The sequence below is a fragment of the Triticum urartu genome, chromosome 4 (genome assembly GCF_003073215.2).
Source record: "Triticum urartu cultivar G1812 chromosome 4, Tu2.1, whole genome shotgun sequence".
NCBI classification, from domain to species: domain Eukaryota; kingdom Viridiplantae; phylum Streptophyta; class Magnoliopsida; order Poales; family Poaceae; genus Triticum; species Triticum urartu.
In genome coordinates this window covers 157,231,418-157,303,506 of record NC_053025.1, presented here as the reverse complement: position 1 = coordinate 157,303,506, position 72,089 = coordinate 157,231,418, and positions in this window count along the sequence as shown.

Below are 72,089 nucleotides of genomic sequence, written 5' to 3'. Positions count from 1 at the left end.
GAATCTTGATAAATATGGGACAGGATATGAGTCAACTTTAGTTAAAAGGCGTTGCAATGATTCTAAGTTTTTAGATCTTGATGCAAAAATTAATAAAAGTGGGATTGAAGAGGTCAAAACTTTACATAGCAGTGAACCCACTATTTTGGATTTCAAGGAATTTAATTATGATAATTTATATTTAATAGATTGTATTTCCTTGTTGCAATCCGTTTTAAATTCTCCTCATGCTTATAATCAAAATAAAACTTTTACTAAACATATCGTTGATGCTTTAATGCAATCCTATGAAGAAAAGCTTGAACTAGAAGTTTCTATCCCTAGAAAACTTTATGATGAGTGGGAACCAACTATTAAAATTAAGATTAAAGATTATGAATGCTATGCTTTGTGTGATTTGGGTGCTAGTGTTTCCACAATTCCAAAAACTTTGTGTAATGTGCTAGGTTTCCATGAATTTGATGATTGTTCTTTAAATTTGCATCTTGCGGATTCCACCATTAAGAAACCATGGGAAGGATTAATGATGTTCTTATTGTTGCAAATAGGAATTATGTGCCCATAGATTTCATTGTTCTTGATATAGATTGCAATCCTACATGTCCTATTATTCTTGATAGACCTTTCCTTAGAACGATTGGTGCAATTATTGACATGAACGAAGGAAATATTAGATTCCAATTTCCGTTAAGGAAAGGCATGGAAAACTTTCCTAGGAAGAAAATTAAATTGCCTGATGAATCTATTATGAGAGCCACTTATGGATTGAAAACCAAAGATGATAATACCTAGATCTATTCTTGTTTTTATGCCTAGCTAGGGGAGTTAAACGATAGCGCTTGTTGGGAGGCAACCCAATTTTATTTTTGTTCTTTACTTTTTGTTCCTATTTAGTAATATATAATTCATCTATCTTATGTTATGATTGTATTTTTTATGTTTTAATTAGTGTTTGTGCCAAGTAAAGCCTTTAGGATCTTCTTGGGTGATTGTTGTTTGATCTTGCTGATAAAAACAGAAAGTATGCGCTCACGAAAATAATTATAATTTTTTACTAGAGAGTGATAAAATACCAGTTCCAACTGAAGTAGATTAATATACGTTTTTTCCTGGTCTTCCTAATTTTTTAGAATTTTTGGAGTTACAGAAGTATTCGAAACCTCCAGATTGCTACAAACTGTTCTGTTTTTGACAGATTCTGTTTTTCGCATGTTGTTTACTTATTTTGATGAATCTATGAGTAGTATCGGGGGGTATGAACCATAGAGAAGTTCGAATACAGTAGGTTTAACACCAATATAAATAAATAATGATTTCATTATAGTACCTTAAAGTGGTGGATTCTTTTCTTATACTAATGGAGCTCATGAAATTTTTTGTTGAGGTTTTGTGTTGTGAAGTTTTCAAGTTTTTGGGTAAAGATATGATGGATTTTGGAACAATGAGTGGCAAGAGCCTAAGCTTGGGGATGCCCAAGGCACCCCAAGGTAAAATTCAAGGACAACCAAAAGCCTAAGCTTGGGGATGCCCCGGAAGGCATCCCCTCTTTCGTCTTCGTCTATCGGTAACTTTACTTGAGGCTATATTTTTATTCACCACATGATATGTGTTTTGCTTGGAGCGTCTTGTATGATTTGAGTCTTTGATTTTTAGTTTACCAAAATCATCCTTGCTGTACACACCTTTTGGGAGAGACATGCATGAATCGGAATTTATTAGAATACTCTATGTGCTTCACTTATATCTTTTTAGCTAGATAATTTTGCTCTGTTGCTTCACTTATATCTTTTTAGAGCACAATGGTGGTTTTATTTTATAGAAATTATTGATCTCTCATGCTTCACTTATATTATTTTGAGAGTATCTTAGAACAGCATGGTAATTTGCTTTGGCTATAAAACTAGTCCTAATATGATGGGCATCCATGATGGGTATAATAAAAACTTTCACATAAAGTGTGTTGAATACTATGAGAAGTTTGATGCTTGATAATTGTTTTGAGACATGAGTATGGTGATATTAGAGTCATGCTAGTTGATTAGTTGTGAATTTGAGAAATACTTGTGTTGAGGTTTGCAAGTCCCGTAGCATGCATGTATGGTAACCGTTGTGTAACAAATTTGAAGAATGAGGTGTTTCTTTGATTGTCTTCCTTATGAGTGGCGGTCAGGGATGAGCGATGGTCTTTTCCTACCAATCTATCCCCCTAGGAGCATGCGCGTAGTGCTTGGTTTGATGACTTGTAAATTTTTGCAATAAGTATGTGAGTTCTTTATGACCAATGTTAAGTACATGGATTATACTCACTCTCACCCTTCCACCGTTGCTAGCCTCTCTAGTACCGCGCAACTTTCGCCGGTACCATAAACCCACCATTTACCTTCCTCAAAACAGCCACCATACTTACCTATTATGGCATTTCCATAGCCATTCCGAGATATATTGCCATGCAAATTTCCACCGTTCCGTCTATTATGACATGCTCCATCATTGCCATATTGCCTTGCATGATCATGTAGTTGACACCGTATTTGTGGCAAAGCCACCATTCATAATGTTTTCATACATGTCACTCTTTATTAATTGCACATCCCAGTACACCGCCGGAGGCACTCATATAGAGTCATATTTTGTTCTAAGTATCGAGTTGTAATCCTTGAGTTGTAAATAAATAGAAGTGTGATGATCATCATTATTAGGGCATTGTCCCGTGTGAGGAAATAAAAAAATAAAAAAGAGGGGCCAAATAGGCCAATGAAAAAAGGGGAGGCCAAATAAGCCAAACAAAAAAAGAGAGAAGGGACAATGCTACTATCCTTTTTCCACGCTTGTGCTTCAAAGTAGCACCATGATCTTTAAGATAGAGAGTCTCTTATTTTGTCACTTTCATATACTAGTGGGAATTTTCCTTATAGAACTTTGCTTGTATATTCCAACAATGGGCTTCCTCAAAATGCCCTAGGTCTTCGTGAGCAAGCAAGTTGTATGCACACCCACTTAGTTTCTTTTGTTGAGCTTTCCTACATTTATAGCTCTAGTGCATCTGTTGCATGGCAATCCCTACTCACTCACTTTGATATTTATTGATGGGCATCTCCATAGCCCATTAATATGCCTAGTTGATGTGAGACCATCTTCCTCCTTTTTTGTCTTCTCCGCAACCACCACTCTATTCCACCTATAGTGCTATGTCCATGGCTCACGCTCATGTATTGCGTGAAAGTTGAAAAAGTTTGAGAATACTAAAGTATGAAACTATTGCTTGGCTTGTCATCGGGGTTGTGCAGGATCTGAATATTTTGTGTGACGAAGATGGAGCATAGCCAAACTATATGATTTTGTAGGGATGAACTTTCTTTGGCCATGTTATTTTGAGAAGACATGATTACTTTGTTAGTATGTCTGAAGTATTATTATTTTTATGTCAATATTAATCTTTTGTCTTGAATCTTTCGGATCTGGACATTCATGCCACAATAAATAAAATTACATTGATAATTATGTTAGGTAGCATTCCACATCAAAAATTCTGTTTTTATCATTTACCTACTCGAGGAAGAGCGGGAATTAAGCTTGGGGATGCTTGATACGTCTCCAACATATCTATAATTTTTTATTGTTCCATGTTATTATATTATCTGTTATTTAATGGGCTTTAATATGCTCTTTTATATTATTTTTGGGACTAACCTATTAACCGGAGGCCCAGTGTCAGTTTCTTTTTTTGTTGCCTATTTTAGAGTTTCGTGGAAAAGGAATACCAATAGGAGTCCAAACGGAATGAAACCTTCGCGATGATCTTTCTTGGACCGAAAGAAATCTGGAAGACTTGGAGTCGAAGTCTGGAACTCCACGAGGTGGCCACGAGGCAGGAGGGTGCGCCCAGGGGGGTAGGCGCGCCCCACACCCTCGTGGGCCCCTCGTATCTCCACCGACGTACTTCTTTTGCCTATATATACTCTTATACCCTAGATCGATCGCGGAGATCCACGAAACTACTTTTCCACCACCACAACCTTCTGTACCCGTGAGATCCCATCTTGGGGCCTTTCCCGGCGATCTGCCGGAGGGGGAATCGATCACGGAGGGCTTCTGCATCAACACCATTGCCTCTCTGATGAAGCGTGCGTAGTTTACCACAGACCTTCGGGTCCATAGTTATTAGCTAGATGGCTTCTTCTCTCTCTTTGATTCTCAATACAAAGTTCTCCTCAATGTTCTTGGAGATCTATTCGATGTAATACTCTTTTGCGGTGTGTTTGCTAAGATCCGATGAATTGTGGGTTTATGAACAAGATTATCTATGAATATTATTTCGTTCTTCTCTGAATTCTTATATGCATGATTTGATATCTTTGCAGGTCTCTTTGAATTATCGGTTTAGTTTGGCCTACTATATTTATCTTTCTTGCAATGGGAGAAGTGGTTAGCTTTGGGTTCAATCTTGCGGTGTCCTTTCCCAGTGACAGTAGGGGCAGCAAGGCATGTATTGTATTGTTGCCATCGAGGATAAAAAGATGGGGTTTATATCATATTGCTTGAGTTTATCCCTCTACATCATGTCATCTTGCTTAATGCGTTACTCTATTCTTATGAACTTAATACTCTAGATGCATGCTGGATAACGGTCGATATGTGGAGTAATAGTAGTAGATGTAGAATCGTTTTGATCTACTTGACACGGATGTGATGCCTATATTACATGATCATACCTAGATATTCTCATAACTATGCTCAATTCTGTCAATTGCTCAACAGTAATTTGTTCACCCACCGTAATACTTATGCTCTCGAGAGATGCCTCTAGTGAAACCTATGGCCCCCAGGTCTATTTTCCATCATATTAATCTTCCAATACTTAGTTATTTCCTTTGCCATTTATTTTACTTGCATCTTTATTTCTCTATATCATAAAAATACCAAAAATATTATCTTATCATATCTATCTGATCTCACTCTCGTACATGACCGTGAAGGGATTGACATCCCCTTTATTGTGTTGGTTGCGAGGAGTTTATTTGTTTGTGTAAGTGCGAGGGACTCGTGCATGGCCACCTACTAGATTGATACCTTGGTTCTCAAAAACTGAGGGAAATACTTACGCTGCTCTGCTGCATCACCCTTTCCTCTTCAAGGGAAAACCAACGCAGTGCTCAAGAGGAAGCAGCGTCCAAGCTGACGAGGCGTTGTAGCACCACGTTGGCTGGCCGATGGGCTGGCGCGGTGGTGGAGCCTTCACGCAGATCTGCATGCCACCACGCAGGTGCTTGCTGAGTTGGTGTACAGGCCGCGCGCTGCCACACAGATGCCTGCCCAGCTGGTCGAGCTGGCAGATGTATGGGAGCGGCGGTGGAGTCTTGGCAGACACGGGCCTGGCTGCGGCCCCGCAGGCATCCTCGGCAAGGGTCTTGCCGAGGGCCCGGCAAGGGTCTCGCTGCGGCACCGCGGTTGTCCCCGGCAAGGATCTTGCCGGGGGTCTCGTGGATTTCCTTGGCAAGGATCTCGCCAAGGATCGTCCTCTTCTGGTTCCCATCTGATCTTGTATATCTATGATCTCTACAAAGATCTGCATGCCACCACGGAGGTGCCTTCCGAGCCTTGGTTCCAATATGGTTGATGGTGTTGGAACCCCATGGGCTCAAGGGTGGCCCATTCTTCTAGCGCCAGGCAAGTTGCCCCGGCAAGGATCTTGCCGAGGCTGTGGAAGACACCCCGGCAAGGGTCTTGTTGGGGGAGTCCACCTAGCCCTCTTGCTCTCTTTGCGCCTCTGGTCTTGGCGTTGCTTTGGTCATCTTGTGCTCCAGCTTCCCTCCTCTGCCCTGCTTAGTGTGGCCCTGCGTGGCCCTGACTGCCCGTGCACAAGTAAAGGGTTGCAAAAGGAGAGCCGCTACTTTTGTACACCGATAGGGTCCGCACGCTTAAAGTTTGGTGACGATCGGTAGTATGAGTTTATGTGTTTTGATGTACCGAAGGTAGTTCGGAGTCCCGGATATGATCACAGACATGACGAGGAGTCTCGAAATGATCGAGACATAAAGATTGATATATTGGAAGCCTATATTTGGACATCGGAATAGTTCCGGGTGAAATCGGGATTTTACCGGAGTGCCGGGGGGTTACCGAAACCCCCTGGGGTTAATGGGCCTTATTGGGCCCTAGTGGAGAGAGAGAGGGGCCGGCCATGGCAGGGCCGTGCTCCCCTCCCCTTGAGTTCGAATAGGACAAGGAAGGGGACGGCGCCCCCCTTACCTTTCCCCTCTCCCACTCCTTCCTTCCCCCTCCTAGTGGGACTAGGAAAGGGGAGTCCTACTCCCACTAGGAGGAGGACTTCTCCTCCTGGCGCGCCCTGCTAGGGCCGGCCGGCCTCCCCCTTGCTCCTTTATATATGGGGGCAGGGGTGTCGGCGTTCTGGGAACGGGGGTCCCCAGACTTGCCTGCCTGCGGGCCAAGGCGTGTCTCTGCGAGCGGGCCCGTATGGCCCATCTTCACCAACAAGCATACAAGACCCTCGCAAGGGTCCAAGCCTTGTGAGGCGGACGACACAAGACCTCCTCAGGAGCAGCCTCACCAGGATGGCTCGCGAGGGGCGGAGAGATCAAGGCAAGGCAAACCTCGCGAGGTTCCAATGACGTGAGCCATGACGATCGAGACCAGGCGGGCACCAGCGTGCACAGTGTCCTTGTTTCCTCTTTGGTGTTAAGGAGGCAAGCGCAGACGAAGAGTACCGAGGCGTCAATCAAAGGTTTCCATACCGGTGCAACGAGACCAAGACCAGCAGGACGGAGGTCACCGTGGAGCCCAAGACGGCGTCATCACTAGAGCCTTTGGCAGGCGAAGACTACTTTTGTCAGGATAAGTTGTACTAGTTGTCCCCTTTCAAATTGGCCGTTGTTGGCTCCCTTCCCGCTCAATATTTGGGGAGAGGACCAGGGCCTCTATAAGTAGGACTAGCCAGCACCATAGCTAGGGGATCGACCTCGTCTTGGATCGGAGCCATTCCATCCTTAGCCTCACACCCACCAAGCACAAGAACACCTCACCTCAGGAGGCTGTTCTTCCCCTTGTACTATTCATCATCAGCCCAAGAGGCAATCCACCACACCACACTGGAGTAGGGTATTACATCACAACGGTGGCCCGAACCAGTATAAATCTTGTGTCCCTTGTGTTGCGAGTTCATCAAGTTAGCCTTAGAGATCGTGGCGAGGTTGTGGGCGTGAGTTGGTAGGGGGAGATCTTTGCGTGCACGCCAGTGTTCGAACCTTAAGGGTTTTGCCGGAACCCAAAATCCGACATTTGGCGCGCCAGGAAGGGGTGCGCCGGAGCCTCTCTCCTGCCAGTTGATTCACTGACGCTCCGATGTTCCGATGTCCGGCGACTCAAGGACCAACGCCGACCGCTGGGCAGCCTGGCCAGCCCGGGCGGCGCCGCCTGCCCAGGAAGACCTCAACCCCGCGCTCCAGGCGGCACGAGCGCCACCTGACGCTGCGGGGTGCGGGTGGCACGGCCAGGCGCCATCCACCCTCACCCCACGATAGGCGCGAGCTGCTGCAAGGGCCACCAGCCACGCCGCGGTGATGGCGCCGCACACCCGAAGGGAGCAGGCAAACAAGCGGGCTGCACTCACGGTGGCACGGGAGCTGCTACGGTGCCGGTTGATGGAGAGCGGCCGAGATGCACTGCTGGAACACGTCTCCGAGCTCCTGAACGCAGCGGCCACGGGAGCACCTCCCTTCTGCTACCGGCTCACGCCCGAGGCAGCAGCATGGAGCTGGATGCCCCCATCGCACCCGCACCACCCCAGAAGGGTGCGGGCACGAGAGTCGCCGCACACGGCCCCAGCGGGGCGCAACCCCACCACCCTCAGGACGGCGTCATGGGCCGGGTGACATGGAGCGTGGTGCACTTCGGCGAGGTGTTCGGGGCAACGGCCTCGGAGGCCTACGTGCCCCGCATGATGAACCGAGAGTACACGCCGGAAGATGACCCCGGCTCGTTCCTCGAGCCAGGCTTTGAAGAGGAGGCGTTAGGAGTTGAGGCCTTCCAAGAGCCGCCCGAGAGCCACGCGGCTACCACTAATCTCCCTGGGCAGGCTTACGCTAAGCATGAATCGCAAGTGAATTAGGTCACAGCGCTAGGCGACGGTTCTGGCGCGGCGGTATCCGTCTTACTAGGAGAGGCTCACTGGGGGCTGCGTGGGAGGGGCCAGGAGCAAGGCCCCTCCCCGCGTCGCACGGAGCAAGGCATCGCCCAGAGGTAGACCCTCTGCCTGGGAGGCGCCGATGAGCCTTCCCCCGGCAAAGGACCTGTGGTCGCTGAGGGCGCCGCTGGCATCCCCTCTGCCCCCGTTGGTCCCGTCCCTGTTTCCGGTCGTCCCAACAGTGGTAGAGGGTGGCGCAAGGCGGGGCCCTCTTCTGGTGATATGAAGCAAGGCTCACGCTTGTGAAGGTCTCCGCTCGTGACACTCTCACATAATAATGAGTGGGGTTGTACACGCCCCGGAGTCTCAGGAGTGCCATCCTCGGCCTCAGGGGCTCCCACCCACGTCCTAGTGGCAGCACTTACCTCCGCGCTGGTAAGAAGACAAGAAGACTAGACTAGGCGCCGGATGCGGCCATTTGCTTTGGATCTCTTTTCTGTAACCTTGCCGTCTGGATTTGGATTTTAGTTGAAGTTGAGTTTTAATTGATGCGCGCAGGGGGTGCCTTTTCTCGTTCAAGCAATTTCTTGCTATCTGGTTCTTGCCTTATTTTGGAGTGCGCGCTTGTTGCTCCCCCTCGCGGGCCCCTCACGGGCCCCTCGCGAGAGGGGCTGGGCATGGTGCACACGCGCCACACGCGTGTCGCTCCATGGCTAGCGCTTGCTTATCACGCGCCCCCCTCGGGCGCGTCGACGAGTTCCTCAGGAGCTTCCCAGAAACTCGCAACCTCACGAGCCAGTTTGGGGCTCGTCCAGGCTAAGGTAAGCCACAACAGCAAACTTGCCCAGGATACGTGAGTTCACGGAGACACATATTAAACACGACCTAAAAAGATAGAGGCAGTAGTATATTTACATGAGGGGCTTCCCTCCAAAAATGCTCTTACCACCTCTAGGGCTGTGCCTGAGTTTTTGCGTGCATGACAAACAGCTAGGAGACACAGGATCAGTCGGACATGTTGCTCGCCGTGTCCCCCGGATCGTCCTCAGACGCGTCGCTGGCATCGCTGCCAGCATCACTAGCATCACCATCACCTCCACCAGCGCCGCCATCACCATCGTCGACCACGTCGCCTTCGTCCGCCGCGACCACCACCCCATCATCGTCGGAATTGAAGGCCCCGACCAACCCATCAACATTATTTTCCACCCATCACGCCAGGTCACCCCGGATGGCCACGGGTACGGGAGTGATGGCGGCATCAAAATCAAAGTTGGGGTCGGTGTTTTGGAGATGGCTGAAGACGCGGGAGAACGCACGCCTAAGCAGGCCGCGGCACCTCTCTTCAACAAGTTGGCGAGCTCTCTCGGAATGATTTTCCAGGCATGTCACCATGTTGGTAAAGAAGTGGAGGTGGCTGTCGCAGTCATTCGCGTGGGGATGAGGAGCATCCTTATCGCAGATGTGGCCCAAGGCGATATTGGCCCTGTTCCTGAGGTCCTGGAGCATGGGGGCATGCACGCGCTCCAGCGTCCTCCACTGAAGCACTTCCTCCCTGTTCTGACGCGCGACGGACTCGGCGTCAGCGACCCGTTGCTGAAGAGGGAGAAGCTCGGTGTGGGTGGAGGCCAGTCCGGCCTGTGCCGAGACTAGGGCAGCCGCGGCGGCCTCCTCACGCCGCTCCACCTCAATGAAGCTGGACTTAAGGGCAGCGGTCCTACCTACAGTCTCAGCTTCCACGAGCTTCAACTTCAGGTCAATCCTACCCTCAAGACCCGCGCGAGCCTGGGCAACCCAGTGATCGACCTCCTCCTGGGCCCTGGCCTCGCGCGTGCCAACGGCATCCTCCGCTTGGGAAACTTGACGCTCCCTCGTCTCCAGTCGTTTGAGCTCAAGGCTACGCTCCACGGCTTCCAGCGCCAGCGCCTGCTCGCGCTTCCGGATCTTTTTCTCTTCGGCGGGCCTCCCCCTCAACGACGGAAGGGCGGCTCTGTGCGCCTCCACTTGCTGATCCAAGGAGGCGCTCCAGGCTTGGAGCTCCCACACGCGCTTCGCCGCGGCCTCGTGATGGCGGTCAGCCTCCCGAGCCTCTTCCAAAGCTCGGGAGCATACCTCACGGGAGGCTGCGAGGGAAACCTCGGCCTTCGCATTATCGAGCTCGCGCTGGTGGCGCCCGAGATTGATAGCCACATTCAGCTTATGCCGCTCCTCCACCAGCCGAAGACCCTCGGCCACGAGGCGCGCGTCCACATCCACGAGCTCTTCACCAAGCCGGTTCATCGCGCCCATCGCCTCCTGAAAGAGCTCATGGTGGACGATGCTCCTTTCCTACGCCGACTTAAGCATGCTGCCGACTCCGTCCTCTGCCGTGGGGACCATGGATGGGGACCGAAGCGGCTTTCCCCCTTTCAGCAGGGGGCTGGGGGCTGGCGCCCACCCAGTTGCAGGCCAGGCCTCACAAGGAGCCCGAACAAGTGGAGGCCCACTGCTTGAAGAGGAGCCCAAGATCGAAGCCATCCAGCCGCTGTCCACGACCATTGGAGGAACCCTTGGCACACTTGCTGTATTCCAAGCAAGGCCGCGAAGGAGAGACATCGAAGGCGCGAGCTCAAGACGCCTTGTCGACGGGCTGGTTTCCCCGATTGACTCCACGCCCTGAGTAGCGCGCGGGCTTGCAGCGCTCAAGTCTTGCGGGAGAAATGAGGCGAGAGGAGGTTGGTTCTCGGGAGATTCTGCAGCCTTGGCGGAAGGGATCCTGAAGAGACATCATCAGGAAGGGAAGCAGCACGCGGAGAATCACCAAGATAAGGTACTTACTCATCAACAGCGATGTACTTTCTCCGTTTTAATGGCCCGAAGGTGCCGCTGCTGCGTCTTGGGGACCCCTTCCTCTTGCGGAGCTCTTCAAAGTCCATGCAAAGCCGACCAAAGCATTGGACATGGCGGCCAACGCGAGGCGCAACTTGAGAAGCGCTCGAAGGGGTAGCCTCTGGAGCGCCAAGCTGAGGGGGGCTACCGGGCTCTATCTCACAGCGACCAACCAAGGCCTCAGGAGCCCTGGCCTCGGGAGTCGCAGGCTGCATCGCCCCCTCAACCACCGCCCCAGGGCAAGAATCACGAGTTCCCGAGGACGACGCCTCGGGAGCCCTAGGCGGCATCAGCACCTCGGCACCTGCGCCATCGGCCCCCATCGGTGCTCGCCCCCTGCATCCACACTTGGGGCGAGCTCGACGCCAGTGGCAGGGAGAGGAACCATGATGTTGGGGTTCTCACGGGGCCCCACGAGGCCGACTGGACGCAACCCCCACTCATCGAAGGAGGGCATTTGTTCCACGAATGTCGCCTTGTTCAAGCAGTGGTACAGAAGGCAACTCTTCCTTGGCATGTCGTCTGGCAACGGGACACCCGTCAGGACCTCGAGCACCGTTCGCCATGCCTCAAGGGGGAGCCCGGACTCCTGAAGTCTCATGTGATCCTTTCTGTTGAGCAAGGCCCACATCGGTCGAGATGGCGCTGAAGCGGAGCGATTCGGTGCTGGACGAACTCCTTCACCACCATAGGCATATTCACGTCAAGGTCCTTGAGCCTTTCAGCCTGAGCCAGACGGGGGCAAGGTGCGAATCGGCGAGCCTTTGGTGGAACCAACCGGAGTTAGGAATGGCGGGCGCTGACGGAGAAGAGAGCAGGGGGCTGAGCACTCCGACATCAACAAATACCTACCATGTCCAAAACTCGCTCGTGGATGGTGGGAGCTCGAAGTCAATCCCCACGCCGGCTGTTGCCGCCACGGCCTGGAAGCTCAGGCACCCCGAGCTTTGCCGGGGATCAATCAGGTGCAACGAGAAGAAGTGGCAGAGAAGGGCCACGAAAGGAGCAATGCCCACCATGGACCCGCAAAAAAAGGCGAAGACGGCAAGAAGGGTCACGGATTGGGGATCAAGGTGTAGCATGTGGATCTGATAATGGGCAAGCACTGCATTGAAGAAAGTGGAGAAAGGAGGAACCAGGCCAGCCCAAAGGGCGTCGATGAAGAATGGGACCTCGGTGGTTGTCCGGTCGATACGAGCATGAGATGTAGGCCATGGCACTGTCCTTCACCACTCATTGAAGTTGGAGGCGAGCATGGGACACACCTTGTACATGGCTTCTGGGTTGAGCACCAGCGACCTACCAATGGCAGGCTCACGGCCGGGCATAGCTCGGCGGAGGACAGGGGACTCTTCCCTTTCTCTGACTGGTCCACTGCCATGGCGATGGGAGGATTGAGCTCAGATCGGATTGGGGGGGGGGAGGGGCTGAGCTACAAGGAAGTAGAAGAATTGGAGAATGCGCGGCAACAATGGGAGGGAAACCATGTAGAACGTAGTGGCCGCCTAGCCAGGAGGGTATCAAGGCAGCGTGGGGAAGCAGAGACACCCACGACCAATCAACCGCCAGCGTCGACCAAGGTCGTAGGCTATTGGGGCCCGCGGCGCTCCGCACTTGCCCCTTGGCTTCGCCTCCCAGGCAAGCCCGAGCGCGCCTTGGGCACGGGGGCTACTGTCGGCGTTCTAGGAACAGGGGTCTCCGGACTTGCCTGCCTGCAGCCCACGGCGTGGCTCTGCGAACGGGCCCGTATGGCCCAGCTTACCAGCAAGGACTCAAGACCCTCGCGAGGCGGACGACACAAGACCTCCTCGGGAGCGGCCTCACCAGGCTGGCTCGCGAGGGGCGGAGATATCAAGGCAAGACAAACCTCGCGAGGTTCTAGTGACGTGAGCCATGACGACCAAGGCCAGGCGGGCGCCAGCACGCACATTGTCCTTTTTCCACTTTGGTGCTAAGGAGGCAAGCGCAGGCGAGGAGTTCCAAGGCATCAGGCAAAGGTTTCCATATCGGTGTAACGAGACCAAGACCAGCAAGACGGCAGGACGGAGGTCACCGTGGTGCCCAAGGCAGCGTCACCACCAGCGCCTTTGGCACGCGAAGACTACTTTTGTCAGGATAAGCTATACTAGCTGTCCCCTTTCAAATTGGCCGTTGTTGGATCCCTTCCTGCTCAATATTTGGGGAGAGGACCAGGGCCTCTATAAATAGGACTAGCCACCATGTTAGAGGAGAGATCCATCCTCACAACCACAAGTTCACCAAGCACAAGAGCACCTCTCCTCAGGAGGCTATTCTTCCCATTGTACTGTTCATCCTCAGCCCAAGAGGCAATCCAGCACCACCACACAGGAGTAGGGTATTACACCACAACGGTGGCCTGAACTAGTATAAATCTTGCGCCTCGTGTGTTGTGAGTTCGTGTGCCTAGCCTAGAGATCGCGAAGTGTTTGAGGGCGTGATCAGTGGGGGAGAGATCTTCGCGCACACCCTAGTGTTCGAATCTTAACGGTTTTGCCAGAACCCGAAATCCGAAAGCGTACACGACGTGAGCTTTGTCGAGTTTCTCCATCTAGGCCAAGTGCCAGGCACTCTAGTCCTTGTTGCACGAATCCTTCGATGATGGCCTCGGGAAGGTGAACCAGTGAGTCCTTCTCATGCTCCTTGCTTCCCCAGATCTTGTATTGGCCCTCGATGTTGACAAGATTCTGGCAGGCGATGCCCGAATTCTCGAGCACCTTTACATCGTTGGTGATGTCCATCGTAGCGAACAGGTAGTGGGGGCTATTGACAAACCGGGCGAAACACTCGCAAGGCCTTGTGGCCAGGCAGTAGTGGTAGACGAGGACGTGGTGGCGCACGCACATCTGGGCGACGGTGACCTTGGGACGAGACATGACACAAGCACGGGTGTACTCAAGGTTGAACCCGACCACCTTGTACTTCTCCTCGGCAAGCAACAGCTCCATGATGTGGATGGAGTGCTCCTCCCAGACCGGGTTGTTGGTGTACACCACCAAGAGGTCCATGAACCTTCTGTGGGTGTCCACCACAGCACGCATGGTGAACTGCTGCTCGTCGTCGGCAACCTCTTGGAGCGCCTTTGGAGCCGCGTAGGATACCCTCTAAGAATTTCTCGTGGTGCATGTGCTTCTTGCAATGGTGGGGCGCAATTGAAAGGTTGAAGAGACACAATGGTAGGTTAAATGGCCGCTGTAATAAATGGGTGTTGGCCGGCCTATAATCGTCATGTCTTGTCACGGCGTTCATAGCGGAGGATTCCAGAATCCAGTGCACGCTTGACAACACTGCACCCCAGGCGTGGGCTCAAAGAGCCTGTTCCCGCGCTATCGCGCTGTTTACCGCGCAAGCTTCCCGCCCGGCTAGTTTGGCCACACGTCGGCTAGAAGAGGGACAAATCGTGGGCGTTTATTGGCAAAAAGCTTTGTAAAAACGAAGTGTGTGGAATGATTTCGGTCATAAGTTTACCCTTGGGTGATGAGGTCAAAGTTACATAGAAGGGTGATGATGGACACTCGAGTGCGATAATTAATTCTGCGCTCTATAGTGCACGCGGTGGAAGAAATCAACTGTGTGCAATAATGTCGAAGATCGCAGTTGAGTTAGCTATACAGATCGTGTGCTGTGAGATCGACAAGGTAAACTGATTCGAGAATGATTAATAAAATCTAAGACCATTGCATATTAAGGTCAAAATAGTGCTAGAAATATACGAGTCTCATACGATGCCATTTCAAATATTGTACCACAACAGCTCGAAATGTTACAAGGTTCAAATTCTAGAGTTATATGGCTCAAATTCGAAGATTACAAGGTTCAAACTGATATTAGAAATGAAACTCAGCTCATCAGCTGCAAACGCTCGCGCTGATGCGCTGAACATGGATATCAGAGAGGTTCAAACTAATATCACCGCTTCTAAGTCTGGCTTCGAAACCTCACAATTTTTGCAAAGGGGTCAGCCACTGAGAAGTCATGTATGGGTTGACCCGATGACTTCCGATTACTCTGTCATCTGAAGTTCCGAAATGAAATTCAATATTTTTGGAGCCTACTCCATTCTGCCGCAGGCGTCGGCGCTTATCAACAGACCATTCATTTTTGCGATATAAATATAGGGAAAACCTCATTTCCTTCAGCACCCTTGCTCTAAGAACAAAGTACCTGGCGAATATAATCTCCGGTAAGGTCCCTCGGTAGGAGTTCAAAGTAATTTTTTGAGATATGCAGATCTAGGCATTCGACGTGATTGTTATATTGTATCACATTATCCACCACTGGGCCTAATCTTATCTACAAAAGAAGAAAATGTGTTAGTGCCTACATGCAGTTTTGAACATTACTACAGGCCTAGCTATTTGGTTTGCAGGATTTGTAAAATGCACTAACATGCCATCTTTGATCTGACGTGATTAACATGGGCATTTGATTACATTCTAGAAAAATGTAGCCTTCTTCACAAGAGGTTGGAGTGGATGAAAAGTTCCCTAAGAAAACTAGTACAGATGAATCCAAAGGAGAAATTCTTATTGATTGTAACCATATGGATCAAGCAACCAATATGGGGGGCATGTATGTACTGAAATCCTCCTAAAGAACCTTCAGAAATCGTAGTACATTGTCATTGTATACTCGGAAAAAGGTGTCACAAATTGAACTCCCTTATGGTTAACATTTAACTAGAAAGGAACATCACCTCGATATATAGCTTCTCCAGGCACAAAAAGCATCTCAGGAAACTAACAACTTGCTCCAGGTTGGGCCCGATAGATTCTAGTGCCAAGACCTTCACTTTGCGCAGTTTCGGGGTCAAGCTTGTCGGAGTCATTTTCTGAATGAAAGACGAACAAACATCTTCAAAATTATAAATAATGTTAATTTGTAGGAGAGGTAGAAGGCGACTGTTGTACCTGAATGAGTGTGGATCCAATAACAAGTTTGGAGTATTTGTCAGACGAGTAGCCCACCACTGTCAATTTCGGCGCAGAAATGACATAGATTCTTGTTGGACCTTCTTGATCAACTACAAGTAATCTCTCAAGTGCAGGCGTGTCCTGGATGACCATACCATTGTCCACCTTTTGGGATGTCTTCCTGTCGCACCAGCAACACACATAAATAGTCCGGAGAGTCATGGAGGTGATGTGGAAGGTACTCAACCCATTGATCGCCTGAAGATGAAGGTACTCGAGTGCAGTACAGCCATGGAGCAGGCGTTCCATGTCACCCTTTGGTAGGTAGACGACGAGCTCGAGGTGCTTCAGTCATGGTAGAATAAGAGCAGGCACGTCATTAAGGTGCAGGAAATGGCAGTTCCTGAACTTGGCGACGCGCAGCGTGGGCGCGAGGCGGAGTGCGGACGTTGGCAGCGACTGCATATGCCCATCATCAAAAGTGAGCTCCTCGAGCTGATCTAGGGCGGGGGATCGGAACCAGTCGTCAAGCTTGGCTCGGTCCTTGCCGTTGGAACGGAACTTTCCCATTCTAAGGCCTTTGGTTGGGCCAAGGTGACTGCTGAGGATCTTGGAGAATGCATCCACACTTTTGCCATAGCCATGGAAGAGCTCATGGGCGTCGATGAGGTCGAGAGGGCTGGAGTTCCATAGGGGGCGCCACCGCCGGGAAAGGAGGGTTGTCCGCGCCCCATATTTGATTGGGAGGAGGGAGATGACGACTCTCAACATATCAGCGGGGAGGCTGCTGATTAAGTCTAGGCATGCTGGAGTCGCTTGCGGTTCTAGCTCGCCCCGCCTTCGCTTGTTGGTAGCCCCGTTCTCCACCTCCGGAGTATCCTTGTCAGTGGCGCTTTCTAATAGAAATGGGAGTACAGGGAATATTTAGTTAAAACAGGGCAATAGAAAAGTGTATTGGTAAGTAGAAGTTATTAGGTAGGAATATAGTAAGATAAAGGAATAGCAATTGGTTGCTTAAATACTACACAATTCATTTGACATATTGCTGGGTAAGTCAACATATGCAGATAGTTGAAAAGAAAACTTACTTTGAACAAAGTCTGGACGGATGATTTTGTCGGGGAAGTTAGCATATATGACCAGGCCCTTCTATGTTCAGTGCAATTTTAGTGCCAGCTTTCAGTACATAAAACTTTGCAATTTCATTCCAAAAGCCAGTGCCAAAATAGGAGTCGCCACATTCATCAAGTCTTACAATAGCAACAATTGTAAATCCATGCTTTGTGCGCAGTATGACATTCGTGGAGCTTTGATGCATGTAAAGGGAAAAATTGTGCACTACATAATCTATTTCATAGCGAGGGATGTCCTGCAGAAAATGGTAGGGTTGTTAAAGAAAATATGGTAACATGCAAATATGGGCCCAAATTGAAAGAACTGTACAGCAGTTGAAATCGAAGAACAAAAGTCTATAATTAAACAGATAGGCTAAACATGATGTCATGGAAATATGAGAGTAATCGAAAGAACAATACATCATTAATTTTCCTAATATAGAAAGAAGAGGGGGAAAAGAATCCCCTTTGACGTATATGGTGCATGTGGCACCTTTTATCCAAATGTAGCAATATTTAGAATATATTCAGGAAAGTAGGCCATGCCAACCAAATTAGGGTGCGATTGAACATACCGCGCGCGTCTTCAAGTTATCTGGTATGATGAGATGGAATCTCTGGCAGCGGTCGCCATGTCCTGAAGTATCGACGCACTGTACATTCTATGAATGAAAGAAAACCCTCAAATCGGCTTGAATAAAAATAAATTCACGGCGATTTCCGCCTGGTGATTAAAGGAGGCAGATGAAGAGGGATAAGAGATGAGATAATATGTTGTTAAATTAGTTACCTTGCGTCCATGAGAAAGAACCCTCAGTACGGCAGATTCCCCAACCGAGTGGAGCTTGGTCGACCGCAAGCAGTGTTGAGAAAGTCGATGGAAATAGGTGGAGGCAAGCGGAAGTGGCGAAATGCGGTGGGCTTTGTCGGCAGCCTGGCGGCGGCGGCAGGCGTTGAGCTAAGTGTTTACCGCTGCGATGGGCGGTGCCATGACATAGACGCGGAGGAGCTTGTGTAGATGTGAATGGAGAACATACCGGAGGGGCGGAGGTGGGTGGCGGGCGGGGTGAGGGTTTTTGTGACGTGGGGATGGTGAGGGTTTTCTTTTTTCTTTTTTGAATTTGGCGGTGAGGGTTTTCTGTCCCACAAAGAATTTTGGGGGCGATGGTTTGCTAGAGCCAACCGTGTATGATTGACGTAGCAGGCAAAATGAAAGTCATTGCACACGGTTCCAATTTTGGGAACCATGTGTGATTGACGTACTACCTCCGTCTAGGTTCATTGGTCCCCCGTTGTAATTTTTACCAAAATTTGGAGAAATAATTAACATACTCAGACATAGATAATAAGCGTACACGTAGATAAGCATAGTTCAACCATAAGTAGTACATAGTTCAACAATATTAAGCATAGGCAAGCGTACATATATAGTTCCATCCATCCAACATCTCATCTCACAGGCCGGCATGATCCTGAAGCTTCTCCAGGTACTCGGCGTACTGATACGTCTCCGTCGTATTTTCTTTTCCAAACACTTTTGCCCTTGTTTTGGACTCTAACTTGCATGATTTGAATGGAACTAACCCGAACTGACGCTGTTTTCAGCAGAATTGTCATGGTGTTATTTTTGTGCAGAAATAAAAGTTCTCGGAATGACCTTAAAATCAACAGAGAATTATTTTGGAATATATAAAAATACTGGAAGGAAGATCCACGTCAGGAGGGCCTCCACCGGTCCACGAGGGTGGGGGCACGCCCTACCCCCTGGGCATGCCTCCTGCCTCGTGGGCCCCCTGACGCTCCACCGACCTCAACCCTGACTCCATATATTCACTTCGGGGAGAAAAAACCAGGGAGAAGGATTCATCATGTTTTACGATACGGAGCCGCCGCCAAGCCCTAAACTCTCTCGGGAGGGCTGATCTGAAGTCCGTTCGGGGCTTCGGAGAGGGGAATCCGTCGCCATTGTCATCATCAACCTTCCTCCATCACCAATTTCATGATGCTCACCGCCGTGCGTGAGTAATTCCATCGTAGGCTTGCTGGACGGTGATGGGTTGGATGAGATTTATCATGTAATCGAGTTAGTTTTGTTAGGGTTTGATCCCTAGTATCCACTATGTTCTGAGATTGATGTTGCTATGACTTTGCTATGCTTAATGCTTGTCACTAGGGCCAGAGTGCCATGATTTGAGATCTGAAACTATTATGTTTTCATCAATATATGAGAGTTCTTGATCCTATCTTGCAAGGCTATAGTCACCTACTATGTGTTATGATCCGGCAACCCCGAAGAGACAATAGTCGGGACCACTCTCGGTGATGACCGTAGTTTGAGGAGTTCATGTATTCACTATGTGTTAATACTTTGGTCCGGTACTCTATTAAAAGGAGGCCTTAATATCCCTTAGTTTCCAATAGGACCCCGCTGCCACGGGAGGGTAGGACAAAAGATGTCATGCAAGTTCTTTTCCATAAGCATGTATGACTATATTCGGAATACATGCCTACATTACATTGATGAACTGGAGCTAGTTCTGTGTCACCCTAGGTTATGACTGTTACATGATTGATCGCGTCCGGCATAATTCTCTATCACCAATCCATTGCCTACGAGCTTTCCATATATTGTTCTTCGCTTATTTACTTCTCCGTTGCTATTGTTATCATCACTATAAAACACCAAAAATATTACTTTTGCTATAGTTACCTTTTGCCACGGTTACCACTATTATCATATTACTTTGCTACTAAACACTTTGCTACAGATATTAAGTTTCCAGGTGTGGTTGAATTGACAACTCAACTCCTAATACTTGAGAATATTCTTTGCCTCCCCTTGTGTCGAATCAATAAATTTGGGTTGAATACTCTACCCTCAAAAACTGTTGCGGTCCCCTATACTTGTGGGTTATCACGTACGCGCCGTGCGCCACCTTGCGAGAATACTTCTGCTTGAAGGAGCCATCAGCCCGTCCTCTTGCATGCGCCAGAACACTTAGATACGCATCATGAAGCTTCTGGTTGCAAAATGGGTGTCCATAGCCGCCGTTCCAGGTCCTAATACGCATGTTATGCATTCCTGCATAAAGCTCCCTCAGGATTTGTATAGGTGTTGTCTTCATCCTCGCTGTCCACATCATCAGACAACACCTATACAAATAGTAAAATAAATTTGGCATCAAATCACTGATTACATGCCGTGAAGTAGGATTAGGAATTTATGGCAATTTATTTATACATATCCAGATATTATGGTTCGATTTTTAAGCACAGTCGTCTATGTACGGACCAATCTTGAAGAAATAATGGCACATATATAGGTAGGTCATTCAAAATCAATTGTCAAGTCCTGGCAAGGAATTATTAGCATGAACACTAACCCTAGTCGGATTACTAGCAGAAATCATTTGCATAGATGAAACAACTAATCACTTATCACCAGTACCATTCAAACAATCAATACACTACACGGATCTAATGAAACTTACTCAGATTTCATGGATTGGGAGAACATAACCACATGATTTCTATTCCAAAAAGGGGGAGGCAGGAGTAACCAGGGAAACCCTATGATCTATTTGACACATAAATGGGTATAGCTGAGTAACCAGCTGTCCGTCGTCGTCGGAGTCGTTGCCGGAGTGGTCATCGGAGTTGTCATCGGAGTCGTCGCCGGAGTGGTCGTCAGAGTCGGTGTAGAACTCCGCCTCCGGCTGTGGAAGCTTGATGCCGTCGACGACGTCAAGCTGCAGCGATAACTCACCGGCGGTAACAGCAAACTCTGTCTCCATCTCCACGCCATGCTCCGGTGCTTTAGCAGCCCCGTTGTCGCCACTCCCTCTGATGGGGCGCTTCGGCGGCATCCTCATACACCGACGACTTTGAGGACTGAGAGCGGCGTCGAGGTTGCAAGCGGAGATATAGGATTGTGTGTGCGTAGCGAGGATGGGGGTGCGGCCGCTCGGGCGCACCATTAATGTGGAGTAGTGGGAGTTGTTGGAGAGAGGCGGGCGGCGGTCAAACCGACGGCTCGCCACCCAGTGAGCCTGCGCACCGGACTGCTGGCATGCCTACCAAAGTTTCACACAGGTACTCGCACGCCTCCCGATGACACTGCACAGCGAGCACGCCTCCGTCAATTCACACACTTGCACGCACGCCCCCCGTCTGCCTACGCGGCGGACTGCTCACATGCGTCCCGTTAACTCATGCCTGCTCGCACGCCACACGGGTCGCGCGGTGGCACGTATATTGTTTTTTCTATTTGGATGATTAATGTTGCCACTTTATTGCTTAACCGAAGCATGGCACGTATCCATTGTTGGTCTAACGCTCACAGTTGGAATAAATAATCCGTTTGGGATATTGGTTCCCAATTATTAACAATCTCCCATCTGTAATTAGATAAATATTACATCAAAACTGGTCTCAAATTTGACAAATAAAAAGTACAATGCCACTTTGTATTGGTGTCCATATGACAACACGATAAGTTTCATGAACTTCAAATAAGTTTTGGATGTACTAGAATTTAAAAATTAGGATTCTCAATGTTCGAAATTTGTTGCACGGGGAGTATACATGCACCCAGTGAGACACATGTGTTTTTGCAATGCATTTAGGTGCACTGTCACGTGTGCATGTAGCTCAAATTTGATTTTTGCACATTATACCCATAGAAAATCAATCAATGTACTAAAATGTCTTAATGATCTGTGTGAATTTTTTGAAATTAAAATGTTCCTCCTTTGGTAACATGTATGTTCACCGCGGGATAATTAATTTAACATGCATCGTAGTTGCGGTGTATTCGCGGTGTGTGTGTGGGTGTGTGCGTCTGGGGGTGGCGGGTGGCTCATAGTACACTACGAGTTGTGAGCCACCGTGTGGGTTGGCCGTTTTGTCAGGCTAGCTAGTGCCACATCAGAGTCGTGAAATAATTATTTAAAACATTACACAACCCTTTCATACATAAATGTTTTTGCCACATGCAGTCGATGGTTGTCCTACACGATAGTTGATACTCACATGTGACGCTTTTTGTAGGCCAGTGAGGTCATCGTCCATCACTTTGACAAACAACCGGCAGTGAGGTTAATTTGACCAACAAGGTATAATCTTTTTTGTTTGTTATGGTGGTATATAGTACGCGTCAAAGAGGTGGGAGGGGACTAGCATATATACTATACGTATGTGTCCGTGAACAAGTACACCTCACTCAGTGTCAGGACTTTTTGGTTACCAAGGCACGTGCCACATCAAAATTGTGAAATTGGTTATTCAAACATCACACAACACCTTTTTGGGCCACATGCATATATATCCTAGCTAGGACACTCACGTGTGATGCTTCCATCTGTGGGCCCACGAGGTCATCGTCGATGCATGCATGCATGCATCACTTTGACCTACACCGGGAGAGGTTAATTAATTTCACCATCGATGAGGATTCTTTTGGGTTGTACATATATTACGGCATGATCATATAGTATGCGGTGAAGAGGGGGGAAGGGGGCCATCATATGTAGTACACTTGATATGAACCTCGCTCTGTGTGGGTGCATGGTTTATGGTTTTTGAGGCATGTGGCACATCAAAGTTGTGCATTTTGGGTATTCAACATATATATGTTTGGCCCACAAGCAAAGCGGTGGTGGTTGTCCTCTCGCACCCACTTAAGCGGTTATCAGCGATATCGATGCTTTCCATCCGTGGGCCCGCTTGGTCCATCACTTCTTTTTTCCTGAAAATGGGAGAGGTTAATTTGACTTAGGAGGGGATTATTATTTTGCTCTGGGATGACATGGATGATACACTTTGAGCACACACATATGCATGTGTACGCATGAATCCGTCCCATCGAGTCCATGTAGTGGTTGCCTTCGAATGATACACTCCCTCGCGTGGTTATTGGCGACAAGCCTATATATTCGTGGGCCCGCGTGGACATCCATGATCACCTTGACCAACAAAAAGATAGGTTACCATGGCGGATTCTTCATTTGGTTAGTGTTGTCGTAGTATAGGTCATGGTGAGATTCAGACCTAATTAAGTTTGAGCGCATATACTATGCACGCATGCATGCATATATGAATCCCCGTTGTTGGCTTGAAGTGTGGTGTAACATACATATGCATCGTCAACCTAACCCTCACTCGATGTGGGGATTTCTAGTTCGAAATCATGGTGCCACATCAAAGTTGTTCATTGTTACTAAAAAACAGCTCTCCATACATATGTTTGGGCCACACTTATGCAGTGGTTGTCTTCGGGGACTAGCTACTTGCGTGATTATTGGCGAGCTAGCCCATCTCCGGGGTCACATGGATGGCCATCACTTTGACCAACAACAAGAGAGAGGTTGTACGACCAAGGTGGATTATTCTTGGTCCGTTTTATGATCCATCTTGGTGAGATATATGCCTCTCTGGCCCGCCGACTGAAAGTGTGTGTGTGGGCGGGGGGGGGTGGGGTTGCTACATCACACTTTGCTAGGTGAACCTCGGTTGGGGGGTTGCTATATTATATTATGATTGTTTTGAGAAAGTGTCACTACAAAAAAATAAACTTCCGTGATGATACGTGTTTGTCACAGTAGGTCGCTTTTTTTGTCATGCATGTACATCCATGACAAATTTATGAAAGAATCAAGATAGTCATACCTATGTTGTCGTAGAAGTGTTCCATGACATTAGCGAAATTATCATCATGGAAGTGTCCACTTCCATGATGATAAATCGCGCGTCACAGAAGTGCTTTCGTTAAGGGTGACCGACACGTGGGATCCACCGTAACGGAACGCCGTTAAGCTATCGGGTCGGGTTTTGGATCCGATAACCCGTTAATAGCCCCGACCAATGGGGATTTTCCATGTGTAAAATCATCATTGGCTAGAGGAAACACGTGTCGGCTCATCGTCGGGACAGATGTCATCCACTCACTGGACAGAAGGCGCCTATGATACGTCGACACGTGGCATGACCCAACAAGTTTAAATGGGCCGGCCCAACTAAAGGCCCACAAGATTTTGCGGACCATAATGGGCCAGCCCAGCTAAAGGCCCATGAGATTTTGCGGACCATAATGGGCTGGCCTAGCTAAAGGCCCACAAGATTTCATGGGCCATAATGGGCCGGCCCAGGTTAAGGGCCACAAGATTTTCGTGTGCCATAATAGGCCGACCCAGGTAAAGGCCCATGGTGACTCTAGCCCATAATGAATAGTAATTTTCTTTATACCCGTTAACGGCCCGTGATTTACATGGGCCGTTTCCAGCCTGTGTTAGCTTTTTCGGCCCTCGATTACTTCCGGCCCGTTACTGGCTTGTCCCCTAATGGGCCAAATTCGGTCCATGGAAAGAGTCGACCCTTACTGGCCTGTTCCACTAATGGTCCAAATTCGGCCCATGGCAAGAGTCGGCCCATTACTGTCCTGTTACCCTAATGGGCCAAATTCGGCCCATGGCAAGAGTCGGCCCGTTTCTGGCCTGTTAACCCGTTGCGCCGTTTCCAGCCCGTCCTATATTCTGGCCCATTAACGACCCATTATGCATGTGACAGAATTAAGCCTTTGTTGTCCTACGGCCTATTAACGGCCTGTTACCGTGTTGGGCCGATACCAATTACGCCCGATTATGGCCCATGTAGACCCATATATCCGACGGCCTGAGGCCCACCGATTACATGCCCATTTATCGACGGCCCGTAGGAGACCCATGGATCCTACGGCCCGTATATGGCCCATGGTAGTTGCGGCCACTAGCAAACCAGGGAAAAAGAAGACTAGGAAATAAATAAGGCTGAAACTAATGCTAGGCTATTAAGGTGATTGCACGGATTACATCCACTCGGCATCAAAGATCGCCACCAGCGCAAATATAGGGAACACCCTACACTATACAAAAATGGCTTGCTGTTTTCTTTAGGCGGTGGCTGCACGTTAAGAATAAATTTTGTATCGCACCAAAACAAATTACAACTATATAACAAAAGGAAGGTTGGCATAAAACTTAAAAGTCTAGCAGATAAATGCACCACCAAAAGTTCAGAAGCTCAGTTCATTTGATCTGACTGTTACGTTTTCAAGCTGTATTGTCCGATGGAGCACCATAACCCTCGCCTTCATTTCCCCTAGGCTCCTGAACAACATAGCAAATGTCTGATAGTCTGGTTTCAAAACCATGCATATCTTGACGACATTGAGCAATGTTTCTCCTTGTTTCACAAAGGGTCTCTGTTAGGGAATGGACTTGTGTCTGGAGCACAGATACAACATTGCTTTGAGCTTGCATATCTTGATCATGAGGCAGTTTGGATGATATTGCCTTAACAACCAACCCAGTATTACGCAAGAACGTGCTTTTGGCACTGTTAGTGGACATGTACTGACCCACTGCAGCAAGAGCTAACATTGCGGTTATAGTTGCCTCGCCATCTTTAGAAGGTGGCGGTTCCACCATTTTTTCTATAGCTTGCTGAAAAGTTGAGGTTTTACATTAGTAGTACCAGAATAGGAGATATTAAGGAGGCAGCAAAACCAAACAAAATAGCTTTGGTCTATATACAGAACTTATTCTGGTGAACCCATGTAAAATATTAGTTGTATTTTATTGCAAAGTACAGAATAAAACCAGGTTCCCAACATATGACCATGTACCATCGCTAATGTATTGTCTATTTCTTCACATTGTATTGAGGGCTAAGGATAAAGAGACGATGTTTATAATACTGTAAGCATAGTATGATGTCATTCATATCACAAAACAACTGAGAACAGACAAACAGGCAATTGTAACATTGTGTGGGCAAGTCCAGCACGGAACTAGTTTACGGGTCAAGATCAAAGGAACATCACTCCTCTCTTTTAAAACTTGTAAGGTGCAATGATATGCTAAGACAATTGTGTATAAAATTGAAAAGAGTAATAGACATTGGCTGCAAACCATGCAGTTCAAGGCACAAGTCAGAGTAAGTAGTAGTTAAGAGGCATGAGGAGACTTACAACAGCGGCTTTGACTGGTGTAGTCATGCCCTTCTTCTTGCTGGTGTGACAGCCCTTGAAGATTTCCACAACATTTGGTTCAGGTACTTTTTGGTCCTTGCGGGCTTTCCTCTGCATTTGGAACAAGTCAATATAGATCTGATAATATGGTACAACGAAAAGAGTGAAACATCAGCTAATTACAAGAGCCTAGCAGTGTGCAATATAGCTACAAGATCCTGTCATCTGTTGGAATTTCACTTTCGTACGGTTGGCCTTGTTCTTTGAACAGTTCACCTACAAGAAGATAGATTTGTGTGGCACATGCGTAAATAAGACTTCAACATGTGATCTGATGACATATATATAATGTACCTGATACTACGGATCAGACCAGTGTTTAACGAGGCCTCTCTAGTCTTCATCAGATATATTTTCCACTGGAGATGTTTGGGCAAGTTCACTGTTAGCCTTGCCTTCAAAGTGAGTTTTCCTTAAGTTATACCGATATTGTCGCAGAGCAGACTTGAAAACATGGGTGCAAGCTTGTCTAGTTGCATCATCTTGGCTATCCAACTTGAACCTCATCTGTTGAAAATTATGGGAGTCTCATTATCAGCAACCTGGAAAGTATTGGACAGAGCAAGACGATATTACTAGTTTCCATACATAACCATACTTACAGATAAATGGTCGAGGAAGATGTTGAACTGGGTTTCGTCTTTGTCATTCCAGTACTGAAACCATGTTGGGAGGATACGTACATGGCACCTAACAGCAAGCACTGCCTCTGATACTAACTTGGCTAACTCTATAGCATCACGTGGCCTTTTTAAACCTGCCTCAAAACGGATCTCCATTCTTCCTCCTCTAGATTTAGTTAACCTATCGAGCATTATCCCTGATGTTTGTTTCCTCTTGCGCCTAGGTGCTAGTCCAACAACAAACATAGGAAGTGTTACTGTACATCAAACTGTGAGGCTACATATAAAGAAGCATGCAACTGTAACTTGACTCCAGCAACTACCTTCTTGCTGTTGAAGCTCACAAGGTTCATCTGATATTGCCAACTCGTGTTGTGTCAAGAGTGCTTGGGAAGTAGTGTCAGGTGGCAAGGGAGCTTGGGAACGTGCTGCTAGCTCAGTTGACGCACGAGTACGTTGTGCAGCTGGTAGTACTGTGGTAGGTGTTGCAAGAACTAGGGCTGTCTCTGCTTGTTTGGTGGCAGCTATTTGTTTCTGTTTGTCTTTTTTTGCAACTCGTGTAGCATGGGATGCCGTGTTTGTAGAATTTTCTGTTGGACTTTGACCTTCTATTGCACCATCAGTACCAGCAGAATCTGGAGGATTCATCTGCTTCTCATTCCCTGCCATTTTGTGTTTCTTCCTCTTTCTCTGTGCCATGTTAAGTCAAGCCATCAAGAAAAATGAATAACAATTTAGTTCTTCAGAACAAATTGATACGTGATGCAGATGAACTGAACTTTGATGTTAGACAACCACATGATAGGAGGATGTAATATGTATGAAAAACAGGACGGAAGAGATAACCAGAACTATGATGTGTAAACTAAGAAGAAGACATTTCACCAAATTAGAAGCAATGCAATGGAAGGTAGACACCATATGAAAGATGCTACAAATATCGCTCTGCCAAGTTAACAGTGTCTCATCATAAATGGCGTTTAAACAAATGTGAAGCAGTACAAGAAATAAATCATATGCAAGATGCAAACAACATCACACTACCATGTTAGAGGTCTCTCGTCATTAGTGCCATTGCATATTCACAGCATTGCATATTCACAACTTATGATGTGTAAACTAAGGAGAAGGCATTTCAACAAATTAGAAGCAATGAAAGATCGACACCATATGAAAGATGCAACGAATATCACTCTACCAAGTTAAAACTGTCTCGTCATAAGTGCCATTTCAACAAATTAGTAATACAAGCTAGAAAAGAATGTGAGATGTAACCTATATCACACTCCAAAGTCAAACGTGTCTTATGATAAGTGATTATTGCAGGTTACACAACAATAGTAATTTGATGTAAGAACATGGTGTGATAGACAGATATTGTATGTTCTAGAAACAGGAACACGTGTCTTATTCAAGTATAATGTGTAAAGTAAGCAGAGGGAATTAAACAAAATTAGAAGCAATACAAGCTAGACATCACACATAACATGCAACCACATATAACAGTGCCAAGTTAGAGGGAGCACCGATGATGCTGCACTAGGGGAGACGTGCTCATCATAAACACAGCTTTGTTGAGTGTCTATGCATGTGTTGTCTTGGAAATCATCTTGGGGGTGTGGAGGAGTAGAAACTGTAGAGGCCCTCCGTTCGGAAGGAGCACCTTTATCTGCTGCCTTGATAACTTCCTTCCTCTTTATTGATTTTGAATTGTTGAGTAAAACCGACAAGAAAAAGCAATAAAATTCTCTCTTCAGAACTCATTCATGCATGATACTGACAATCACTACTTTGATGTAAGGCAAACACATGATACCAGGATGGAATATGTACGAAAAACAGGATGACATGGCATGTTCACAACTGTTTGTGTAAACTAAGCAGAAACCATTCCAGCAAATAAGAAGCAATGCAAGCTAGACACCACATGAAAGATGCAACCAATATGACTCTGCCAAGTTAAAAGTGTCCCATCATAAATGGAATTTCAACAAATTAGAAGCAGGGCATGCTATAAATCATATGAAAGATGCAAATAATATCGCACTGCATATACTAAAGGTGTCTCGTCATGTTGATTGATGCAGGACACAAAAAAAATAGTTTTATGTAAGGACATGCTTAATAGACAGATGTACTATCTAAATATAGGAAGGCATGTCACATTAACAGGTATAATGTATAAGCTAAGCATACTAGCACATGCAGTTTAACCAGATTTGAATAATTACAATCTAGACACCATATGCAACATGCAACCACATATCACGCTGCCAAGTTAGAGCAAGCACCTGCGATGCTAGTGTAGGGGAAATGCTGTAATCAACTACAGAGCTACATTCACTATCTTCATCTAGCATTTCTGTTTCTTGAGAATCATGTCAGGAGGCTGACGCTGCATTCTTTAAATGAGGAGTAGTCCCCTTGCCTGCCTGCCTCGTCATAAGTGATTGATGAGGGATACACAAGAATATTAGTTTGATGTAAGAACATGGTTAATACACAGATGTACTAGTATGTACCAAAAACAAACAGGCATGTCATATTCAAAGGTATAATGTGTAAGCTAAGAAGATGCAATTTAACCAAATTGGAAGCAATACAAGCTAGACATTCGGCTGGAGTGGTGAGCATGATCATCTAGGACCTGAGAGCCTGGTGGAAGGCGGGCTGCTTCGCCACCATCGTAGCTTTTTAGTTGGATTCCAGGTGATGCCTATCTTTTCTGGGCTTGTCACTAGCTCGGCCAGTGCCCTGGCTAGCTATTTGTCTTTTGGTGCTCACGGGATGGTGGTTCATGTAAAAAATAGCTTTCCTTATCTTACCGACTTCGGCCTTTCGAATACAAGCTAGACACCATATGGAACATGCAACCACATGTGACACCGTGAAGTTAAAGCAAGCACCTGGGATGGTGGTTCATTGCGAGCGAGGTCATCAACTCCAGAGCTACGTTCCCCATCTCCATCTGCTGACACTACACCCTTTAAAGCGTTGAAACATGTCTTGCCTAGCCGCACACCAAACTGGAGCGACTTCTCTCTTTTCTTTTTTGCTTCTCTCATGGCAGCAGAGTCTGAAATACCCTTGCATAAAAACACAACAGTGAGAGTAAGGGTGAAGTGTGTGCAGAACTAGTGCACTGTAAAAGTAGCAGATAGCAGGTTGCTGAAAAATAAATGACATGAGACATATGATAGCTCTACAACATTGCATGGCAAACAAAATTAAATTCTACTCTGTATGATTTGGTAATATATGAGCACAGGAATGCAGGTACTCCTCCAGCACACCACCACATGTGGTCATATCTAAGAAAATAGTCGACTGAAAATAAATAGGTCAGTTGATTTTTTAATGAACCGTCCGATCTATAAGGAATAGGCCGATGGCCTTCGTCTACCTCCCGCCAGTCACTGTTGACGATCTTTCTCGAACCGCCAGCGACCACCGGCCCAGACCCCTGCCTCCGCCGCCTCGCCCTCCCATCGACCTCACACCACCGCCGTGCTTGGCAGCGCCCCCAGGCCATCCCTTTAATCCCGGCCGACCTCCAGATCGGGCACCAGTAGCTCTAGGCCGCACACGCCCCTAAGATAAACACCAAGGCACTGCTTCCCTGGCGTAATAGGCGTACTAGAGCCTATTACGCCGGGGAATGCTTCCGTTAATTTGGAATCAAGTGGCCAGAAATTGAAATTCAGGGGGGCGACCGACCTCTAGCTAAGGTGAAATAGTATATGAGGAGAAACCTTGTGCATCGCGAGTTACTAGGAACATCTAGTATCAAGAAGAAGCGGTCAACTAGTGTCTTCTGTGGGATGAATACCGTGCAAGCAGAGACGTAAGATTTGCACGAATAAGGGAAGAGGAGTACCTTTTTCGGTTGCCGGTGTGGTCACCTCCACATGTTCCGCCGATTTTCTTCTTTTTACCGGGGAAACCGATGTTCTGGAGGGTGCAGGCTTGGACGAACCCATGGCCAAATTGTTGAGTGTGTTGCCGTGGCCGTATGTCGGCGGAGGGGAAGCAGATCCGAGGCGGTGAAGGACGACATAGTAGGAATAGCTCCGGTGCGGTGGAGGGTGGTGAAGTTGGAGCGGCAGCGGTGAGGCGCAGGATGGCGTGGTTGAACTGGCTCGGGTACGGACGGCCCGGCCTCAGCTTCAACTACTAGCCGTGGAGGGCGTTGCGGTTGAGGGTGCGGTGGACGACGATGTCGGGGTATCGGCTCCGGCGTGATGGAGGAGGGCGGCGGTTCATGGGTGGGATGGGGTGGCGGACGAAGGACGCCGGGGTTTCGCGGCTGGTGGAGAGGTAGTTTTGGCACCCACGGAGTACGAATGGGGAATCAGACGGGTGGGGGGAACCATGTTTCGGTCTGGGACGCGCTTGTTTTTGGCTTTTTTGAACAGAAATGGGACGCGCTTGTTTGAAATTTGGGGAAAGTACAAACTTTGCCCCCCTCTTAAATTTCGGACCTACTGTGAGTCGGGGGTAAGATGGTAATCCTAGGTGTCCCAAATAGTGGGCGGGAGCGATTTCGGCCACGCGCATGTGTGCTTAGGCGGCCATTGTGTATGAATGTTTTTCGGATGCGGTTGCGTGGCATCTAGATGAAGCTACAAACCTACCCCGGTTTAGACCTTTGGATGTCGGGCCGGTAGGTTTCACGGGTCGGAGTTATTAGAAAAGTAATTTCCTTGTACTACCAAACATTGGTCTCACGCGGTTTCGGGCGACTAGAGGCTCTTTTGGCGCTTCGTTTGAAATTTTGTAACACAAGCATTCACGTTTGGAGTACTCTTGAACTATGAGGATTGACCTAAATATACAACGTTATATTTGACCCTGTATGTTTGAAAACCTCATTAAATTATCCGCTTCTTTTTGAAATTTTGACACTTGAAAATCCTATAACTACGATTATTTTGGAATGGAGGAGCTAAATTTGAATCTATTTTGTACACGACTACATATGCTATTATGTACAAAATCAGAGCAAAGATTGGTGCCCCCATAATTTAGGTATGGTTTACAAATGCCATGATATCAAATTCAAATAATTGAATGGACTTCATGTTGAATTCGATTTTTTAAAACCACCTTAAGTTGAATTCAAATGTATGATAGTTCATAGGTAGTAGCTATTTATAATGTCCATTGTGTAACTTTCGTATGTATAATGTGCTTTACACACACAACATGAACTATACTCACGTTAATATTCGATTGCTAAAGCGATGCATTGTCTGGAGTTCAAAATACTAACTATGTGGATCAATTGTGTCGAATAATAACATAGACATGCTCAAATTCGATAGAATCTAGATGTCTGATGGATCAATGACCGCTCCTTTCGCGAATTGCAAATATCATGATCCCATCCTAATATTTGGATACAATTTATATCTTTAATCAATGTGTAGAGCAGTCTTTTACGTGTAGTTTCACTCTCCATTGGTGGTCTCTCACACATGCTCACACACTCTCTCCCGAGGTGTCTTTCTCGCACACATGCTCTAGATATAACCCTCCCTCCCTCTCGTAACCATTTACAACTGTTTTCACTAACCTTTATCACAAGCACTCTTCCTCTCGCAAACATACACACGCACAATCCTCATCGACCCTTTCTATATACATGGACCTGCCTACGTGTCTCATGTACGCACATTATCTTTACGCCTATCTCTCACGCATTGTCTCACACCTCTCTTACGCCTATCTCTCACGCATTATCTCTAAAGTTAGGTTGTATGAATAGTAATATCAGAGATAAAGGGGTTACCTTAGTCCAAGAACCTAGGGTTACAAATCCTAGCCGGCTTTGTCAGTGGACACAGAGTCCTTCACAATTCTGCTATCTTTGTCTTGTACGACTAGTCATCCATGGGTCTTCCTAAATGCATCACGGGCCGACCAATGTGGCGCAAGACGGAACAGAACGAAGGGCCTCACCTCAACCCACCGGACCTCACGCGGTGACACACCCTCTGCCCCTACGTCTCATTATCTTCTCACACCCACACATACCAACACAAACACCACACACACAGAAAATTTCTCCTGGTGCCTCTATTCCCTCCCCCCTTGCATATACACACTCAAGGGAATGGAATCTCTTGTCGTGACGTCATATTCGTCTCTCTCTCTCTAGACCACTCTCATTTCTCGTGCTATCTCTCCCACGCCCCCCCGTCGGCCCCTCTATCCATGCCTCTCTCGAATACGTAATACACACATACCTCTCTAGGCCCCGCCAAATGAATCAACTACACATTCACACATGTTACATCACGTACCCCATTGATCTAAAAAGCCCTCTCTGCACGTTTATTTCGCATACAACATTCCTTTTGAATAAAGTGTGGCCAAAAAATTATTTTAGAGTTTCTACATATATACAACATTACAAAGTTATATGGAGGAGTACGAACGCTAATTTGCATTGCATGGTGCCCACAATGGTATTCATTCTGCACTGTGAATTTGTATATTTTTATACTATATACAAAGTTAGTCATAATAAAGAGAAACGAAGAGCATCTCTCTCTCCATCGCATACCCCCCCCCAGTATGCCCCTTTCACGTATGCACACAAAACTATCTCTAGGTCCTCTAAAAGTAAGCCCCCAGAAAATTCACGCATGTTTCATGTTTCTCTCACGATATATGCAATGACGATCATTTTATTTGAAGTGAAAGCACGATACATACATTGGACTTCAGAATCCACTCATTACGGTCACCATTTACGTTTAGTGGTTATTATGCAGTCACAGGCTCACCGTACAACTCTGTATTTGCTCATGACATGACTAGTTGACCAGTTAAACGCTCCACGTGGCACCTCTAGTGTTGCATCACATTATCTCACAACCATCGTGCCCACCTGTCGACTTGTATCTACTCTACATCTACACTCTTATAAAATACATAAAATACACTCTTATAAAAAACAGAGTTAGTGATGATGGTGTGCCTGCCATCCTGCAATATAGGCCGTTCGATTTATATCTGATGGATAGGAAAGAAACTATGGCAATTTTGCAAAAAGGTACCCACACACCTCTCCACATTTGCAAATAAGGCCTTCCCTTGTTGATCCTTTTCTCTCAGAAGATAAACAAGTCATACAAATGCATCTTGATGTTACATGCAATGCACGGGCATCTTGCTAGTAAGAATGAAAACAAACGACAAAAAAATATTTGGACGGTGGTTCGAAGTCATGACCGCGGGCACAGCGGACAAGGTGGCCTTGTATTGGTATGCTGAGCCGTCTGTTTTAACACACAGGAGCTGGTGTGGTGATTATACACACACACGCACACGAACTGCATCCACACAACACTCACACAAACACATGCACCCACACACGCACGCAACACTCACACGTACACACGCAGCCACGCACGCATGCACGCATGCATGCACACACCAGTACACCACACGACCAACACACACTCTCACGCTCAAGTGCTCAAGCTACACGTGCATGCGCACACATCACGCCCTGACAGACACATACACAACCAGGTGATTCCCGCGCACGGGTTGGAGCCTTGTCGCGCCTGCATAAATTTTTGTTTATCTGACCTTTTGCCTATGCGAACTGACAGGTGGGACCCACAACGAACGTGGTCAATTTAACTAGTCAACATGGCCCCACGCAGACTATTTGGCCGGTCAACAGAGTGCAATCCGATGCTGAGCGGTGAGCAAGTGACCGTATAATCACCGCAAAACGTATATAGTGACCGTAATCAGCTTATTCTGAAGTTCGGTGACCGTATTACGCTTTTCTCTCTGTAGGCCCTCCAAAACTACATCTCTACACGTTCTCGCATGTTACATCTAACAACTATGCAATACAACACTACTACTACACTCTAACACAATAAATCATATGTGTTTTTAGTTTTACTAGATATCATATTGTTACTTATAATTATTCAGTTTGCATACATTAAAATTGCCTTTGAAATGTATGGCCAATATCATCTACCGCGCGGGAAAAATCACGCCCTTTTCCTCTTTAATCGGGTTTGTATCGATGGATCGTGAAAAAACAGCAAAACTATAGTACTATACAGTACAAGTGACAGTTCACTGGGCCGTCGTGTCATCTACTCCTCCGTCGTAAGAGTGGAGCGCTCGCTTTCATAAATCTTCTAGTCCCTTTCGCCGACATGTGGGACATCAAGCTACCGGCTAAATGTGCCATACCGAAATACAGTGCAGAGCAGCCGGGGTGAAGCACCCCAGTCATGGCGCCGACGTAGTAATGAGCAATGAGGCGTCAAATCACAAAGCTGTACCTTTCCCGTAGTTAAGTTGGAGGGACGAAGCAACCATCATTTCACTCGTTGCTGAATCCGCTTCTGCCTCATCTTCTTCAACTTAACCACGTGTTGCTTCTGCCGTTGTTCTGCCTCATGTGGGACGTGGATTGGCTTGGTAAAGCACTGACACGTGGGACCACATGTTAGCAAACCACCAGGACAACGTCCTCCGAAAATAAGAAGCCTAATCCTAGACTTACAAAGGGCTACGTAGCTGCTATGTATACTTTCCATCTAATCTATATATGCCCCCCTGATTTTCAGGTGGGGTGGGCCTAATCCTCTCCTTTAATCCAATCAAATAGTCCCACATCACATCAGTTCGTAACTTTACGTAAACCATTATGTGGATGTAGCATTGCTCAAATAAGAAACCTCCCCCGCCATCCGCGCAGCAAAATCACCTCCTTTTTACTAATCTCGATTCTATAATTTTTTAGGTCAATATAATTGAGATTTGTATAGATAGCACACAGGAGCAAAACCAAGTGGTACGGTTAAGGGCATCCACAATGTGTAGCCAAATGTGAAAAATAGCTTTTGGCATCGTGGGAACCATTGTGGACGGTGTTGCCAAAGCCAAAAAGATGGAACTGAAGCTCCCTGATTGATTGATCGAAGGAATAGAAAAATGCAACGTCTCTCCTCTTTCTTCCATGCTTGGACGCATGCAGTACAGTATAGAGCATAGAGTCTACTCCCCAGTCCCTTCTATCACAAATCACAAAGTAGTGAGGCGTCAAATCACAAAAGCACGGACGAAGCAACCATCATTTCACTCTTCGCCGACTCCGCTTCTCCATCGTCTTCTTTGAGAAGCCATCTCACTGCATTAGTTATAGTAGTACTAGTAAAGGACTTCCTGGATGCAAATAAGGTGGTTGTCTCGGCTTGCAGGCGGCACTTGTGAACGACTTACCATGGTCTCCCTCAATGGTGTTCTCCGTCGAACGCACTTCGCCAAACCACCAAAAAAAATATCGTCGACGTCACCACAATGGGGAAGGAAGTCAAATATAGTTACTACCTCCATTTTTTTGTACACAAGGCCAGTATATCAAAATTACAATTTGCAAAGGGCCACTAACACTAATCGAGGCAAAATTGATGGGGTTAGCAACCAAGGACATTAATATCCCCTGCATGCATGCGGAAGTGAGAAGGTTGGTTTGCATGGCGCTGCATTAATCAAGCAATGATGAGTGAGATGGTTAGCTCTTTGGTCTTTGGAGAAAAAAATACGCATTAATTGACACGTGAAACGAGGATTTGTATCGATTAAATCCCGTGAAGGAAAACCCAGCCTTTCTTTTTTAACACTAGTACTCCTAGTACGTACGTACTTATCCTGTTTGGGTCTAGGCCTTGCATTGCCAAACTTCGCCACACATTTTTTCCAAGCTTGCCTAAACTTTTCAAAATGAGAAGGAGGTACACTTGCGCACGGCTATCGCGGTCGCACCGCACCCTCACACGGTCGCTCATGCACGCCGCGGTAGCACCGCACCCTCACACGGTCGCTCTTGCACGCCGCAAACCCAACCAAGGGAACGCATCCTCCCTGACATGTGATGTCGCATGTGAACACACCAAACTCAGTCATCCTATCGCTGACACATAATTTTCGTTCATAGAGTATGTTTATCCAACCGCATGTCGGGGAGTATCCGTACGGCCCGTGCGGTGGTCTGTTGGGGAAGAAGAAGAGGTGAGGAAGAAGGAAAGAAGGGTTAGGAGACGTAGGATATTCATCCAACCGCCTGAAATGGTAGACTGACCCAAGTCAGGCGACTTGCATGACAAATATATGTTTTTACACAGCAAAAGATCCATAAAAACAACAACATAAAGAAAAACTATCACTGCTCGCGGAAAGAGACGACCTCGTCGTCTTTGGCTGCCGGCGTGAACCAGCCGTCGCTGCCGACGTGTGTCTCCGCACTATGGTTGTCCTCGGCCTCCAACTACTCGTTCAAGCGGAGCGTGCGGGCGCTCTGCACGGACGAGAGCACAGCCCGGTTCAAGCCGAGGACGTCCAGTTCCGCCTGCGGGAGGGCCTCGATGGCAGCGGCATCCACGCGCTCCGCGTCGAGTCGAGCCTCCGCCGCCCGGTTCAAGTCCATGACGTCCGGTTCTGCCTGCAGCAGGGCGTCGATGAGAGCGGCATCCGCGTGCTCCGCGTCGAGTCGAGCCTCTGCCGCCCGGTTCAAGTCCAGGACGTCCGGTTCCGCCTGCAGGAGGGCCTCGATGGCAGCGGCATCCGCGCGCTCCGCCTCAGGTTGAGCCTCTGCCGCGCGGTACACATCGACGACATGTGGTTCCGCCTGCAGGAGAGCCTCGATGGCAGCAGCATGCGCGCGCTCCGCATCGAGTTGAGCCTCTGCCTCTCGGTCCTCCTTTAGTATCGCCATGTTGAACCGCTGGTCCGCCTGCACCATGGGGGACTCGGACGCCGACACGAAGTCGACGTCCATCGTCTCATACCCATCGGGGGCCTTCTGCACCGCGACCTCCGCCATGAACATTGGATCGGCTTCCTCCTCGTAGCTTGGCTCCAGAGAACTTGGGGATTGGCCCGCCGCAAAGAGGGCTTGGGAACGGAGGTCTGTGGCGCCGACCGCCGCCGCGATTTCTGCGCGGCGCTCCGGCGTCAGCAACTTGTAGTAAGTGATCTTGCGGCACACCATGGTTTTCCGGCGAACTAGGGGACGCTTGATGCGGGCTAGGGGATCGAAAGGTGGGGGAATGGGCTGGAGATTTGGTGTGGTTTTAGGGCAGTGGCTGGCGTAGGCCGAGCAGCGAAGGTTCTGGTGTGAATAGTGGTTCCGGTGACGACCGGTCAATCAATTTTGACTGTACATCGCTCTTGTCGCGTTCGCGTTGCAGCCCGGCACGCTGGACCCTCCACGTCGCTCACCGAATGGAACGCGCTTCGTCTTGCGTTTTCGCTCGCTTGTGGGACTGCAGTTGAGAGCAAACCGACGTCCCTCCCCCTCCCCCGCCCGCATCATGTATTATACCACCACTCCCTCCGTTTTATGCAGGGTACATAAAAAACAGAGGGAGTATACTATGGATGAGGATCCCCTGACGTGGCCGAACCCATTGAGTAACTGACATGCGGGGCCTAGCAAGCATGGGGTCCGCCAGTAAGTGACCAAAAGGGAGGGTAAGGCAGGGATACCTATGTCAGAGGATCCACTTCCACTATACTACTTTGACCAAATGTTAGAGTAATAATATATGACATGCAACTTACACAAATGTTAGAGTAATAATATATGACATGCAACTTACACAAAACATACAGGGTCTAATGCATTTTTCGAGGCTAACTTTGACCAAATGCTAGAGTAATAATATATGACATGTAACTTACACAAAGCATACAGTCAAATTCGTATGTGTAAGGAGTTTTCAATGATATAATTTTCACATTGTACATCTCATGTACTATGAATCTTGTCAATAGTCAAATTGGAAACCATCTCGAGTACAAATCTAGGAGTACATACGAATCTAACAATATTGATTGGGCGTTGTTGAATGTTGATACCTTTTTGATCAAAGTAGATATACTTTGACTACACATAAAACTTATATGTAAACTAGAAAGGATAGGAGGGAGTATATTGTATGTTCAAAAAAGAAACGAACATTGAATAGCCGTTATATATGATTTGGGGATGTTATGTTCACCGGTTCAAAATTTTGAATCCGCCTTAGGTATCACGTGCACCCACTCATTCCCTCTCGATTTCATCTTGGGGTTTGGAGATCTATTGAAAGAGGACTAGGGTGGGTATGTGTGAATGATACTCAGCGGAATGTTCAAATGAGGCATGCGGGAGGATGGACTCGACTAGAGGGTGACATGATCGATGGAGAATAGGGTTGGAGAGGAATGAGAAATAAGCAAACGCCACATGATTATACTTGAACGGCTCAAATAAACAATAAGTTGTCTCGCTTGGACTACATAGTGAAAGGCCTAATGCACAACGCGGAGCACTAACGCTCAAAAATGGTCAGGAAAACAGGGAAACAGACATGTGGGGCACACCCGTCGGGACGACGTAGCGCAGACTAGTCCAATGGAGGAGCTGGCCCACGACCTCCTCGCCACCGACAACCGTTCATGTGGGTCGTTGAGGCCAACAATGGGGCACAGCTCCAACACCGCCTCTGGACACGGCGACCGCGGTGAGTGACACGCTCATATCGTCGCTAGACACGGTCGGTTTCAGTTTGCCGAGGGTGGCGTTAGTGCTGTGGCACGACCAATGATATGTTTGGTTCGTGCCCAAGGTTGCCCCATCAAAGCATTGGGTAGCCAAAATTTTGGTTGAGGTATTGGTTTCCCATGATTTGGCCGACATTGGCAAGAAAAATGAACTTGAGTTGGCTAGAGTTCATTGGCATGCCAAAGAAATGGCAACCATCCAAACAAAGACCAATCTTTGGGTCATGACCAAGATTTTGGTTGAGGTATTGGTTGCCCATGATTTGGCCGACATTGGCAAGAAAAATTAACTAGAGTTGGCTAGAGTTCATTGGCATGCCAAAAAAATGGCAACCATCCAAACAAAGACCAATCTTTTGGTCATGACCAAAATTTTGGCAAGGTGCACTTTGGCCACAATCCAAAGACACCCCAACACCCGGCTCGACGAGGATGGAAGGGGCACAGCGCCGCGTCCACGGAGTGGTGTAGCACGGCCAACTGCATCCTCTAGACCTGAGACCATGCCGAGTCATCTTGCTTTTCCAACGACATGCAGGGATCGCATGTGAGCAAAGGGCATCTCCAACGTTGCCACGACCGCAGCTGACTACCCTGGCACACCAAAACCCTCATCCCTCACGCCGTCGCGCGGCGCATTCCCAGCCAGCGCCAGCTGCCCGCATTCATGTCGTTCGTTCGTATGTCGTCATTAAGAGGCTCGGTGCTCGCGGAACCAACTCCGGCGACTTAATGACGCACCTGGACGCTTGGCCTCATCGGAATGCGCTACTTAAAGCGGCAACGCCCAGCTAACCTCCACACCATAGCGCATCGTCCTCCTACCTGGAACCACATCCGCCATGACCGCAAGCGCGAACGCTCTATGGGAGAGCTTGTCTTCGGGGATGGAGCTCGAGGTCGCCGCCCTCGCTCAAGTCGCCGCACAAGCGGTGGCCACGCTGGCGGCCGACGATGGGAGCACCGTCAGCCACGCGTCCTACTTGTCGCCGTCCAACGTCCGGCATCGCCGAGGTTAAGGACTCCTCCGAGGATGAGTAGGGCATGGGAGGCGGCAGGGCATGGTGTGCCAACTGGCCGGTCCGTCTCCCGTGTTCTACTTTTCCACGCCGGAGACCGCACCTTCACTTCACGGGTCTTGAACCCCGCCCCCGTACATGGAGATCACAGATGGAGGACGTCGGTCGCCGCCGTAGAATAGGTTTAGGGAAGGGTTTATTTTATTTTTTTGTCCTATAAAAGTTCAAAATGTAATGAAAATCTGTCGTGTTTGCATTAATCTCGGCCGGTGTATATGAACTTCCACAATAATATACATATTGTAGGAGTACTAGCAAGATGCATGTGCGTTGCACGGAAGATCAAGATCTTGTGGGAGAAAAGGATGAACGAGGGAAAGCCTTATCTGCAAATGTGGAGAGGAGTGCGGATAAATTGTCATAGTTACCTTCCTATCCATTAGATATAGATCGGACGGCCTATATTGCAGGATCGGACACATCTTTCTACATCTACGGGAACCTACGAAAGGGTTAACGTAAATTGCCTCTCTCTCCTCCCCTAATTTTCATGGTGGTGGGCCCCTCCCTCCCCCCAATCTACAATCAACAGCTCACACGTTTCACATTACGTTAATTACGTAACTGGGATTACGTAGGTGTAGCATCACTCGTCCTAAAAAACCCAACTAAGCCAACCTCCCAGCATATCGCGCGGGAAAAGACCCGGCCGCGTCATTTTAGTCGGGATTACCGGATTACTAGTAGTAGCATCAATGGATCGCGCGAAGCACCTAGTTTAAAAGGAAAAAATGCGGTACACTCACAGCACTCCTGTCGCGATCGCATTGCACCCCACACACGTTCGGTCCTGCACACGGCTCACGCAAACGGAACGCGCTTCGGCTTGGCTCTTCACTGACATGTGGGACTGCACTTGGAGAAACGACCATGTGCCAAACTCCCCCCGCCCACCGCTCGAAAATCCCGAAAATCCTCCCCCCACACCCAAAAATTCCCCCCAAATCCGATTCAACGCCCTTCGGCCAACTAGCCAATAATATTCCCCAAACCCCCTCCCCCTGTCCCCCTCCACTCCATTCGCTCCGCCAAAGCCGCCCTCCCGCCGCCGATACGTCGGCGCCGCGGTTCGGCGATCCTCTCGCTCCCACAGTACGCTCTCGTAGACTGCCGTCCTCTAGCCGCCGCCACCTCTGGCTACGTTCTTGTGGAGGCGCACGGCGGTCAGCGCCGCCACCGCTGGCGACATTCGTGTGGAGACGCACGGCGGTCAGCTTCTCCCACGGTACGCACATTCTAGACTGAGGCCCCGTTCATGTCGGTGTAGCGCTGAATGTTAGCTGATAGACGCTGTTAATCTCACTGTTTGCCGAAGTAGTTTACTGTCAATATGCTCATATGCTCTACTTAAGAAGCTTCCTTGCCCTGTTCTGCACTCAATCTGCTTAGCTGAGATGGCATGCCAAGGCCAATTAGTTGCTAAAATATCCTGCCATATATTTATTGTGACGTAGATTGCCATGGTCTAGTAGCCAATCTGTTAGCTGAAATAGCTCTACACCGTTTTATACTCGATCTTTGTTGCTGCGATGGCCTTCGATAGTTCGATGGCTGTGTGCTCGGCCTCATTGACTGCTGAAACAGCCTGCCATAATTTGGCACTCAAATCTCTTTGCTGAATTAGCTTTACATATATTTCGTTACTTAGATCTGCTCGTCCAAATATCTTGCCATAGCTTTAGACATTGACCTAGGTATTTTTTTCTGGACTTCATAAAAAAGCATATATGTTTTTCCTGTAATATCTAGTAGAAGAACTAATTTTTATGTCTAACAGATGGACAGGACTTGGATAACTTCTGCTCGAAGATTCTATGCTGCATATGTCGAGGGGGTTGAAAACTTCATGAACTTTATTAGAGCTGTGTACGGTGGTCCGAAATCAGATGTGCTCTGCCCGTGTAGCAGTTGTATGAATTTAGTTACAAGACCCCAGTCAACTGTGCAAAATCATCTACACTTGTATGGGATTTCGGTCACATATACTAGGTGGGTTCATCATGGTGAAGCTGTGAACGTCAATGTTATTGACTACGTGGAAGTAGCAGATCACCATCTTGATCTGCCTGATGCTCAGGTGGAAGAGGAGGAGGAGGTGGTGGTGGCGGAGCCAGTGAGTTTGACCAACATTGAAACAATGCTACGAAATGCTCGTGCATTCCGTGAACTCTCACCTGCAGAAGAAAAACAGTGGGCCCGCATGTTGGAACAATGCAACGTTGTTGTCACCCCAGGAAATAAGTTGTCAGTATTCTCAGCTATGGTCACCTTTCTTCAGGTGAAGACATCTGAGCGGATGACCAACAAATCATTCGATGCAATGTTGACTGCTTTCCGCGAATCTTTCTCAGATGCATCTGAGCTGCCACACCCCTACAGTAAAATGAAGAATTTCCTTCATGCAGTTGGAATTGGATATGATATGATCCATGTTTGTAAGAATAATTGTGTTCTGTTCCGGAAGGATTATGCCAACTTAAGTGAATGCCCGAAATGCAAATCATCAAGATGGAAAGATCGCGATGCTGTGAAGAGGATTCCTCATAATGTTCTGAGACATTTTCCAATTACACCAAGATTGCAGAGGTTGTTTCATCATGCTAAAACAAGAGAGGATGTACTGTGGCATTCTAGGAACCCGGAGTACAGAGATCAGAATGTAATGAGCCATCCATCTCATGGTAGCGAGTGGAAAAGCTTCAATGATAAACACAAAGAGTTTGCTGCTGACCCGAGAAACATTAGACTTGGCTTAGCTTCAGATGGATTTAACCCATTTGGCCACCAGAGCGCCACATATAGCATGTGGCCAGTGCTTGTTATCCCTTACAACATGCCTCCAAATGTCTGCACCAAAGAATCAAACTACATGATGGCCTTGCTCATCCCAGGTCCAAAAAGTCCTGGAAAGGAATTTGATTTGTTCATGGAGCCTCTTGTGGAGGAACTTCAACAGCTATAGAAGGGTGTTCTCACTCGAGACCTATGTAGCAGCCCACCAGCTGATTTCTTTCTGCGTGCTGTTATAATTTGGTGCATCCATGATTATCCGGCTTTGGGCACTATGTCAGGGCGAACGACACATGGTTACAATGCATGTGTTCGCTGTGACAGGAATCTGCTGTCATACACAATACTTAGCAAGATCTGTTACACTGGACACCGCCGTTTCCTTGCCAAGGACAAGCCGCATCCTAGAAAATACCGAAGACATGTGTTCAATGCAAAGCATGAAAAACATGAGTCTCCAAAGAGGCTCACCGCAGATGAGTTGCAAGTGGAATTAGAGAAGGTCAGGCATATTACACCAGGAAACCATCCTGGTAATGGTAGCGGGAAAAGGAAGCGTGGCAGGGTAGAAGAGAGATTATTGTTTACGCGCAGGTCCACTTTGTGGGACTTGGAGTATTGGAAAGATTTGGATCTAAGGCATAATCTTGATGTGATGCACGTCGAGAAAAATATATGTCACAACATTATCGGCACACTTCTTAATATTGAAGGCCAGACGAAAGATACCTTAAAATCTAGGGTTGATTTGACACACCTGGGTATCAGAAAGGATTTGCAGGTGCAAGATGAAGGTAAACCACGGGATATGGCACCAGTTGTGTACGTCTTGGACAAGGTAAAAAGAAAAGAATTCTGTGAGGTCCTGTCACCTGTGAGATTCCCACATGGATTTGCTTCCAACTCCGAAAGGAGAGTCAGTGCAGATGGAAACAAGGTACAAGGGTTGAAAACTCATGACTGCCACGTCCTACTTCAAAGGGTTTTACCTATTATCCTTAGAGGATTGGGCCGCCCTGACTTATACAGAACAGTTGCAGAGTTGGGACAATTCTTCAAGGAACTCTGTAGTAGGAATATCAGGATAGATGCTTTGGAGCGTCTTAGAGACAAGATACCAACTATCCTATGCGACCTTGAGAAGATATATCCTCCAGCCTTCTTTGATGTGTTGGTGCATTTGGCTGTTCATCTACCTGATGAGGCACTACTTAGAGGTCCAGTACAGTATGGCTGGATGTACCCTATTGAAAGGCGGCTAGGCACTTTCAAGGGCGATGTTAGGAACAGAGCTAGACCCGAGGGTTCCATTGCATAGGCCTACATTGCTACAGAAGCGTTGACATTCTGCTCAAAATACATTGAACAACTGATCAGCTTAGCAAAGAGGTGGGTGAAGACAATCCCGGGCTCAATGTTTTCGATTATTCTGTTCAAGTTACAGGAAGAGTCGACAAGAGGACAAACCTAAAGATTTGGACAAAATGGTTTGGTATGTGTTGAATAACTGTCCTGAGATACTACCTTATATCAAGTAAGTGCAGTACTGCAGCTTATACATCGTAATCTACTAAACTTGCAGCACATTCTTATATATTTAGATGTTTGACGCGATCACTATGTTGTGCAGCATCTACAAAGAGGAGTTACTGCCGCAAAATCCAAGAAACATTGACAAACTGGTTATGGCAGGATTTGCGAAATGGTTCAAGAACCATGTAAGCTTTTGAAGTGCACTGTCAGTTTTTTAATATATTGAGTACATAAGAGGATCAGCTTGTCTATTTTCTAACCATAGGTTAAGAAGATGTGGGAGGATGGGCAGGCAGTTGATGATGCCCTTTACTCACTAGCAATGGGTCCTGATACTCGGGTAAGACATTATGAATCTTGCGTTGTTGGAGATGTGCGCTACAACACCCTTGCACAAGACGAAGGCAGGAAGACAAAAAACAGTGCCATCATGAGCACGGATACATATGACAAAGAGACAACTGAAATGTATGCTAACATAACAAACATTATTCAGTCGCAGTATATCTCGAGTTTTGAGGATCATCAGTGTGTGGTTCTGTTGTGTTGTCGTTGGTATAACCTGTTTTCCAGGATCGCAAAACCCATAGCTGATGATTATTTCAAATCCATCAATATCAAGGCGGCGTACCAGACCAATGAGCCTTTTATTTTGGCAAATCAAGCAACACAGATATTTTCTTGGAAGACACATTTGCACGTAGCGATGACTGGAGAGTATTGAAAAGGTTTGAGCAGAGGAATTTTTTAATGAAGTTGCACAACAAGATGATGCTTACACTGCTCCTAATGTACAACATAACACAGATGTTCCTAATATCTTTGAGAACCATCACGTCAATGACGCCAGCGAAAAGATTGCCTATCGTGCTGTGGACAAACAAGAGTTGATCAAGAAGAAGCCAACGTTCGAGGACGTTGAGGACGAAGAAGAAGATGACACCATGGGGAATTACGATTCAGACTGATACACATGGCGAAGATGTTGACGCTGCTACTGCGGATGATGATTACATTGCTTTTGTCGTATTTGCCTGTCAGAAGACGTTTTTTATCTACTATGTGAAATTGTGTTCGCTATGACAACTCAAACCTGATGAACATGTTGTTTAGTATTTTGCTGTGAGAACATCACTTGTTATGTATGTTGATTTGTGTTTGGTGATTGTATGACAACTAAAACATGATGACATTGTTGTTTAGTTGTACTCATATTTGGCTGTGAAACTTGAATTTGATGACATAGTTTGCTGTTGGACTACAATTTGCTCGACGTCTTCGAATGAGAACAAAGCTGAGTCGACAGGGCCTCTGCTATTTATTTATTTATATGAGCAAAAGGGGATACCCCCTGATTTCCGTTAATAGAAATCATTAGATGTTCACAACACTACGCCCAGCCTGCTACACAGGTTTCATTCATTACTAGTTTCAGCAAAGTGCTCATGTTGTAGCCACTGAATACATCACGAGTGCTACATACACTTCAAATAAAGAGACAATCATCCTACAAAGCACACCGATTTTGCCCATTATCTTCACAAGCTCTTTCATCTCCTCATTGCTGTCAAGGCCGTTCAGCAGCTGTTGCTTGGCCATGATCAGAGGAACTGCATCTTTAAGCTTCTGCTCTGCATCTTCCTCTTCTGCCGTTCCTTCAGTTACTTGTCCAACACCCCAACCTGCTGGTATTGGGATTCCTCGGCTAGCCAAATAATCAGCGTAGTTGCATTCCCCCACATCAACAACTTCCCAGAAATACAAATCACATGAATCTTCCCTTTTCTGCACGAATCAAATTGGTAGATCATCAACCAAACTATTAAAAAAATCAGCAACTGAAAGCAGCAGAACAACACTTAAACATATTATTACCCCATGATTCGGGCATTTGTAGAAGACTCGGCCAGGGTTGCGGATTGTGGTTGAGACGCAACGGATGACTCTGCGTGATTTGCAGCAGTGGCACCACACCAACGGCAGCGGGTTGCGATCAGCAATCGGCTACGGTGCGCGTGCCGGGGAGGGTGTGATGAGACCCACAGGCGATGGTACGGGTTGCGACTTGGCGCATATCTGGTTGTTGCCTGCTGAAGAGCAGGTGGACGAGCAGCCAGCGGACATGGTTGCTGCGGCCAGAGCTTCTGATGCTTGGCAGAGTAAGTAGAGAAGAGGAGAAGCGAACGTTGGATATGTCAGTTTCATTACTTGCAGAGTAGCATAGCACCATATATAGTCATAGTCTAGGTTTGGATTCGAACCAGCTACAGGAGCACATCTTTCTTTTTTCTAAAACTCGGCAATGTCTCATTACAGGTACACTAGCTTGTTTTGTACGCCTTCCCAAGTCTTTGATTTTCTTTCCCTTTTTTGCGAGGAAGGAAGGAGGACAAAATTGAGAGTTCCTGGGACTCGAACCCAAGACCTCTCGGTTGAAAACCAAGGGTGCTAGTCACTTATGTGGCGAACGTTCCCTGTGAGGAGGACGGCAGATGAACGCATTTTCCTCGCAGTTTTCTTCCTATATATAAAAAAGTATGCTACTTGGTGTCCGCTTAGTCAACAAAACGATTGTGCCAACCTTGACCGTTGGATTGACATTCAACGTCTGTCGCGTTTCTTCAGTCTCTTCTTCCTTGAGCCGCCAAAGCCAAACCAGCGCCGGCGGGACCGCCTGCTCCCGCCTCCCATGGCTGGCTGTGATCTTCCCTGGCTCCTGTTCATTCCCGTCCGAGGCCTCACCATCGTCCTCCGCCTTGGTTCGCTCGCCGTGGCGCCGCCCTCCGGTTTTGTCAACATGGTCAACAACCGAGAGGAATAAGGAGATGACTGTACATGGTGAGGATGACAGTAGGGACCCAGCAGCGCGCGCAGTAATTTTGTTGTTTCGGGATGGAGAAGGGTATCAACTGGGTTGTGCGGGACCCGTGGCCCGTCTAGCCCAGGCTTTTATTTCATATGTTTAGCACATGGCCAACCCAGTTTGTTTTTTTCCTTTCTGAAAATTGCTAGCCAGCTATTTTGTTTTTTGCAGAATAACCAACATAGGCCTACTTGCTTTTCTACGCCCTGCAGGGCCGGAAATATTTCAAGATGAGCAGGGATGCATTTTGCCCAGAAAATGGGCTATAAGTAATAAGAAATGCGCTATAAGTAATAATAAATGGGCTATAAAATGAAAAAATACAACAAATAGACAATTAGTTCCAAAATACTGTTTTCTTTCGGATTTTGATATTTTAAATTTCATTGTTTTTGTGTGGGTAAAATTTCATTGAATTTAAATTAAGGTATACTTAGATTTAAAATTAATTTGAATCTGGCTAGAAATTTCAGGCTGTATGCTGTTTGGGACAGATTTGGAGGCTGACTTGTGGGTCTACTAGGTTGACGTGTACTTTGGCTTTGTCAACTTAGTCCAGAAACGATTCTAGCAGCAGTGACCGTTGGATGTTAATCCAACAGCCGTGCTGCTTCTTCAATATCTGATCTTCTTGCTCCAGCCGCCCAAACCAGCTCTGCTGGGACTGCCTGCTCCCGCCTCCCATGGCCGACTATGCTGCCGCACAAGCCGCACAGCCCCACCCTACTTCATTGCTGGCCAGGCCATTCCTCTACTCACCCACACCTCCTGTTATTTTCCGGCAACGGCAGCCAGACCAGTAAACCCTCGTACTCCCCACCGCGTGGGCAACCATTGTCGACTCTTCCCCGGCTCCGTGTCGTTCCCTTCCTAGGCCTCGCTGTCGTCCACAGCCATGGTGCTCTCGGCACGGCCTGGTCAACTTGGTCAATGAACGACATCCATCGGTCGTGGACTATACGCGCAAAATAATGATTCATCCACCTGATAGGTGGGACCCAACAGAAGGGCCTCTGTATTTCACGAAAAAAACGTCCCCCCACTGACATGTCGGACCCACCAGCTATATCTTCGCATGCAAGGAAGTGCCTCCTTATTACGCACAAAAAATGAATACCCCCTGCTAGCTGGGACCCACCATAGTGGGAGGATGACTTGTGGGCCAACAAAGTTGACGGGGACGGAGGGCTTTGTCAACTTAGTCAATATGAACAATTGTAGCTCAAGTGACCGTACGATGTCCATCCAACGACCGTAGTGCTTCTTCAACCTCTGGTATTCTTGCTCCAGCCGCCCAAAGCAGCGCCAGTCGTGCCGCATGCTCCTGCCTCCCGTGGCCAGCTGTGCTTCCGCGGAGGCCTCACCGCCCCCTACTATTCCCACCGCTGGCCAGGCCCTGCGGCGACGGCAGCCTCACACCGCAGCCGAACCAATGAACCCTCGTACTCCTCTCCGCGTGGGTTTCCACTGCCGCGTCTTCCTCGGCTCCGCGTCGTCCCCTTCCTAGGCCTCGCCGTCGTCCACCGCCGTGGTGCTCTCCACGCGGCGTGGTCAACGTGGTCAAGGAACGACTTCCATCGAAAGAGTACTGTATGTGGAGAGGCTGACAGCTGGGTCCATGGCCACATCCCAGTTTTTTTGTGATTTACCAAGTAAGTCGCTTTGTCAGGCATGTTGGGCTGCAAATCTTTCAAGACGAGGAGAGCTTTCATTCGGCTGGCCGAGAAAATGGCCCATCAGTAATGAGAAATGGGTTGTACATTTTTAAAACACATCAAACCGGCAATTAGTTTCAAGTATCTTTTTTTTTCATTTCAAGATTTTAAATTACATTAATTTTTATGCGTGGAGAATTTGTTGTATTTTATATTGATATACATTTATTTTTAAAATCAGTTTGCATGTGAGTCAAAATTTCGGGATTAAAAACAGTTCGGACCGCACCGAAATATGCAAAATTTCGTATAATTTTTTAACTGTGGCCACAATTTGGGCTGTAATGCTAACAAAAAGAATATGGGCTCCAAAAAAACCTTAAGAATTAGAAAATGGGCTGAAAATTATTAGAAATAATGGCAGATGGGATGTATGCTGTTTTCCACAGATTTGAGCCTTTCCTAAAAAAAGGTTGACGCACAAGCACTGACTATTGCATGTCCATCCAACGGCCGTCGTGCTTCTTCAATCTTTGCTCTTCCTACTCCAGCCGCTCAAACAAGCATCGGCGGGACTGCCTGCTCCCTCCTCCCCGCGGCCGGCTGTGCTGCCGCGCAGGCCTCACCGCCCCACCGTACTCCCATTGCTGGCCTAGCCATCCCTCTACTCACCCACACCTGTTGTTATTCTCCGGCGACGGCAGACGAACCACTAAACCCTCGTACAGTCGTTCTCCCCTCCGCGTGGGAAACAGCTGCCGAGTCTTCCCTGCCTCCATGTCTTTCCCTTCCTAGGCCTCACCGTCGTCCACCGCCCTGGTGCTCTCGGCGCGGCCTGGTCAACGTGGTTAACGACTGACATGCATCTGAAGTGGACTGTACATGGAGAGGCCGACAGCTGGGTCCATGGCCGCACGTAAGGAAATGCCTCCTTATTACGCGAAAAATAATGATTCCTCCACCTAACATCAGGGACCCACCGAAATGGCCTCTGTATTTCGTGAAAAAAAACGTTACCGCCGCTGACAGCTCGGACCCACCAGCTATATCTTCGCACGCAAGGAAGTGCCTCCTTATTACGCACAAAAAAAAGAATGCTCCCCCTGTTAGCTGGGACCCAGTATAGTGCCAGGCTGACTTGTGGGCCTACTAAGTTGACGGGGACGGAGGGCTTTGTCAACTTAGTCAATATGCATGATTCTAGCTCCAGTGACCGTACGATGTCCATCCAACGGCTGTAGTGCTTCTTCAACCTCTGGTCTTCTTGCTCCAGCCGCCCAAACTGGCGCCGGTCGTGCCTCGTGCTCCTGCCTCCCGTGGCTGGCTGCGATGCGGCGGAGGCCTCCCCGCACCCTACTACTCCCACTGCTGGACATGCCATCCCTCTACTCACCCACACCCCTTGTTACTCTGCGGCGACGGCAGCCTCACACCGTAGCGAACCAGTGCCCTCGTACTCCTCTACGCGTGGGCATCCACTGCCGCGTCTTCCCCGGCTCCGCGTCGTCCCCTTCCTAGGCCTCGCCGTCGTCCACCGCCCTGGTGCTCTCGGCGCAGCGTGGTCAACGTGGTCAAGGAACGACTTCCATCGGACGTGGACTGTACGTGGAGAGGCTGACAGCTGGGTCCATGGCCGCAGCAAGGAAGTGCCTCCTTATTACGTGCAAAATAATTATTCCTCCACCTGACAGCGGGGTCCCACCGAACAGGCCACCGTATTTCGCCCCCTGACTGCTGGGACCCACCAGCTACATCTTCGCATGCAAGGAAGTGCCTGACAGTCGGGACCCACCTGGTCAAAGCGTACGTAGCGTTGTCATTCTGGTCGCGAACGTGTATGCACATATATACTGGTGGATGTAGAGGCGCGCACGTGTCGTAGTAGAGGCGGCCAGGGTGCAAGAAAGAAAATACGGCCACGTATGTGTACATACGGGCGGGGTCTCGAACGCCTACTCATGCATACATACGGCGAGGGCTCGTTGACATGGCTGGGTTGGAACAGAGAAACAACGTCGTCATCGTGTTCATGGGGAGGCAACGGAATGCGTCGTGTTCATGGGGAGGCAACGGAATGCGTCGTGTTCACGCGGAGGCAACATAATGCGTCGTGTTCATCAGGAGGCAACGAAACGCATGGGAGCCAACCGGCTGTGTCAAAACGGAATGCGTGGTCGTGTTCATCGGGAGGGCTTGGATGGAACAGGCGATGGAAACGAGGCCTGGCGTACCGCACAACGGAGGAAACGGACCTCCTACGTTCGGAACGGGGTCCTGTTGATCGGGAGGGGTCTGGCGTACCGCATAACGGAGGAAACGGACCTCCTACGGTCGAAACGGGGGTCCTGTTCATCGGGAGGGGTGTGGCATACCGCAAAATGGAGGAAACAGACTTGTGTTGGAGCGCTACGGTCGAAACAGGGGTCATGTTCATCGGGAGGGGTGTGGAGTACAGCAAAACGGGACTCCACGGGATACTGTTCATCTCCACCGTCGACCCCCTCCACCCTCCACGAGCTACTGTTCATCCACCATCGACCTCCTCCGGCCGCCACCTGCGACTGTTCATCCACGGGCTCCTGTTCATCCAGCCTCCACCACACGCTACTCCACTAGCTACTGTTCAACCAGCCCTCTCCACGGGCTCCTGTTCAACCACCCCTCCACAGGCTACTGTTCATCCTGCCCTCCACCGTCTACTGTTCATCCTGCCCTCCACGGGGTGGTCCTGTTCATCCAGTCCTCCACGAGGTCTTGTTCATCTAGCCCCAACCGGCTCGATCGATCGGGGTCCTGTTCATCCAGAGGCAACACCATGGGTCCTGTTCATCCACCCCCACCGGGAACTGCTCATCCAACCCCCCCCCCCCCCCCCCCCCCCCCCGCAACGCTCAGTGTTCATCCATAGGCAGCATCGATCGGCTTCAGTTAGCAGCAGTAGTGAAGGAATCACTCGATCGGGTTCAGTTAACAGCCATCGATCGATCGCTCGGGTTCAGTAATGCGTAGCCTGCAGTGCAATCGCTCGGGTTCAATTAGAGCCCAACGCCTCGCTCGGGTTCAGTTAGAGCCAATGCCTCGCACACACGTGCGTACGTGTACGAGAGAAATGCGCATCGCTTGGCCCCCGACCTCCCACCGTAACCGGGAACTCCCCGAAATTTTCCTCCCCCTCGCTTCTACCATGGTTTTTTCCGTCATGGACAGACCAAAGAATGTCATGCAGCTGTGTCTCCGGCCCGCCCAGGACGAAAAGCCCATTTTTTGTCATGATTTTTTGTCATAGAAGTAGGAGCCCACCACATCTATGATGATACCGGGTTTTGTCACAATTATCGTCATAGAAGTGTCATATGTATGACAGAATTTTTTTTGTTCGGCCCAAAATGTCACGGATGTGTCTTTTTTGTAGTGTGTTGTCATCCGAGATTTATTATTATGGCTCGCTAGTTGATTATGCTATTGATATGAGTAAACTTGAGACCTATGCGTTATTGCGAATGTGGTTAGTTATAATCTTTGCTGAAAACTTGAATGCTGGCTTTACATATTTACAACAACAAGAGCAAACAGAGTTTGTAGAAGTTTTTCTTTATCACTTTCAGTTTATCGACTGAATTGCTTGAGGACAAGCAAAGGTTTAAGCTTGGGGGAGTTGATATGTCTCCAACGTATCTACTTTTCCAAACACTTTTGCCCTTGTTTTGGACTCTAACTTGCATGATTTGAATGGACTAACCCGGACTGACGCTGTTTTCAGCAGAATTACCATGGTGTTATTTATGTGCAGGAGCAAACGTTCTCGGAATGACCTGAAACTTCATGGAGACACTTTTCAGAAAATAAGAAAAATACCTGCCAAAGATGAAGGCCAGGGGGCCCACCACCTTGCCGCGAGGGTGGGGGCGCGCCTGCCCCCCTAGGGCGCGCCCCTACCTTGTGGCCCCCCTGTTGCCTCTCTGACTCCAACTCCACCTCCATATATTGAGTTTCGAGGAGAGAAAAAATCAGAGAGAAGAAATCATCGCGTTTTACGATACAGAGCCGCCGCCAAGCCCTAAAACCTCTCGGGAGGGCTGATCTGGAGTCCATTCGGGGCTCCGGAGAGGGGAATCCGTCGCCATCGTCATCATCAACCATCCTCCATCACCAATTTCATGATGCTCACCGCCGTGCGTGAGTAATTCCATCGTAGGCTTGCTGGACGGTGATGGGTTGGATGGGATCTATCATGTAATCGAGTTAGTTTTGTTAGGGTTTGACCCCTAGTGTCCACTATGTTCTGAGATTGAGGTTGCTATGACTTTGCTATGCTTAATGCTTGTCACTAGGGCCTGAGTGCCATGATTTCAGATCTGAACCTATTATGTTTTCATCAATATATGAGTATTCTTCATCCTATCTTGCAAGTCTATAGTCACCTATTATGTGTTATGATCCGTTAACCCCGAAGTGACAATAATCGGGATACTTACCGGTGATGACCGTAGTTTGAGGAGTTCATGTATTCACTATGTGTTAATGCTTTATTCCGGTTCTCTATTAAAAGGAGGCCTTAATATCCCTTAGTTTCCGTAAGGACCCCGCTGCCAGAGGAGGGTAGGACAAAAGATGTCATGCAAGTTCTTTTCCATAAGCACGTATGACTATGTTCGGAATACATGCCTACATTATATCAATGAACTGGAGCTAGTTCTGTGTCACCCTAGGTTATGACTGTTACATGATGAACCGCATCCAGCATAATTCTCTATCACCGATCCATTGCCTACGAGCTTTCCATATATTGTTCTTCGCTTATTTACTTTTCCGTTGCTATTGCTATCATCACTACAAAATACCAAAAACATTACTTTTACTACTGTTACCTTTTGCTACCGTTACCACTACTATCATATTACTTTGCTACTAAACACTTTGCTGCAGATGTTAAGTTTCCATGTGTGGTTGAATTGACAACTCAGCTGCTAATACTTGAGAATATTCTTTAGCTCCCCTTGTGTCGAATCAATAAATTTGGGTTGAATACTCTACCATCGAAAACTGTTGCGATCCCCTATACTTGTGGGTTATCAAGACTATTTTCTGGCGCCGTTGCCGGGGAGCATAGCTCTATTCTTTGAGTCACTTGGGATATTTATCTGCTTATCATTATGTAGAACTTTAGAGATCGAAAAACCAAGATCTATCCCTCAACTACGAGGGGAGCTAAGGAACTGCCATCTAGCTCTGCACTTGATTTACCTTCTGTTTTGAATAAGCTTGCGACACCTACACCTGCTTCTGCTATTCGTTCTGATATGTTGCATGTTATTGATGATGCCACTTGTGCTGCGCATGATACTTATGACGAAACTACATCTATGCCTGATACTAATATGCCACTTAGTGCTTTTCTTGATGAACAACTTGCTAGGGCTAGAGAAATCGAAAATATTGAATATGATGATACTGATGAAAGTGATGATGAAGAACCACTTGCCATTCCAAAGGGTTATGTTTTTGATCAAGATGCTTCTTTAGCTATTTTAGCTTGCAGAAATAGAACTGAACTTAAAAAATTATTAGCTAAATGGTGTAAGCAATCTCTAAATGCTAGAATGAAACCTGACCCTATTTTTTCTACTTCACCTATCTTTGTTACTGATAAGGATTATGAATTCTCTGTTCATCCTGATATAATTACTTTGGTTCAATCTGATCCTTTTCATGGTTATGAATCTGAAACTGTTGTGGCACATCTTACTAAATTGAAAGATATAGCCACCCTATTCACTAAAGATGAGAGAACTCGCTACTTTTATATCCTTAAAATATTTCCGTTCTCATTAAAGGGTGATGCTAAGATATGGTTTAATTCTCTTGATCCTGGTTGTGTGTGTAGTCCCCAGGACATGATTTATTACTTCTCTACTAAATATTTCCCTGCTCATAAGAAACAAGCGGCTTTAATGGATATATATAATTTTGTGCAAATTGAATAAGAGAGTCTCCCACAAGCTTGGGGGAGGCTTCTCCAACTACTTAATGCTTTGCCTGATCATTCTCTTAAGAAAAATGAAATACTTGATATCTTTTATAGTGGACTAACCGATGCCTCCAGAGATTACCTGGATAGTTGTGTTGGTTTTGTTTTCAGGGAAAGAACACCGGATGAAGCTGAAATTCTATTGAATAATATGTTGACAAATGAAAATAATTGGACACCTCCGGAGCCAATTCCTAAGCCTATTCCTAACCCAACTCCGAAGAAGAGGGGTATTCTATTTCTCAGTCCTAAAGATATGCAAGAGGCAAAGAAATCTATGAAACAAAAGGGTATTAAAGCTGAAGATGTTAAGAATTTACCTCCTATTGAAGAAATACATGGTCTTAATTTACCGCCTGTTGAAGAAACATGTAATCTTAATCCTTTACATATTGAAGAAACACATGGTCTCGATAACCCAACACAGGTAGTAAAGGTAAATTCTCTCTATAGATATGATAAAGATGTTATCCCATTTACTAAAATTGCTAGCCCATGCTTAGATGAGTTTGATAAATTTATGGCTAAGCAAGAAGATTGTAATGCTTATTTTGGTAGACAATTGAAATACAATTCAAATATGCTTGAACACTTGGGTGATTATATGGCTAATGTTAAAGGTGAACTTAAACTTATTAGTAAACATGCTTCTATGGTTACCACTCAAGTAGAACAAGTACTTAAAGCTCAAAATGACTTGCTCGATGAATTGAATAGTAAACATAATGATAATGCTGTTAGAGTGGCTACTAGAACCGGTAAAATGACTCAGGAACCTTTGTATCCTGAAGGCCATCCTATGAGAATTGAGCAAGATTCTCAGAGAAATAATATAGATGTACCTAGCTCTTCTAAAAAGAAGAAAAAGAAGAATGATAAGACTTTGCATGCTTCTAGTGATCCTATTGTCGAAACACCTGAGAATCCAAATGATATTTCTATTTCTGATGCTGAAACACAACCTGGTAATGAAACTGAAACTAGTGATAATGTTAATAATAATGTTCATGATGATGCTCCACCTAGTAATGATAATGATATAGAAATTGAACCTGCTGTTGATCTTGATAACCCACAATCAAAGAATCAACGTTATGAAAAGAAAGACTTTGTTGCTAGGAAACATGGTAAAGAAAGAGAGCCTTGGGTTCAGAAACCCATGCCCTTCCTCCCAAACCATCCAAGAAAAAGGATGATGAGGATTTTGAGTGCTTTGCTGAAATAATTAGACCTATCTTTTTGCGTATGCGATTAACTGATATGCTCAAAACCAATCCTTATGCTAAGTATATGAAAGATATTATTACAAATAAAAGAAAGATAACGGAAGCTGAAATTTCCACCATGCTTGCTAATTACACTTTTAAGGGTGGAATACCAAAGAAACTTGGAGATCCAGGAGTACCCACTATACCATGCTCCATTAAAAGAAATTATGTTAAAACTGCTTTATGTGATCTTGGTGCCGGTGTTAGTGTTATGCCTCTCTCTTTATATCGTAGACTTGATTTGAATAAGTTGACACCTACTGAAATATCTTTGCAAATGGCTGATAAACCAACTGCTATACATGTCGGTATTTGTGAGGATGTGCGTGTTGTAGTTGCAAATGTTACTATTTTAACGGACCTTGTTATTCTTGATATTCCCGAGGACGATAGTATGTCTATTATTCTTGGAAGACCCTTTTTGAATACTGCAGGGGCTGTTATTGATTGCACTAAAGGCAATGTCACTTTTCATGTTAATGGTAATGAGAACATGGTACACTTTCTGAGGAAACAACCTCAAGTTCATAGTATCAACTCTATTGGAAAAATTCCATCGATTATATTTGGAGGTTTTGAATTTCCTCTTCCTACTGTCAAGAAGAAATATGATATTCTTATTATTTGGGATGTGCATATCCCCGTTGAGGTAACATAGTATTATTCGAAATTTCTCCGGTTCCATGTTATTCGGAATGAGTTCGTTAACAAGACTTGATCAACCTTGTTAGAGGATTCCTTTTGATGATCATGATAGGGATGAAACTAGAAGGCACAACCTTTTGAATCCCACTTTTACTTTCTGTTATTTATATAAAATAAAATAAAAATAAATATGTGTTTGTCTGTTATTTGATTATCCGTGCAATATAAAATACCTGAAAAATAAAAGTTCTCAAAATGCCCTGAAAATTAAATATGTTTTTCTAGAATATTTGAGGATTTATGGAACTAAGAACACACCATGGGGGCCAGCCACCTGCCCACGAGGGTGGAGGGCGCGCCCACCCCTCTAGGGCGCGCCCCCTGCGTCGTGGGCCCACGGTGGCCCTCCTCCACTTATTCCTGCACCCACACACTCCTTCTTCCTCCCCCAAACACGAATAACCAGCTCAAACCCGAGTCCAAGCTCGTTTTGCTGCCATTTTCGATCTCCTTGCTCGAAGCACCTCTCATAAAACTGCTTGGGGAGATTGTTCCTTGGTATGTGACTCCCCCATTGGTCCAATTAGTTTTTGTTCTAGTGCTTTATTTATTGCAATTTTTTGCTGCTTAGGTGACCCTGTTCTTGAGCTTGCATATCAAATTTATATGGTCAAAAGTAGTTTTGATGCATGATCTAGGCCCTAGGCACTTGTAGGAGTAGTTGCTATTAATATTATTGAGTTTGGTTTACTTTTATTTTGAAGTTACTAAAAAAATTTCAGAATTTTTCAGCGGAAGAAAAATGCTTAGGAAAATGTTCCAAGGTGGTTCTTCAAGGAAGGAAGGACCCAGGCTTGCAATGCGTGATGCTGATGAAGAGCCACCAAGAGACGCTCCAGTGCGTCCTTGTGAATGGCCTTCTGAGAACTTTATGGATCGAGCGGGAATTAAGGAAGAATTTAACATATATTTGCGTAACGCTGATCTTGTGAGCTTCGAGGAAGAGAAGTGCAGCCAGTATCACATTCTCACTAGTTCCTTTGTGAGGAGGTTTGAATTTTCAACTTCACATAATTCTCCAACTGTCATGTTTGATCTTTATGATAAATCTTATACCATGGACTTAGAGGATTTTACCACTTCATGCAAACTTCCACAATGGGGTAGTATAAGGGATCCTCGCAAATATGAATTTAGAGATTTTCTTGCTAACATAACTGTGGGAGAATCTAGAGATATTACACAGGCTACCATAGGAAGCATTCACTTTCCTGCTATACATTATTTTGCTCTCTTTATAGGTAGATGCATAAACGGTAAAGATGAGGCATGTCACATGTGTGTCCCTGACCTCAGTATTCTTAGGAGTGTTGTGTTAGGAGACAAATCATATAATTTGGGAGCCATTGTTGCACGTAGGTTGCATCTTAATAGACGTAATGGAGATTTCTTTGGTGGAATTTATGCAAACCGCATAGCTAATTTTCTTGGTATAGATGTACGCGAAGATGATATTGAATTACCTCCTGCCTATCTAGATTTTAATGCTATGGTTCATCACCAGTTTGTTGAGAGGAATGAATCACCTCTCCAGTACCGACTAATCTTTGCCAGACGTCGTGCTGTCCGTATTACTCTCCCTACCCCTGCCTTCTTTGATTATCAGGCAAGAGGAGGATATACTATTACCAGAGAGGAGGCAGATGAGTACGAGAGGAGAGAGGAGGCCGCTCGTCGCCACGCTGCAGCTCAGCAGGCGATAGCTGCTGCATCGCAATACGACCCCAACTATTATTATGGATATTTGCCAGGCCAGCCGTGGCCATAGACCAACTTAGGCCAAAATCCTAAGCTTGGGGGAGTACGTGTTTCTCATCGACATTACATTTATGTTCACACACTCATTGCTAGATGTCGGTGCTCATACTTTTTCATTGTATCATCCATGCTAGTTTAATTTCCTTTTTATGCTTTCTTCTTGTGTGTTTAATAAACCTTAAGAAAAACCAAAAAAATAGTTGTAGCTTTTAATTAGTTTAATTTCCTTGCTTGTAGTAGTAACTAAAAAGAAAACTCAAAAAGATTTCCTGTTCTTCTTTTGCATGTTGGTAGCTTTCCCGTGTAAAAAGTTTTATTTCTTTTCTTTGGGGGTTGATAGGAGAAGACCATAATTAAATTGTTGAAGTGGCTCTTATATGCATTATTGTTGATCTGACACAAGATTCCATATTGCCTTGTCTTCTCCTATTTATCGAATGCCTGCAGATTCCAGCTTAGTCCAATGCACGTGCACTATTATTATTATTCACATTATCCGGTCGTGCAAGTGAAAGGCAATTATGATGATATATGATGGACTGACTGAGATGAGAAAAGCTGGTATAAACTCGACCTCTTTTGTTTTTTTAAATATGATTAGTTCATCGTTCCTGATTCAGCCTATTATGAATAAACATGTTTGCAATGACAACTAGAGATCATAGTTTCTTATGCCATGCTTGATTAGCTATGAGTTATAATGGTTTACCTTGCGTGCCAACATGCTATTAAAATGGTTATGATGTGGTATGATAGGGTGGTATCCTCCTCTGAGTGATTTAAGTGACTTGACTTGGCACATGTTCACACATGTAGTTGAAACAAAATCAACATAGCCTTCATGATATTTATGTTCATGGTGGATTATATCCTACTCATGCTTGCATTCGGTGTTGATTAATTTTAATGCATGTTCATGACGGTTGTCGCTCTCTAGCTGGTCGCTTCCCAGTCTTTTGCTAGCCTTCACCTGTACTAAGCGGGAATACTGCTTGTGCATCCAAATCCCTTAAACCCCAAAGTTATTCCACATGAGTCCACTATACCTACCTATATGCGGTATCCACCTGCCGTTCCAAGTAAATTTGTATGTGCCAAACTCTAAACCTTCAAATAAATATCCTGTTTGGTATGCTCGAATAGCTCATGTATCAACTAGGGTTGTCTGTATCTTCCATGTTAGGCGGGTTATTCTCAAGAGGAGTGGACTCCGCTCCTCACTCACGAGATAAATGGCTGGCCACCGGGATTCCCAGTCCCATGCTTTATGCAAACTAAATCAAAATAATTACAAACAAAACTCCCCCTGGGACTCTTGTTAGTTGGAGGCACTCGTTGTTTCGAGCAAGCCATGGATTGATGCTTGTTGGTGGAAGGGGGAGTATAAACTTTACCATTCTGTTTGGGAACTGCCTATAATGTGTGTAGCATGGAATATATCGCCATCTCTTGGTTGTTATGTTGACAATGAAAGTATACCGCTCAAAATATTATTCACCTCTATTTCAAAACCGAGCTCTGGCACCTCTACAAATCCCTGCTTCCCTCTACGATGGGCATATCTATTTATTTTTATGCTGAGTCATCATCCTCTTATTAAAAAGCACCAGTTGGAGAGCACCGCAGTCATTTGCATTCATTACTATTAGTTTACATTGAGTATGACTTGACTGAATCTCTTTTACCATGAATTACAATCTCTAGTCAGTCCTTGGTCTTTAAAGGTGCTCTGCATTTATGTTTTGCGGTCTCAGAAAGGGCTAGCGAGATACCATCCTGTTATATCATATTATGATTGTTTTGAGAAAGTGTTGTCATCCGAGATTTATTATTATGGATCGCTAGTTGATTATGCTATTGATATGAGTAAACTTGAGACCTATGAGTTATTGTAGATGTGGTTAGTTATAATCTTTGCTGAAAACTTGAATGCTAGCTTTACATATTTACAACAACAAGAGCAAAGAGAGTTTGTAAAAGTTTTTCTTTATCACTTTCAGTTTGTCAACTGAATTGCTTGAGGACAAGCAAAGGTTTAAGCTTGGGGGAGCTGATACATCTCCAACGTATCTACTTTTCCAAACACTTTTGCCCTTGTTTTGGACTCTAACTTGCATGATTTGAATGGAACTAACCCGGACTAACGTTGTTTTCAGCAGAATTACCATGGTGTTATTTATGTGCAGGAGCGAACGTTCTCGGAATGGCCTGAAACTTCACGGAGACACTTTTCAGAAAATAAGAAAATACTTGCCAAAGATGAAGGCCAGGAGCCCCACCACCTTGCCACGAGGGTGGGGGCACGCCTGCCCCCCTAGGGTGTGCCCCCTACCTCGTGGGCCCCCTGTTGCCTCTCCGACTCCAACTCCACCTCCATATATTGAGTTTTGGGGAGAAAAAAATCAGAGAGAAGAAATCATCGCGTTTTATGATACGGAGCCGCCGCCAAGCCCTAAAACCTCTCGGGAGGGCTGATCTGGAGTCCGTTCGGGGCTCCGGAGAGGGGAATCCATCGCCATCATCATCATCAACCATCCTCCATCACCAATTTCATGATGCTCACCGCCGTGTGTGAGTAATTCCATCGTAGTCTTGCTGGGCGGTGATGGGTTGGATGGGATCTATCATGTAATCGAGTTAGTTTTGTTAGGGTTTGATCCCTAGTGTCCACTATGTTCTGAGATTGATGGTGCTATGACTTTGCTATGCTTAATGCTTATCACTAGGGCCTGAGTGCCATGATTTCAGATCTGAACCTATTATGTTTTCATTAATATATGAGTGTTTTTGATCCTATCTTGCAAGTCTATAGTCACCTATTATGTGTTATGATCCGTTAACCCTGAAGTGACAATAATCGGGATACTTAGCGGTGATGACCATAGTTTGAGGAGTTCATGTATTCATTATGTGTTAATGCTTTGTTCCGATTCTCTATTAAAAGGAGGCCTTAATATCCCTTAGTTTCCGTAAGGACCCCGCTGCCACGGGAGGGTAGGACAAAAGGTGTCATGCAAGTTCTTTTCCATAAGCACGTATGACTATCTTCGGAATACATGCCTACATTATATCAATGAACTGGAGCTAGTTGTTTGTCACCCTAGGTTATGATTGTTACATGATGAACCGCATCCGGCATAATTCTCTATCACCGATCCATTGCCTACGAGCTTTTCATATATTATTCTTCGTTTATTTACTTTTCTGTTGCTATAGCTATCATCACTACAAAATACCAAACACATTACTTTTACTACTGTTACCTTTTGCTACCGTTACCTTTTTCTACCGTTACCTTTTTCTACCGTTACCTTTTGCTACCGTTACCTTTTGCTACCATTACCTTTTGCTACCGTTACCTTTTGCTACCGTTACCACTACTATCATATAACTTTGCTACTAAACACTCTGCTGTAGATATAAAGTTTCCAGGTGTGGTTGAATTGACAACTCAGCTGCTAATACTTGAGAATATTCTTTGGCTCCCCTTGTGTCGAATCAATAAATTTAGGTTGAATACTCTACCCTCGAAAACTTTTGTGATCCCATATACTTGTGGGTTATCACTTTGCTAGGTGAACCTTCGTTGGCGGGGGAGGGGGCATGCTCATAGCTTAGGATTCCCTTCGTGCCGACATGAGGGGGGCTGCTAGCTACTTCACACATTGCTAGGTGAACCTCTGTTGGGGGTTCATAGCTTAGGATTCCCTTCGTGTCTACACGAGGGAGGGGTGGCTACTAGCTACTTCACACTTTGCTAGGGTGAACCTGTTGGGGAACGCAGTAATTTCAAAAAAAAATCCTACGCACACGCAAGATCATGGTGATGCATAGCAACGAGAGGCGAGAGTGTTGTCTACATACCCTTATAGACCGTAAGCAGAAGTGTTATGACAACTCGGTTGATGTAGGCGTACGTATTCATGATCGACAGATCCTATTACCGAAAGTATGACACCTCCGCGATCTACACACGTTTGGCTCGGTGACGTCCCACGAACTCACGATCTAGCAGAGTGTTGAGGGAGAGCTTCGTCAGCACGACGGCGTGATGACGGTGATGATGATGCTACCGGAGCAGGGCTTCACCTAAGCACCGCTACGATATGACCGAGGTGGATTATGGTGGAGGGGGGGACCGCACACGGCTAATAGATCAATGATCAACTTGTGTGTCTATGGGGTGCCCCTAGGACACGTATATAAAGGATGGAGGGAGGAGGAGGCCAGCCCTCATAGGGCGCGCCCAAAGTGTGGAGTCCTACAAGGACTCCCTAGTCCTAGTAGGATTCCACCTCCCACATGGAATAGGAAAAAGGGAAGGGAGAAGGAGAAGGAAGGAAGGGGGCGCCCCCTTTCCCTAGTCCAATTTGGACCAGTCCATGGGGAAGGGGCGCGACCACCCTTGAGGCCTTTCTCTCCTTTCCCGTATGGCCCATTAAGGCCCAATACGAATTCCCGTAACTCTTTGGTACTCCGAAAAATACCCGAATCACCCGGAACCTTTCCGATTACCGAATATAGCCTTCCGATATATCGATCTTTACATCTCGACCATTTCGAGACTCCTCGTCATGTCCCGGTTCTCATGCGGGACTCCGAACAAACTTCGGTCACCAAATCACATAACTCATAATACAAATTGTCACAGAATGTTAAGCATGCGGACCCTACGGGTTCGAGAACTATGTAGACATGACCGAGACTCATCTCCGGTCAATAACCAATAGCGGAAACTGGATGCTCATATTAGCTCCTACATATTCTACGAAGATCTTTATCGGTCAAACTACATAAGAACATACATTGTTCCCTTTATCATCGGTATGTTACTTGCCCAAGATTCGATCGTCGGTATTATCATACCTAGTTCAATTTCATTAACGGCAAGTCTCTTTACTCGTTCCGTAATGCATCATCCAGCAACTAACTCATTAGTCACATTGCTTGCAAGGCTTATAGTGATGTGCATTACCGAGAGGGCCCAGAGATACCTCTCCGATAGACGGAGTGACAAATCCTAATCTCAATCTATCCTAACTCAACAAACACCATTGGAGACACCTGTAGAGCATCTTTATAATCACCCAGTTACGTTGTGACGTTTGATAGCACACAAGGTGTTCCTCCGGTATTCGGGAGTTGCATAATCTCATAGTTAGAGGAACATGTATAAGTCATGAAGAAAGCAGTAGCAATAAAACTGAACGATCATTATGCTAAGCTAACGGATAGGTCCTGTCCATCACATTATTCTCTAATGATGTGAATCCATTCATCAAATGAAAACACATGTCCCTGGCTAGGAAGCTTAACCATCTTTGATTAATGATCTAGTCAAGTAGAGGCATACTAGGAACACTCTGTTTATCTATGTATTCACACATGTACTAAGTTTCCGGTTAATACAATTCTAGCATGAATAATAAACATTTATCATGTTATAAGGAAATATAAATAACAACTTTATTTTTGCCTCTAGGGCATATTTCCTTCAGTCTCCCACTTGCACTAGAGTCAATAATCTAGTTCACATCGTCATGTGATTTAACACCAATAGTTCACATCTTTATGTGATTAGTTCACATCTCCATGTGACTAACACCCAAAGGGTTTGCTAGAGTTAATAATCTAGTTCACATCGCTATGTGATTAACACCCAAAGAGTGATCATGTTTTGCTTATGAGAGAAATTTAGTCAACGGGTCTGCCACATTTAGAGCTGTATGTATTTTGCAAAATTTCTATGTCTACAATGCTTTGCAAGGAGCTACTCTAGCTAATTGCTCCCACTTTCAATATGTATCTAGATCGAGACTTAGAGTCATCCAGATTGGTGTCAAAGCTTGCATCGACGTAACTCTTTACGAAGAACTCTTTGTCACCTCCATAACCAAGAAATATTTCGTTATTCCACTAAGGATATTTTTGACCAATGTCTAGTTATCTACTCCTAGATCACTATTATACTCCCTTGCCAAAATCATGCTAAGGTATACAATAGGTCTGGTACACAGCATAGTATACTTTATAGAGCCTATGACTGAGGCATAGGGAATGACTTTTCATTCTCTTTCTATTATTTGCCGTGGTCGGGTTTTGAGTCTTTACTGAACTTCACACCTTGCAACACAGGCAAGAACACCTTCTTTGACCTTTCCATTTTGAACTACTTCAAAATCTTGTGAAGGTATGTACTCATTGAAAATATATCAAGCGTCTTGATCTATCTATATAGATCTTGATGCTCAATGTGTAAGTAGCTTCATCGAGGTCTTTCTTTAAAAAACTCTTTCTAAACTCTCCTTTATGCTTTCCAGAAAATTCTACATTATTTCCGATCAACAATATGTCATTCACATATACTTATCAGAAATGTGGTAGTACTCCCACTCACTTTCTTGTAAATACAGGCTTCACTGTAAGTCTGTATAAAACCATATGCTTTGATCACTTTATCAAAGCATATATTCCAACACCGAGATGCTTGCACCAGTCCATATATAGATGGATCACTGGAGCTTGCACAGTTTGTTAGCACCTTTAGGATTGACAAAACCTTCTAGTTGCATCATATACAACTCTTCTTTAAGAAATCCATTAAGGAATGCGGTTTTGACATCCATTTGCCAGATTTCATAAAATGTGGTAATTGCTAACTTGATTCGGACAGACTTAAGCATTGCTACGAGTGAGAAAATCTCATTGTATTCAACATCTTGAACTTGTCGAAAACCTTTTGCGACAATTCGAGCTTTGTAGATAGTAACACTACTATCAGTGTCCGTCTTCCTCTTGAAAATCCATTTATTCTCAATGACTCACCGATCATCGGGCAAGTCAATCAAAGTCCATACTTTGTCCTCATACATGGATCCCATCTCAGATTTCATGGCCTCAGGCCATTTTGCGGAATATGGGCTCATCATCGCTTCCTCATAGTTCATAGGTTCATCATGGTCTAGTAACATGATTTCCAGAATAGGATTACCGTACCACTCTGGTGCAGACCGTACTCCGGTTGACCTACGAGGTTCGGTAGTAACTTGATCTGAAGTTTCATGATCATCATCATTAGCTTCCTCACTAATTGGTGTAGGAATCACTGGAACTGATTTCTGTGATGAACTATTTTCCAATTCTGGAGAAGGTACAATTACCTCATCAAGTTCTACTTTCCTCCCACTCACTTGTTTCAAGAGAAACTCCTTCTCTAGAAAGGATCCACTCTTAGCAAGAAATTATCTTGCCTTCGGATCTGTGATAGAAGGTGTACCCAACTGTCTCCTTTGGGTATCCTATGAAGACACGTTTATCCGATTTGGGTTCGAGCTTGTCGGTAGGAAACTTTTTCTCATAAGCATCGCAACCCCAAACTTTAAGAAACAACAGCTTAGGTTTCTTGCTAAACCATAGTTCATATGGTGTCATCTCAATGGATTTAGACGGTGCCCTATTTAACGTGAATGCAACTGTCTCTGATGCATAACCCCAAAACGATAGTGATAAATCGGTAAGAGACATCATAGATTGCACCATATCTAATAAAGTACGGTTATGAAGTTCGGATACACCATTACGATGTGGTGTTCCAGGTGGCGTGAGTTGTGAAACTATTCTGCATTGTTTCAAATGAAGACCAAACTCGTAACTCAAATATTCTCCTCCATGATCAGATCGTAGAAACTTTATTTTCTTGTTACGATGATTTCCACTTCACTCTGAAATTCTTTGAACTTTTCAAATGTTTCAGAGTTATGTTTCATCAACTAGATATACCCATATCTGCTCAGATCATCTGTGAAGATCAGAAAATAACAATACCCACCGCGAGCCTCAACACTCATCGGATTGCATACATCAGTATGTATTATTTCCAATAAGTCAGTTGCTTGCTCCGTTGTTCTGAAGAATGGAGTTTTAGTCATCTTGCCCACGAGGCATGGTTCGCAAGCATCAAATGATTCATAATCAAGTGATTCCAAAAGCCCATCAGCATGGAGTTTCTTCATGCGCTTTACATCAATATGACCTAAACGGCAGTGCCACATATAAGTTGCACTATCATTATTAACTTTGCATATTTTGGCTACAATATTATGAATATGTGTATTACTACGATCGAGATTCAATAAACCATTCACCTTGGGTGTATGACCTCAGAAGGTTTTATTCATGTAAACAGAATAACAATTATCCTTGACTTAAATGAATAACCGTTTTGCAATAAACACGATCCAATCATATTATGCTTTACGCAAACACCAAATAACATTTATTTTAGGTTCAACACTAATCCCGAAGGTAAAGGGAGTGTGCAATGGTGATCTTATCAACCTTGGAATCACTTCCAACTCACATCATCACCTCGCCCTTAACTAGTCTCTGTTTATTTTGGAACTCCCGTTTCGAGTTACTACTCTTAGTAACTGAACCAGTATCAAATACTGAGGTGCTGTTATAAACACTAGTAAAGTACACATCAATAACATGTATATCAAATATACACTTTTGTTCACTTTGCCATCATTCTTATCCGCCAAGTATCTAGGGCAGTTCCACTTACAGTGAGCATTTCCTTTGCAGTAGAAGCACTCAGTTCCAGGCTTGGGTCTAGCTTTGAGCTTCTTCATGGGAGTGGCAACTTGAGTGCCTTTCTTCTTTGAAGTTCCTCTTTCTTTCCCTTTGCCCTTTTTCTTAAAACTAGTGGTCTTGTTAACCATCAACACTTGATGCTATTTCTTGATCTCTACCTTCACCGATTTCAGCATCATGAAGAGCTTGGGAATTACTTTCGTCATCCCTTGCATATTATAGTTCATCACTAAGTTCTAGTAACTTGGTGATAGTTAGTAGAGAACTTTATAAATTACTATCTTATCTAGAAGATTAACTCCCACTTGATTCAAGCAATTGTAGTACCCAGACAGTCTGAGCATATGCTCACTGGTTGAGCTATTCTCCTCCACCTTGTAGGCAAAGTACTGTCAGAGGTCTCATACTTATCGACACAGGCATGAGTATGAAATACCAATTCAACTCTTAGAACATCTTATATGTTCCATGGCATTCAAAAAGTTTTTGAAGTCCCGATTCTAAGCTGTAAAGCATGGTGCACTAAACTATTAAGTACTCATCATACCGAGCTTTGTCAAACGTTCATAACGTGTGCATCTGCTCCTGCAATAGGTCTGTCACCTAGCGGTGCATCAAGGACATAATTCTTCTGTGCAACAATGAGGATAATCTTCAGATCATGGACCCTGTCGTGGAATTGTCACGGCAGATGTCCTTAGTGTAAGGACTTAGTCGCGAGGCCAACGCATCTATGTGGTAGCTTGAGAGGGGTTGTGTGGGACGAGAGACGCGATGTTTTACCCAGGTTCGGCCCCTCACGGTGGAGGTAAAAGCCTACGTCCTGCTTCGTTTATATTGATGATGATGATCACGATTACAAAGGAGCTCTATCTCGAGAGATATTGAGTTGTCTGTCTAAACCTAACTTGTCCAACTCGTGGAACTTGTGAATCTTGTCCCTCTTGGGGTGCCCTGCCCCTCCTTATATATGTTGAAGGGGCGGGTTACATGTGGAGTCCTATTAGGATTAGGACTAGTCTATCTTCTAATACAAACCGGATACAAGTCCGGGTCTTGACTCCTTGTAAGGGAAATACACCTTTTCTCTTAAACCGGCCCAGCATTAGCATAAACCGGCCTTCTGGGCCTTGGGCCTTGTCATCTGTCTGTCCTGCCCGCCGGGTTACCAGTGAGTCATAATGTTCAGGCGGGTTGCTTGTAAACCGCCAAGTTAGGGCGGGTCACCAGTGAATCGCCAAGTGTCAGACGGGTCTCAACTAAACCGCCAAGTCCGGCCGGGTTATACTTCCGGCCGGTTTACGCTGCGGGGTATATCCCCGACATTAGCCCCCAGTTCAGCTTGGATTTATCCATGGTAAACTGATCCTGTAAACAAACACAAGAACAACTTTGACAAGTTGTACTCCAGGTTAAAAATTCATGTAAACCAGCACCTAATCATCCTTAAATCCTTGTTAGTTCCTCCTTCTAGAAAATCCGAGGCAATAGACCAACTTCATAATCAATTTGCTTGCAGAAGATATTTTGTAAATAAAGAATCCATTCGGATCGGCCTTCAATGCTCTGATTTGACAAAAATATTGGTCTTCAAATATTCAACTGATATTTAGCCGATTTGAAGATGTAGAACTTGCCGGTTTATGATTACCACCATTGTTGGGTTATAAAAACTGATAATTCCGGGTCATGATTGTTGCCAACGCCGATTCACAATGCCGGTTCATGATTATTGATGACGCCGGATTGCAGCCATAGGGTCATAATGATTGGTGACGCCGGGTCAATCTGGTTTGCTCAAACAGAGAATTTGAAAATATTTCTTCGATAATAATATAATACCTGTAGCCCCCAAGTCTTGAGCAGAACAAAGTGATGGCTTAAGACTTGCTTCAATATAAATACTACCAATTTTTAAGAAATCCATCTTGTTCATCCCAGTCACTTAGTCAGAATTGAGTATTCCACATATGTAGCCCCCAAGTGTCGGGTTGTCATGCTTGCAGCAACCTGGGACTTGTAATTGCTTGATGCTCATAAAAACTTCAACCTGTGTAGCCCCCAAGGGCAGGGACTTTGTAAATATAATATTGTAAACTTTGAACAGCAACGTGTAGCCCCCAAGGGCCGGCTTAGTAAGATAATACTGAACCGGGACTTGATATATACTTGAATTGTTGACAGGAGCAATTGGTAGCCCCCAAGGGTCGGGACATTATAATATGATGAGTCGGGTCTTCAATAAGACTAGTAAAAATGACTTTGCATTAGCCCCCAAGTGTCATGGTGCATGCTTGCAACGACATGAGACTTGCATGTAATCTCAATTTGAATAATGTAGCCCCCAAGTGCCGGGTTGTAAGCCTGCAACGACTCGGGACTATTCCTTTCATTGTAGAATAAATCATATCCTTTGATAAAATAATAGCCATTGCGCTAAAGCAACAGTGAAAACTTAATAATACCGGTTATTAATAACCATAAAAATCCAGCCATGTTGGCTATTCAGGATAATATAATCCGGTATGAAAACCTTATTCATTCAATATCATAATGAAAATTCAGCCAAGTTTGGCTATTTGAATAATATAACCCAATGATTTATAAGCGCATGATTCCAATGGCACAATCCAAATATATATACAAGCGACTTATAGTCCAAAGCCAGGCCGGTTTAACAAACCTGTTTCTGCATACAACAAGTTTAAAGTGTCCTGGTGGTTTACCGTCGGACGGGTCATAATGCCCAACATATAACCCGGGTTTATAACCAAGGCTGCACTTAAGAATAATCAAATATGAAATAGATCATACATGTGACATTGAATCACATCGTTGGTTTACCAACTTTTTTTAGTAAGGGTGATAAACCAAATCTTGAGTATGATAACTCCCGTCATATTGTGCCGGTTTATGATAAAAGCGTACCGGGTTGTGATAAGCACCGGTTTATCCATATTCAATTCTGGCGACTTATAGTCGAAACCAGACCGGGTTGATAGTCTCCGGATTATGATTTGATAGTGTACTGACAACTTGCTCCACTTATGGAATTCATGTATGCATAATCCTTTATGTTCCTGCATATGAAAACTAAAAATCATCCTCGTTGGCTGACCAACTGATTGTATGGTAGAGGTAAAAACATCAATCCAAAGTGCTGATAACTCCTGGCCCTCTTGCCGGTTCATGTAGAAATCATATTGGGCTAAAAAGCCGTTGATTTGTTCATATAAGGTTGGTGACATCTAGTCAAGACCATTCCGGAGCAATGCGCTACCAGTTTAGAATCTGATCATGTACTAACAACGAAGCGCTGAAAGTCACGCCGGTTTATAATGAACACCGGTTTGTCAGAAAAATGTTTATAAATCCCTTATCATGAAAACAGCAAAAACAACAGAAATATGCAAGGCTTTTCATGGGCTGCCAGGACCTAAATCGAGGCTTTTCATGGGCTGCCAGGCCGCTGAGTTAAACCATTTTGCAAAGCCTTTTAAGATGGGCCTCCAACTAACCAATCGTCATTTTAAATTTGACAAGTTCAGGGTCTGTATAAGATTGACTTGTCAAACGTTCGGCGGGTCATGCCAGGATTACCTGGATAGGAGTGGCTTACTTGATGAAGGCAGGTTAACCCGGGGTTTTAGGTGAATACACCAGGATTCCAAGCCGTGGCTTGATAGCCAATTACAAGGGTTCTTTCAAACTCTTTATTGCTTTGCACAAAGAGCCCCCAAGTAACTTTGTGAGCTGTGCTCAATGGGTGTCTATGTTTGAGTTGGTGCTTTTTGCAACACTCTCTTTGACCCCTAACTGATTTCCCTGGTGGCCTTACGCCGATCAAGAGGTGTAGCTATGGTTCGAATATGACCAAGCCCCCAAGTGATCAATAATATGATAAGCAAATAAGGCAGGATACCCATGTTTGAACCGCACATCATGCCAACAGGTCCTCTTTGGCAACCTTTAACTTTTTGCAAGAGATAAATTCTTCTTGAACCGTGATTTTAAACCGGATATTGAGAGCTTCAAAGCTTTATGGGAGACATCTTTCCCTTGAACCGGATTTTAAACCGAAATCCTCATTTTCAGCCGGAAATTTTTTGACGGCCTTTAAACTCGAACTTGCGAGAAGTTAATTCCTTTTTGAACCGGAAATTCTTAAACCGGATTTGAGAGCTTCAGAGCTTTGTGGGAGACCTATTTCCCTTGAACCAGATTGTAAACCGGATATTTGAGAGCTTAAAAGCTTTGTAAGAGACAAATTTACCTTGAGCTGGATGTTTGAACCGGATTTGAGAGCTTCAAAGTTTTGCGGGAGAGAGATGTCTCTTGAACCGGATTTTAAACCAGAATCTTTATTTTGAACCGACAATTTTTCGACGGCTTTTAAATTTTCATCAATATGGCGGTGTCCTCCGGAACCGGGTTATCATGCCCTCCAATGACCCGGAGTTCCCGAGTCATGTCATTGTAGCCC